Raw genomic sequence first — 72,089 nt, forward strand, 5'->3', positions numbered from 1 at the left:
AGGTATTACATATGTGTCCTAAATCCCCCCATTACCCCCCACCTCCCACCTCCCATTCATAACCCCACCCCCCTGTTGTCTGTGTTCATTGATTAGGCTTACATGCTTGCATATAAGTCCTTTGGTTGACCTCTCTCCCTTGCCCCCTCCCCCTCCCCTACCTTCCCTGAGGCTTGACGTTCTGATTGATGTTTCTCTGTCTCTGGATCTATTTTTGTTCATCAGTTTATGTTGTTCATTATATTCCACAAATGAGTGAGATCATGTGATATTTACCTTTCTCTGCCTGGCTTATTTCACTTAGCATAATGCTCTCCATCTCCATCCATGTTGTTGCAACTCCTTCTTTTTTACCGCAGCATAGTATTCCATTGTGTAAATGTACCACAGTTCTTTAATCCACTCATCTGCATGAGTGGATTAAATGATGGGCATTTAGGCTGTTTCCAAATCTTAGCTATGGTGAATTGTGCTGCTATGAACATAGGGGTGCATATATCCTTTCTGATTCATGTTTCTAGTTTCTTGAGATATATCCCTAGAAGTGGGATCACTGGGTCAAATGGGAGTTCCATTTTTAGTTTTTTGAGGAAACTCCATACTGTTCTCCACAGTGGCTGCACCAGTCTGCATTCCCACCAGCAGTGCATGAGGGTTCCTTTTTCTCCGCATCCTTGCCAGCACTTGTCATTTGTTGATTTGTTGATAATAGCCATTCTGACAGGTGTGAGATGGTACCACATTGTTGTTTTGATTTGCATCTCTCTGATGATTAGTGACTTTGAGCAGGTTTTCATATGTCTCTTGGCCTTCCTTCTGTCTTCTTTCGAAAAGTGTCTATTTAGATCAGTTGCCCATTTTTTGATTGGGTTGTTTATCTTCTTTTTGTTAAGCTGCATTAGTTCCTGAAAATGTTGGAGGTTAAACCCTTATTGTTGATATCATTGGCGAATATGTTCTCCCATGCAGTGGGCTTTCTTGTTGTTTTATTGATGGTCTCCTTTGCTGTGCAAAGCTTTTTATTTTGATGTAGTCCCATTTGTTTATTTTCTCTTTAGTTTCCATTGCCCTAGGAGCAGTATCAGTGAAGAAATTGCTTTGGCATATGTCAGAGATTTTTCTGGCAGTGGATTCCTCTAGTATTTTTATGGTTTCTCATCGTATGTTTAAGTCCTGTATCCATTTTGAGTTTATTTTTGTGTATGGTGTAAGTTGGTGGTCTAGTTTCATTTTTTTGCATGTATCTGTCCAATTTTCCCAACACCATTTATTGAAGAGACTGTCTTGACTCCATTGTATGTTCATTCCTCCTTTGTCAAATATTAATTGAGCATAGTGATTTGGGTCAATTTCTGGGTTCTCTATTCTATTCCATTGATCTATATGTCTGTTCTGATTTAATAAATGAATTCGGCAATGTAGTAGGATACAAAATTAACGCCAAGAAATCTATGGCATTTCTATACACCAATAGTGAACTTACAGAAAGTCTAAAAAAGCAATCCCATTTACCATCGCACCAAAAAAATTAAGATACCTAGGAATAAACTTAACTAAGGAGGTAAAAGACCTATACCACAGGACACTGAAAAAAGAGATAGAGGAAGACGTAAACAGATGGAAGAACATACCATGTTCATGGATTGGGAGATTCAACATCATTAAAATGTCCATAATACCCAAAGCAATCTATAGATTCAATGCACTCCTTATTAAAATGCCAACGGCATACTTTATAGACCTAGAAAGAACTCTCCAAAAATTCATCTGGAATAAAAAAAAGACCCTGAATAGCCACAGCAATCCTGAGAAAGAAGAACAAAGTAGGTGCGATCTCAATACCAGATTTCAAGCTGTATTACAAAGCCACTGTTCTCAAAACTGCCTGTATGAATTCTTCATTTGTGCCATTGAAAAGGTACAAATTGAGTTATACAGCAACTATCTGTTTACATGTCTTTTGCCTTTTGAAGACAAAAATTGTCTTTTTAAATTTTGTATTCCCTAAAGCCACTGCCCTTATGCCTAGTACATAACAGGTGCTTTATGGAAAACAATAATTCATTTAGAAAGTCCTAATTGAACCAAGACATGGTGCTCTAACACATTCCTTTTTATATTAAATGGGTTGGTAAAATATAAGTATATCTATATCACAAGCACATCATTGCAAATAAGCAATTTGAGAAAAAAAAAAGAAGCTCTGTGGGGGAAATTATGGCACAGAGCAATATGTGTATGCTTTGTGTCTTGTGAGAATACAGTGTCATATACTTGATATTATGGGAGCACTAGATACTGGGCTCTTGAAAAACAGAAATTGGATCTTTAACTCAAGAACCTAGCACAATACCTAAGACAGAGAATGTGTTTAATCCATTTGACAAGTCATTCAACTGTGATTTATTAATGTTTATTATATGGCACCTACTCAACCCACTTACCTCACATTCATTCAGCATTGTTTCAATGCCATCACAGTGTCAGCACCAACTTTTAAGCAGAGATGGAGAATGAATCAGTTAGAATGTTGTTAGCTGCCAACTATTGAAATCCCCAGTTCAAATTGACTTACCTTATACAGATGTTTATAGCTCACACAAGAAACCACGGAGGAGGACAATTTTAGGTTTGGCTATTAGGCCACTCAATAATATCATGAGGACCTCTTTACTTTTATTATCGGGGTCTCTTTACTCTTCTGATGTACCACCTTTACGTTAGTCCTTCTCAGGTCACAAGAGGTCTGTCACATTTCTCCCAGGACACCTTCCAGCAGAACAAGTGGCTGTATCATGTGATAAGTGAAGGATCTTTTCCACAAACCTCCCAGAAGTCTTTCTTTCCTATGTCAGTGTCTAACCAAATGTGAGGCACATGCCCATTCACACCAATCACTGGCAAAGCGATGGGTTCACATGCTTGTGATGTGAAACATATGGCTTTGTGGAGGAGGCTATAACTCCTGATTCACAGCAGGGTCCTATTAGCGAAGAGGAAAGGGCTGAAATGGTGGAAAGGCAACCAACTAAACCTAATTACTAAAGCCAATAACTAAACCCAAATAAATATATTCTTCCCTTTTTTTTTTCTTTTAATTTTTCTTGGGATCACTTTATCTGGATTCAACCATGCTTTTCCATAACTATGTTGAGCAAGTAAAAGTTACTTACTGCTTTCACATCACCAGTATTTACTTTTATCTTAAACTGGCAAAACACACTTGGACATATACACAGACTTTTTGTTTGGCAATGAAACACACTGTACAGTTTTTTGAAAGTAAAGAATCTTTGTGAGTTTCCAACCTCATCGTTTTCCATCCTGCATCAGAATTTATTCCTCTGTCTTCCAAGTGGAGAATGATGGCTTATGGCTCAGATGAGGCCTTTGAAATTGGGATCACTTAATGGAAACAAATACTTACCCTTCCAGATAGAGTCAAAATGTTTATCCTGCAACTGAAATTTAACTTATTTTTATAATTTTCAAAGAGTCTGCAAAATGGAATGTGAGTTAAAAGAAATGCTCTGGAAGTAAGTTTTATTTTATTTTTTATTTTTTTGGTAAAGAAAGACTTGCAAGAGACTCCTTTACTATTATTTTTTAAATTTCCAAAAAGTGGATCTTTTATTTTAATGATTAAATCAATAATGAGCCAGTTTTGTATTCTTATGCCATAACCTATTTGCATTTGTGAATGCATTTTATACTTTTATAATAATTTTTATATTAGTTATATTGATTTCTCAAAACAGCCACATAAGGTAGGTAGGACCAGTCTATTATCCTTGTAAATGGGGAAACTGAGTTTTAGAGATGATCATTGACTTGGCCTAACTCATATAACATGTTAGTGACAAAAACGGTCTGATAGTGAGAGATCATAATTTTTAAACTGTATCTCTCTGAATTATAAGTAGCTATAGCATACTGTGTTCTTTTATTTTTACTCCTTGAGTAAGATATGATGAAATAATGAAGAGCAGATCACATATTAGAAAGAACTTCCAACTAGTGGGGACTAGACAATCTCAAAGCAGATTAGCTAAGATGTAGTAACCACTTTTCATAAGTAGGTATGAGTATTGAAAATAGTAACCTGACAAAGAGGTTAATTTCATTCCTGTTTAGAGGGAAAAGATAACCTTGACATGGTCAGTTAACCCATTTGAAATGGAGTCTTTGAATGAGAAGATTGTATATTCTAGAGAGAAGTATGTGATGAGTAATTTGTGACATTTCCCATGAGATCAAATGTATGGGGTCTTTGTCTTGAGCACTTTAGGGTGGGTGCTTCTTTCTTCCTTCTTTTCCTCTAACTACTTCCTGGCTATACGTTCAGTTCTGGAGCCTCTTCCAAACTGCAGAGTTTCCTTCCACCTGCAGACCTTTGGAAAGGGACCCTGGGTCTCCTTTGTCTGTTTTACCAGCTTGTGCACCTCATCTCCAACAGTCCTTGTTTGTTCACCTTAGGTCATAGTTTCCATGTGAAGTCATGGATTTACAATTTGTTTTCCCCCTCCACATTTGCTTAGAAAACATACCACATCATGAACAGGGTCTGCTTTTTGCAGACATTCCTTGGGATTTTTAATCATAATTTTTATTAATATTTTAAATGTCTGGTAGCAGCTCTATTTGGAGAAGCACATGGCGAGACATGCAGGTCAGCTCCATCTTATGGAGGCTCTCTGGGTGGGCAGGATACTCTGAATTTTACCTGTGGTGCACTGGTCCAGAGATGACCCAGAGTCATGTGCTCAGAGACATGCTGATCTATTTCTATACAGAGCAGCTCATTGAAAAAGAGACTACAGACCGCAGTCAATAAACCAGTTGAGGAAGCTCCTGGGACTGAGCTTAAATAAAAAAGGATGAGAAAAAAAGTGTCAAACTCTGATGGAAACATGTGGCATAGGAGCATCAGAGTTATATATAAATCATTGTATGGAAGACTAATAATGAAAGTTAAAACATAACCATTTCATTTATCAAGCTATACACTCTAAAATGCTGCTAGACTGACTATAACCTCCGTATTCTTAATCAAAATGTATCATTTGACCCTTCTGTTTAACCTAACAGTTTTTTAGCTTCATTTTATAGTAAAAACATTGTCTGCTACCCAAATTCCTCTTGAGTAAGCCAGAGTAATTGGGCAGATACGAGTACAGGGCATTTTTTACGTTTTGCTGATCATTTTGAACTGATGTAAATGCCACTCTATTGCCCTAACTTAGGGATCTCTCTCTTTAGCACTTGCTAATTCTCATTCATGCCTGAATCATGTTGTATAAAATGCCATGTTGGATTGCCTAAGAATCTACCATTTATCATGCCTGTTCTTGGACCACACACTCATTTGTTACTCCAGAGAACTCCAGAACTGGAATGTACTGGCTTTTGCCTTAAGGGATCTAAGTGACTTCCTTAGAAAAAAATGTGGGGAAAAATAAAAGTGAGTTGGACCTGGCCAATAGATCCAGGGTGGGGTGGTTTCTTTATCACTTCTTTCTGATCTCAAACGTGTTCCTCCCAATATAAATGAATGGAAAGTATGTAAGACTTACTTTGGCTTAAGGAAGGAAGGAGAAAGATGAGAGACAACTGAACATTGTTGGGAAGGTGTGTCTATAATAGATGCCATTGCTTCAGAGGAATCCTCTAGTGAACAATTAAAACATGAATCACATTCAATTCTGCGTCATAACTAGGATGACCATAAAATTTGTCATCCTAATGGGATACTTTTTAGAAGAAAGTGAACACTAATTATAATAATTCTAGACAACAGGCACAAATTGAGACTATCTCTGGTCACCCATATAAGTGACTGGATAGATGAGCTTTAACTGAGAACGTGCTTTGTGTTAGTGGCGGTGTCAGACTTTTTCATCTCTGCCATCATGTTTTTCGCTCACTAAGGGCTTGTAAGGTTAAGAGAGGGACTTCCTGAATGTCCTGGTATAAGAGAATTGACATAGTTGGGACTTCAACCTCGACTAACCAAAGTTGAAAGCTAGTATTTAGAATTTCAACAGTTAACAGAAATGTCAACAGTAACTGGGGAGAAAGGCAGAGTTCTTTATGATTCTAGAACTGAATCCCAAGTACATATGTGAAGAGAACTAATGTACTTATTGGAAAGGTGTCATTTATTGATAATGACAAGGTAATGTTGACTTCGGTGATGGGTCATTATTACATGTGCTACTAATAAGTGGGGTGGAGGGAGAAGAGGAAAGCTAATTCATGGACTGCATTTGGTTTGGTTCCTCCACACTACACAGGTCCAAGTTCTACCGTGTTTTACTGAAGTGAATGTTCAGATTTCTTTCTCAAGGGAATGCCTGCAGCAGAGACAAGCTCAGTTAAGGTTTGTATCTAATGATTTTTTCCTAATCTGTTTTATCCTAATTTGTTCTCCGTATATTAAAAAATAATAATCATAGAGTATCCAGAGGCCAAGAATATCAAATTGTGCTTCCTTCAATCTCTTCCTTTCTGCTAAAACTGGCTCAGAAACCACAGGGCTCAATATCTCCTGCAACCAAGGCCAGGGATGAGCTGGAAAGGCTAGGACAGGCTTTTGGAAGCCAGAGAGAGAGGCTAGTCTTCGAAAACAGAATGTACTCAAAGCAATTCTTGGAAAGTCAAAGGAGGTTAAAACTGCAGTCAGCATCATTTCCCCTAGTGGAGTTAATGACCTTTTTCACTGATACTTCATGGGTTAGATATGAACATCTGTTCCTTGGTTGGATAAAGATGAATAAATATCTGAGTTAAAAAATTAGTACCAGAAGCAAATTATCATCGATTTCCCACTGTTTCTTTATTGGTGTATGTCACATTTGTTCATCAATTAATTAATTCTTTCATTGTTAATTTGTATGTTTATATCATATATTCCTGCTCTTTCAGCAAGTGATGGTAGAAGATGAAGACAATTAAATTAGCAAACATATAAAGTGAACTATACTCTTTGATAGTACAGAAGGCCAATGTAGTGCCTAGCATCAACTGCCAACCTAATCGAAGAGGTCAAGGGAAGTTTCCTAGGGAAAGTAACATAGTTTACTCTGACATTCATGGAATTCACAGGGACCAATCAGTCCAAGGAAAAGGTAATTTGGGAAAAGAGAGTGCTCAAGGCCTGGGAGCAAGAGAACATGGCTCATTTGAGAAACTGTAAGGTGTTCAATAAAACTATCTTGTAGGACAATATGGCAGAAGAATGGGAAGAGATGGAAATGGATAAGCTTCCATCCTCCTTTTTCCTATTAAAATAGATTGTTAGGACTGAAAAAGACATTAGCAGTCAGCAACCCTTACTCTGAGAAATGGAGAAATACAAGTCCAGAGGAAGAAGCTGACTTGCTCCAAGGCATACTTTTTTATATTGGGAAAATACACAAACCTGACTTCAGTTCCTTGCTCTGAGCCTGGAGTTCTTGTCACGGTCTGGTTATTTTCCTTTTTTAAGAATACTTGAAACCATAAAGACATTACATTTAGTATTCTTGGACTAGAGACCGTTAAAAAAAGGGGCGCTTAGGCTTATTGGAAATCAATCTGAAAGACGTAACTTCTTATATCCACATCCTTTGATTGTTTTCACAGGATTTTAACTAAGTGAGTAATTTGGAAGAGCTTATACTCTCAGTAAAGACATTTTTGCTCTTTCCCCAATTGGTTAGTCTTCTATGTGCTAACATCACTAGCTAAGATACTTCATGCACAAAACAGAGAAGTGTGTGGGAGAGAGAGAGAGAGAGAGGTGGAGTTGGGGAGGCAGCATATTTGTTACTAGCAGAAAAGGGGAAGTTGTAGACAGTTGACAATTTTTAAATTGTCCATTACATATACCTTGAAGAATGGTGAGAAATTAAAGAAAAAGGGGTAAGGGCTAAATGATTCAAGATGAAGGGGAAAGTGTAAGTCAGTGATAGAAAAGTGGCAGCATTCAGTTTGGCTGGAACAAAAGGAAAGAAGTAGAAAATTAGTCTAGAAACATAGTTCAGGTGTAGACTGTGCTAAATTTTGAAAGCCAACCTCTTTGGTGGACAATGGGGACACAGAAGGTTTTCAAATAATGGAAAGGTGGACTCAAAGCAGAGCTTTAGATGGCAGTGAGGCTGCTATGAAGCCTGTGCTATGTTGCCAAGATCCTTTCAGGAACGAAGCACAAATATCCCTAGCTGCTGAGTTTTGGCCCCTGAGAGCACACAACAGACCTCTGGAAATTTCTTCATCTGTGACCATTCCCCTCCCTAGTGCTCAGTACTCTTGCCTTGATGTGGGCACCTCTGCAGGGCCTCCCCAAGTCTTGAGTTCCACCTGGGGTCCACTGAAGCCTTTGCAGCACAGCTCAGCTTCTCCTTTTGCCCCACCCTACATCCGTCACTCCTCAGATGTTGATCCTGAGCTTGGTTCACAATAATCTGCCTCCTCACCACCTCATTCTATGACCTGGGGAATCAGATCTTCAATAGAGGGATGAGCAGGGTAGGAATCTGTAAGCCAAGATTCTAATTAATAAGGATCAAATGATAAGGGCTTTACCCTGGAGGTGCCACTGAGCATCTAAAAATAGGGAAAGAAAATGGGTAATTGGGAATCTTTATCTCAAGCCTTTCATCTGAAAGCCTCTATCACTTTTCTCCAATTTCTTGCCAACAACCTCATGAATTACTTTTTTCCCCCTAAAGACTTGGAGGCATAGTTTTCAAAACTGGCAATATATCAGAATAACCCTGGAGTCTTTAAAAAAAAAACACAATTTTGTGACTCCACCCTCTCTGTGGAGGGCCCCTGCAAAAATGAAATATATATTATTGCTTTAGTTCCCAAAACACATACACAGACTCACACTATAAAGCAGGTGTTATTGACCCCCATGTAAAAAATGAGGAAACTGGGATGGAGAGAAGTTTAGCACCTTGCCTTAGGGCCCTCAGCTAAGTAAAGAGACAGATTCAAGACTAGTGACAAGAACTGAAGGTCTCTGATGTTCTTTCCATTATACCACACTGCCCCTTTCAGCTCTCCCGAGGCCAGAATTCTCAAGGCCTGCCCAGGCATGTGCTTATTCCATTCTCCCTGTCTTTGCTGAAGCTGTTCCCCCAAGCTACTCCCTCCTCTCCACAATACAAACACTGAGAAATCTTCAGAACCAACCCAAGGGATTTATAAAGCTACTCAAAATAGTGTTGAATGAGGCATTTTCAAAGTGGTAATACCCAAGGGGAGCTCACAATGTGGTGTTCACAGTGTTCTTAGGTCACTTTAAGCTCCACTTGGGCAATGTTGGGATTGCTCCTGACCCATTTACAGCCTCTGTCAGCACATCCCCCAGCCCTTGGTCATATTCTACTCCTTAGCTTGATTTTTATTTTTATTTTTTAAATGTCTTTTTGTCTTATTCACCTAATCATAGTGGAGGCTCTATAAGGAAAGATCTAGGCCTCCAACTCAATTTAACAAAGTTAAAAAAACCTTCCTGGCCCCTTTTATTTACCAGATACTGGATGTGTAAAACATGAATGAATAAAATCCAATCCCTGTCTTCAAAATGCTTATAATCTCCCTGTCTTCTACAGTGAGTCACCCATTTTATACACATGATTTGGGTTGCTTGGACAGCACTTTACGGATACAGGAGAGGGGGCAGAGTAATGTCATGAGAGATTCTCACAAAAGGAGCTATTTGAGCAGAGCATCAACAGTAAATTGGTAAAGTGATCAGTGAGCCTTAAATTCATGCCTTGAAAAAGGAAGATGTCTTAGTCTGTCTGTGACTCAGACTTAGTGCTGGTGATTCATTAAGTGAGTCAGCAAATATTTAATGAGTACAAATTATTCCAGGAGTGATTAGTTACACCTCTCTCTTTTTCACTCTCCAAATTCAATTCATCCACCAATCCAATCTCTTTTACCTTTTAAGTGTCTTTCCAATCCATCCTCTTATCTTCATCTTTATTACTACCATTTCTAATTAAGACTTCACCAATAGCTTACTTACTGGTATCCTCATCCAGTATCCATTCCTGCTAAAGTCCAAGCCATTTTCAACTTTGCAATTAAAGATTTATCTTTGATATCTAAATCTGAATTGTATCTCCCTTCTCTGTTTCCCAAGACTCAGGATGAAAAGCAAAATTTTAAACTGGTCCTACAAAGCCCCACACATTTAGGCCCCACTTATTTTTTTCAGTCTCATCTGGACCTTCATTTCATGTCATCTCTATGCTCTAGTCACATGAGCTTTCTTGCATGTCCCCTTCTACCACATGTCTTTTGCACATGCTGCCCCCTTTCCTGAGGATGCTCTTCCCCATCACTTCCCTCTCCCATCTCCTTAACTCAGTGTCTTCCTTGTGAACTCAGAAGAATTATCATTTCCTTAGGGAAGCCTTCTCTTAGCTCCTCTGACCATATCTACAGTCCTGTTATATGCAAGTATAATAAATCTCTCTTCCCATAATTTTGAGGCATTTATCACAGTTATAATTTTACATTTATTTGACTGTTTTTAAAATTTAGACTTCATCTCTTCCTCTACTCCCAGTATACTAGGTTCTACAAGGACAGGAACTGTGTCTATCTTTGCACACAATTGGATTCCCAGAACATATGCTAAATGCCTGATACAGAGAAGGCTCTCAAATACTTGGTAAGTGAATGAGTGAATGAATGAATCAAAGACTGAATGAACTAGTAGATGTCTGATATGATGTTAAGTTCTGGACATTACAAAGATGAGCAAAACAGACTTAGTTTTTGCCTTTGTGGAGCATGTGGAGCTTCTTGTCTAGCGCTGGTTAAGCATGGAGATTGACAAATCAGAGTGTGGCTATTTGAAATTTGGATAAGCTCTCCATGACTCTTTCCTGACCCCATTTCACAGTTCTTGTGCTGGAGATTTCAGAACTGCGTTAGGAGTTAAAATTGCAGATAAGTCCAGAGTTGTTATCTTTGTTTTCTACAAGACTCTGATGTCAGGATTTCAAAAGAACATGCTCCTTTATATTCAAAAAGATTCTGTAGTGACATGTATTGCTTTCTGGTGGCCCCACATTTATTTCTCTTCTTGTTAGAGCTTCTCAATTTTTTGGGGAATCACCTCTCCTCTCTGTTGTGCACTTATAATGAGACTGTCCATTAAGTGATGGGTTCATAATCCAGTTATGCCAATGAGACTTACTCTTAGGACTTACTAACTTTCCCTAGTTGGGATACTCTGGAAAAACTGTAAATGAATCCCTGGTGCTTCCCAAGGACCTTTCCTGTCTGAGTCATACTACGAGCTTTTGAATAATTCTCTTCTTCTTCAGTGAATATGAGTATATTCCTTTCCTTGCACCCAGAGTTCCACTCAGCAGGAGTGGGCAAACTATAGCCTGCAGACAAAACCCAACCACTGCCTATTTCAATATGTAAAGTTAGAGTGAATCACAGCCACATTTATTTATTTATGTAATGTCTATGGCTGCTTTCATGCTACAAAGGCAGAGTTGAGTACTTGCAACAGAGACCATATGGTTCATAACACTGAAAATATTAACAGAAAAAGTTTGCCAACCCTTGCACTAGAGTTTGAATCCTGTAAGACATTCATTGTACATAATTAATTAATTTCTCTTCTGTGCATCTAGAATGGCATTAGATATGTACCATTCTTGGGAGAATTGAGGAAATAGTTAACGCATTTAGTAACTTCTGCAGGGCTTCTTTTCTGCATGCAACCTTGTTTGAGGAAGTCTGTTTGCATCTGAGCAACCCTAAACACTCCACCAGTTGTTCTCTGATCTGATTTTCTAGGACCCTCAGATTCTCCTTGCTATCTCTTTATTGTATTTAAGTAGAGAATGTTGTTGAGTGTTGACCAAAGAACTGGAACTACACCCAAATATTCTAAATCTCTCTGAGCCTTGGAAAAGTTCATTATCATCCCTGTGTCTCAACCTCATTTCTACACCGTGAAGAGCTTGAACTAAGACTTCTAAATTCTCTTCCAGAATCCTGTAGTTCATCTAAACAAAAATAAAGGCAACCATATATTTAAGTAATAGCAAAAGAAACAATTGTGTAATAGACCTGGGAAGAAAAGAGGCTCTAGCAGAAAGTATGATGGGAAATAGCGTGAACTAGTATGTGTGTACTTGTGTGCAAAGATAGGTGTGTGTGTATTTATATACATGTTTGTGTATGTGTGTGTGTTTTAAGAAGCAGCAAACATCTGATTTAAGTTTGTACACTGCCTTGTCTGGAGCCACAAGGGAAAACCAGATAGCCTGCAATTCTCATTTATGTCTCAAACTTAAATCCATGGTAAATAGCCTATTAGTGGGAAATTTTAGGACTGTCCCTAAGCAAAGTTTGTTTTACTTTTTACTCTGACTTGCTCCAAAAGCTCAGTTGAAATTACACACTAGAAAGTACCTACTTAAATTCCTTTAACAAGCAATCCCCCTCTCAGGAGACACAAGCTTAGGCCTGTCCACTCACCTCAAACAGACCGTCCATCTGAATTGTTTGCAACGGCTCCAGGCTACAGGTCGTTTAAAGTGCCACTATCAGATTGCTTCTCAAACTTCTCCTCCAGACTAAATAGTCCTGATTTTTGTCAGCAGATGTTCATACTCTAGGGCTCCCTTATTAATTATGTTTGCACTGAGCTGGATTTTTGTCCCACTCCATGCTCTACTGACTTTGCTCCTTTTGGGAGCTCAGAGGCCAGACTGGCACTTGCTGGCTCCAGGCCCCCTTTCTTCCCTTTAAAGGTGTTTTGATGGTCATGTGTTAAGAGTTAATGGCAATTGTCTGCCCTGAATGCTCAAGCATAAACTTGCATCAAATTAGGGGGATTGATGAAATCAACCTTAAAATCCAGAACATCTATCCTATAATTAAGATCCACTAATGTATGGACAAACAGGTCAGTGAGAACTACCTATAGACTCCACAAATTAAAGGGCTCCAAAGGAAAAATGCCTTTCTTCTAGAGAGTGATTTTCCAAGAAGCACATTAAATAAATACTTATTGAACATCTATGTTATGATAGGCATTGTGCTAGCTACTGGGATTCAGAAGGGAGCATGGCAGATGGGATCTCTGTCCTCATTGTTCTTTGGGGCTAGTTGGAAGGTGTTGGAAAGGGGACATGCACAGAAAACTGGATAGGCAGTTATAATGGAGTATGTGCTAAGGTAGGGAAATATCAAGGCCCTTACCTCAGAATTGGATGGAGTCCAGATGAAGAGACCTGGTCAAAGACCTGAAATTATTTCCACTTGGCAGCCTCCCAGAGAAGAGGGGTAGTGTTGAGAGAACCCACAGGAACAGGTGGGGATCGAAGAATGCAGGACCTTATAAGCCACTCAAGAGGTTGAAAGTGCCCTAGAATAGTGGTTCTTAATCAGGAATAATCTTGCCCTTGAAGCGACATTGACAATGTTTCTCTAGACATTTTTGGTTGTCAAATCTCAAGAGTTGCTCCTGGGATTTAATGGGTACAGGCGAGGGATACTGCTAAGCATCCTGCAATTTACAGGACAGCCCCACACAGAGTTATCTGATCCCAAATGTCAGTAATGCTGAGGTTGAGAAGCCCTGCCCTAGAGCAGGATAACTCTCTAAAGGAGGGAAAGGCAAGATCAGATTTTTTTGTTTGATAACTTTCACTCTGGACATGGAGAGGTGAGTAGACTGGTTTGGAATACAAACAAGGAGAAATAATGTACTAATATTATAGTTTTTCTAGTAAGAGATGAGATATAAGAAGAACCCCCTTCCATCAGTGGCCCTGACACAGAAACACATCTGTTTTTTATGTTGGAATAAAAAGGCCACCACAGGAGTTTTTAGGCACTACCCTTTCTTGACTAGTGAGGGATGGAAAGCTGAAAAGAAAACAAAAGGAAACAATTATTTTCATCTGTACTTTTGTACATCTCACCATTCTGTTGTTTTTAAGCTGTAGGTATGTAAGATAAAAAGGTTTTGGATTAAAGTTTTAGATAACATAAAATGGTAAGGTCTAGATATTTTCAACACACCCACATACACATATGCACACAGAAAGCATGACCCCAGGTATTTGTGGAACATATTTTGCATTCTTTGTGACAGGTGGGGTGCTATAAATGAAGCACAGTGACAGCTGCTTCATATGATAAAGTGATCCATACTGTCAGACCAATTTGAAAAACCCTATTATTAAGAATACTATTATAATACATATGGAAAGTCTTTTTGTACAGAGTAAAGCACATTAATGTTCACCCACCTCCTCCCTGATCACTCCTCAGTGCTCTGAATGAAATATCTAATAATAGCTGGTATTTATTGAGCATTTGCCATATAGCAGGCCCCAGACCCCGTGGCTAAGCACTTTATACATTTCTTCTCACATAATCATCACAATTCTGTATTGTCGGTATTTTTTCCTTCCAATCTTACACTTAAGGAAACTGAGACTTCAGAAAATTAATAATAATTTGTCAAAGTTGCAAAGATAGTAGCATGCAGTCTAGATTTCAACCCAGGAATGAAAAAGCTCTTCCAAGATTCTAGAGTTTGACTCAAAGACCCTGGGTTTTCTGATCAACAACAATGAGTCATTTCAAGAGGCCATCTGAAGTAGGCCATTTCTCTGTGTATAATGCTCTTTGGAGGTAAGGCTGATAACTCAGTAAACTCTGGCCCTCTTCGTGTTGTTCAAGGAATATTCAGTCCTAGCAGGATCCAGCTGTCTGAGCTGAGGCCACTTCAAGTCTGCACAACCTAATTTGGCAAAGACAATTATACTTTCATGAATTGTTTAAAAAAACACTCTAGTCCAGGTTGGACTAAGGCAGGCAAAAGAAGAGTTGGGATTACAGCCAGAGGTGCAGACCCAGAATGACCATAGCATCTCTGCTTGTTTATTCCCTTAAAAGAACCACAGGGTGTTTTCTAGTTACTCAACAAGTAAGAAATTCTTATCACTCTTAGCACTTTCACATGCTTTTCTATTTTTCATTTGTAAGTGTGTGCTTTTCCTGCTGTTAGCCACCCATCCTGGGGACATGGCCAAATTTCTGGAGACTCTCAAAGAAATGTGAAGCTATCCCATGGGACTCTATATATCTCTTCAAAAGATATTTTTACAAGGGACTCCAAATGCCTGACTCTCCAGAAAACACATGTGACACACAAAATATTTCCCCCTGGGAACCAAAAGTTCATTCCCTCGAATCCTATGGCCTAAGTCCTATATGAGATCACATGGTACAAATTCTTCTGTCCCTCAAGAGCCACAAATCCATGTTGCTTCTTGTTCCCTGTCATGGACCCAGGAGGTCATATTTGTTCTAAGCCTGGTGCATACCCTCCTGGAAAGAGTGATCTCTGGCTTTGATCCACAGTAGAACACCGTATTAGTTTCCCACGGCCGCTGTAACAAATTATCACTAACTTCATAGCTTAAAACAGAAATTTCTTCTCTTGGGGTTCTAGAGGCCAAACGTCTGAAATATGTTTCACTGAGCTAAAATTGAAGTGTCAGCAGGGGCTTTAGAGGAGAATCAGTTCCACGATTCTAGTTTCTGGTGGCTGTTGGCTTATGGCAGCATAATTCCAAGATCAAGACCAACATCTCCACATCTCAGTCTGCTTCTGTCACATACCCTCTCCTCTGTGTCAGATCTCTCTATTATGAAACTCATGGTATCATTTAGGGTCCACTGGATAATCCCAAATAATCTTCCCTGTGAAGTACAGATAAGAGATACAGTCAATAACATTGTAATGACTACATATGGTGTCAGATAAGTATTAGACTTAATGGGGTGATCCCTTTGTAAGGTATATAAATGTCTAAAAACTGTTGTAAACATGAAACTAATATTATTATATGTCAACTATACTTGAAAATTAAATTTAAAAAATAAAATAAATAAAACAGGAAGGTTAAAAGCTAGAAAAACTAACACCTAAATAATCTCCCTATCTCAAGATTCTTAACTTAATCACAACTGCAAAGACCCCCCTTTTCCAAATAAGGTAACATTTACAGGTTCCAGTGATTAGAACTTGATACCTTTAGGGACCATCATTCAGTTTACTACAAATACTCCCCTGCCCATTCGGCAGAGAGATGAGGTTGCACAAAACCAGGACACCCTTCCTATAGGTCGCAAGTTAGTAAAGGAAGAATTTATAGACATAAATGTATATTCACGCCCCTGTGAGGAATGTGTATTTATGCATTTGCCATGTGCTCTGTTCAAGACATATGTTCAGATTTTAAAATTATCTACTCTCCAGCATCTGAATTGTACTTCTGTTGTGATCTACTACTGGGTTTGCCAAGATCGGCACTATTGATGGACATTGTGGGCTGGATAATTCTTTGTGAAGAGGGGGCACAGTCTGTGCATTGGAGGATGTTGAGCAGCAACCAACAAATAAAAATATAGAAAGCCTGGTGAAAACTGAATTTCACATGCACAATTAATACTTTTTTAGAATAAATATGACTTGTACAAATATTTGGGACAGTCTAACACAGAAATGGTTATTCTTTGTTTACCTAACATTTAAATGAACTGGGTGTCCTGTATGTCATCTGTCATCTGTCAACTCTGTACTATATGCCAGTAGCACACCCGCCTCCCTCACCCCCGAATGCAACAAACAGGAATATCTTCAGATATTGCCAAATGAGGCAAAATCACCATTGGTTGACAACCACTGATCTACTTAATTAAAAAATAAAAAGTAAACCCTCATAAAATAGGAAAGATTGAGAAAAATATGTGGAACTGTTTGAAATATGTGGAAGCTGGCAGTTGTTGCTACTTACTTGCATAGCTATCAGATCCTAGGGCCACAGGCCACAGGGAGCCGAGCATCGAGCATCGCTGTTGGCAGGAGCATGGTTTGGGGAAGACTGTTTCCTGGGAACAATCCTGCCTGGCCCCACCCCTTTCAAGCCTTGGAGCCTCAGGCCTACAGCAGGACCAGGCATGATCTCCCATCCCCATTCACCCTCTAATTTATTTTAATTATTCTCTCCCCTACCCCCACCTCGCAGTCCCCAGGCTTTGCTTAGGAGCAAGTGGCTCTCTCATTCACGTAGCTCACTTTGAAGGTGCCAGGACACAACTGTCTGGCAGAGCCTGGCTGTGAGGTCCTTCTTCTGGGACTTTTATTTCGAGCATGTTCCTACTAGTAGACAAAGCTGAACAAAAGAGGGGCTGAATTGGGTGTGTGCCTGCCTCTTTCTCGCTCTCCCCCACACCCTCTTTTTTTCCTGCACCCTTCGTCTTCCAGTCCCCAGTGAATACTTGGCACCTGGCACTCAGATTATTCATACCTCCCCCAGGCTTTCTAAACTGATAACTAGTGACTCTCCCAGGCACCCCCAACCCACCAGCTGCCTCTGAACTGTATCAAATTTGGCTTTGAAAAGCTTTCTCCAAATATAAGCCTGGTGCAAACATACACAGATAGCGATCAGGTGCACATATTGTATATCTTTATAAACAAAGCTGTGTGTATTTATAGACCCCTGTCAATGACAGATCTATATGGAGAGATAATGGGGGTTTTACAGACACACACACAAAAAGATAAAGCTTTGAAGCCTCTCACCCAAAATAAAATTAAATACCAACTAATGCTCAGCAACAAATCCCTTCTTAGGTGAGGGCTATTATCTATCCAGGACTGATGGAGTCTCCCAGGGGAGAGTCGTTTGGGAGGGGTCAGGCGCTCACAGTAGGGAAGCAGGATTTCGGTTCTGTTCCAGATTCATCGGCTGAAGGATGAGTATTTCATTATTTGCTGCTGAACTCTTGGTTGCTTGGAGTCATTAACACCATGTTCAAAGGATTTGTATTAAGCAGCTACATACACATGGCTTCATAGAGAAGTCCAAAATCAAAACTGATGTTTAAGAAAAGTTTTAAGAATAAATGAATGAATTCAGCAAAATATAATTTTTTGCTCCTGGAAGTCAGAAACAAAGACAAAAACACACAGAGAGAAAAATACAGAGAAACAAAGGACATGCAGTAAGAACACCGGAAGGTGGAATGGGTCCCAGGATAATGTTCCAATTATGGGCCTGACTAGAGAAGGGCAGGGTTTAACTCAGACTCTCTTCCAAGCATGGGAGATGGGGCCAATTTAGTTTTTAGGATGGTTTGATGTATATTCATTGATTATGTATTTAGGGCCAACTATGGGGACAGCGACAGAGACTTACAAACAGCCAGACACCCAGGAGAAGACACCAACTCTGCTGAGACAACTATAATCCACACATTTCAACTGAACATCCCCTGGGCCATCTCTCGTACGTCTGCCATTTACAAGGGGAAGGATATTCTGTCAGTTTGAGGGTGTTTCAGTCTTTTAAATGCTCATATGCTGGGGCTTAAACTCCTGAGTCTTTTATATATCCATATAAAATACAGTGTTATATAAATACAGTCACCATGTTTTACATTAGATCCTCAGACCCTATTCATCTTATAGCTGAAAGTTTGTACATTTTCCTTTTTTAATGAGAAAAAAAATTATATGCAGTGAAATATGCCAATCTTTATTATACAGGGCAATGAGTTTTGTCAAATGTGTACTCCAATGTAACTGCCACCCCAGCCAAGGCACAGATCATGTCCATCACTCCAGGAAAGTCCCTTTGGGACCAGTGGTGTGCTGGAGCCAGCTCCTCCCCAGACAATTCTGGGTATCTTGTCCCCAAATTGTGTTGGTAGCTTTAAGATGGCCATGGTGGGAAATCAATGTACAGTCCAAACCAGGGTTGTTTATCGCCGAGACAGCCAATTGCCCACACACGGTTGTTTATGCTCCCTTCCTGTCAATCGCCCAAACCCCTGGAGGCAGATCACCATGGGTTTACTGTTGCTTGTGCTTGATCTATCAGTTAATGAATAAGAATGTAAAATCTCAAACTTGAAATATTGATTTATCTGTTTCTCCTTTTAATTGTCTCTCTTTTTGCCTCTTGTATTTAAATCTCTGTTATTAGGTGTATATGCTTTTAATATCATTATATCTTTATGGTGAACTAACTCATTTACCTTATTGAATGCCTCTCTTTATCTTTGTCAATCCCCCTGTGTTAAAGTGTACCTGCTCTAGTACTAATATACACATACTAGTATGCCATGACCTTGTGCTTACTCTTTGCTTGATAGATCTTTTCCAATTATTTACCTTCTCAACTTATCTGTATCCTTATATTAAAGTACATTCCTTGCTTTTTTATTCAGGCTAACAATTTTGCCTTTTAATTGGAATATTTAGCCTATTGACAATTTAATAAGATTATTGATATATTGGAGTTTAATTCTACCATCTTATTTATCATTTCTCCCATCTTTTTTTCAGTTCCTCTGTTCCTCCTTTTCTTCCCTTTTTTTGAGTTAATTTTAATATTTTTAGTACTTTTTTGTCTTCTATTGGGTTTTTTTAACTATACATCTTTGTGTTTTTAAGTCTAGATTTGATATTGTATCATTTGACACAAAATACAAAAGTTTTACCATTCTAAAATTTCATGTATCCTACCCTCTTTATTTTTCTGCTACATTTGACATATATTTTACATCTACTTATGGAGCAAACCCTATAATTTAATGTTGTTATTTTTATTTGAACAGTCTGCTGTCTTTCTGAGAAGTTAAGACAAGAAAAAATAAGAAAGCCTTTGCATTTACCCACATATTTAATTTTTCTGGTACTCTTCATTCTTCCTGTGAATTCAGTTTCATCTGGTGTCATTTCTCTTAAGCCAGAATAACTTCCTTTAATGGTTCTTATATTGAAGATCTGCTGGTGATTAATCTTTCAGCTTCTATTTAGCTCATGGATTTCCCTTCTCTCAAGGATCACAGATCTGCACTGTCTTTTGTCCAAATGCCTAAAAGCAGCAGTTCACTGTATATTCTGCCCAATTTTATAGTTGTTTTCAATAGGAGGTTATATTAGTTTGCTGGGGCTATCATAACAAAGTACCACCAACTGGGAGGCTTAAACAACAGAAATTTATTGTTTCACATTTTGGGGCTAGAAGTCCAAAACTAAGGTGTGAGCAGGATTGGTTCCTTCTGGAAGTTCTAAGAGACTTCACTCATGGCTCTCTCCTAGCTTCTGGTAGCTTCAGGCATTGCTCCTTAGCTCATAGATGAAATTTGCCCTATGTTTCTTCCTCTGTGTCCAAATTTCTCTTTTTTATAAAAACATAGTCTTCTTGGATTAGGGTCTACCCTGATGACTTTATCTTAACTGGACCATCTGCAGGGATCTTATTTCCAAATAAGATCACATTCACAGGTACAGGGCATTAGGACTTCAACATTTTAGTGGGCACAATTAAACCCATAAAAGAGGGTAGGGCTGGTGTGACTTTTTCTATCATGGCTAGAAGCAGAAGATGACGTTGAGTCTTCAAATTCACTTTTCTGTGAATTCGTTCATTTTTTGTTCAAGTTCAGTGATGGACATGGGAGCTGGTAAAGTCTAAACTAAAAGGAGAAACTTGAGGAAAAAATGATTGATATCCTCTGGAGGAAAACATTTCTACTGACCCAATTCTCCCTTGGTCTTATGCTTGGACCACACCTATCACAAATAATTTAAGAGCAAGATAGAAGCTGTTATGCTCATCCATTCATTCATCAAACAACAAAATACAACATGTACCGAGCACTTACATGTGCCAGACCCACATCTAGTAGCAGAAGATAGAGTAGTGCAGGGAAAATATGGTCCCTGGCCAATGGGAGCCTTCATTCTAGTAGGAATTCAACATTTATATGCTTTACCATGTGATCACCACATTGTCTTTACACCTAAAATTAATATGGTATTGTAGACCAACTATACTTAAATTTAAAAAGAAAAACAAAAAGAAGTTCAGAGTCTATCTATCTGCTTCAGTTTTGGTTAGATCGTGTTTTAAAAAATTAACCGAAAAAGAAGTTTAATTTATCTTTTGGTCAAGATAAATACATACAGTGCAATAAAAGGTTGAGAAGGAGGAATTTTCTATTTATTCCTTTGTTCAGCAAACATTCTTGAACACACATTGACCTAAGAATAGAGATTCCAAAGGATTTGTTTGTGCATGAAGAGATAATTCTCTGTTTATTAGAGAGTAATTACACATTATACTTGAGTCACTGAATGAGCCAATTTTGAAACCACCCTAACTTTGAACTTCTCGTTCAATGAGAAGGAAACTTGATAAATTAGTGTTATTTAAACCATTTAGAGTTAGATTTTCTACTTATAATACTAATTGAGTTAAAATTAAAAACAAAAAGTACTAAGAATTTTTTTGACTTAGTTTCCTCCATTTCTCTCAATACCAGATAAACTTTCTGTTCTCAGAGTATGTTCATCTCCCACTAGATAAATCTGATGCTGTATATTTTGAGAGAGAAAATCATGCATGCATATCTTTAAAACATCCAGAGGCAGCTGAAAGGTTAGCAGCTATCTAAAGCTTGTGATAAATGTCCAAATTCCTCAGCAGCATTTTTCTGTGTTTGCAGATTCAGAGACAAGAGCCTTTAATCATGGCAGCTAAATCTCCCTTTAAAAATTGAATTTAAAGTAACATTTAAGGCTGTGAATGTTGATTGCACATTCCTTTCCATATCCTTTTTGGGAGTTTCCCACTAACAACATTAGTGCCTCCCTATAATGAGGTAGCTTTTTTTTTTTTTTTTTTTTAAATAGCTGCTCATTAAGGCAGACATTCTAATATTAGCCTGCTTTCCCACTGAATGAAGGAATTGGATATCTTCTGCACAAACTTGGGGGCCTGGGTATATTTCTGCACTTTTCCTCAATACTTTACAGAAACTTAAAATAGTATGCCCCCCACCCTTTCGCTTCAGTTCTATGCAATCACAACAGAATGTGTGGGACTGGTTTGGGGCATGGAACCAGCACTGTTGTGTTCAATTTCATTTTCCATGCTTAAGTGAAGTGAGTTTCTTCCTCTTTCACTCTGTATTTAAGGGGGGGAAATCTATATTATTTTTATAAATATGACTGGTTGGTGTCTTGCCCAAACCTGTCTGTGTCATCAGGGAAAATGGGGTGCTGGAGATTAAAAAAAAAAAAGAAAAAATCTGTCCCAGCAAAACATTTCAGAGATTATGAATATAAGTACAGCCTGCTGGGAGTTACAAAGGAAAGAAATATGTATTTTCCATTTGTAACACTATACAGCTTTGGTCTCTACCAAAGGGTGAGGGCAATGGATGGGTGGGTTTGGATGAAAACTTATAGGAAAAATTCTGGTTTTGTGGCAGTCTGGGGATGCCAACAAATGTTTATATATTAATGTGGCATGTGGAATCTCACTAGCTTTCTTGGGAATTAAACTGTGGGCTTTCTTTAATCTCCCTTTGCCTTGGAGAAGAGCTGAAAGAACTATGAAGAGACGAAGGTAGAAGGGAATGTAGAGAATATTTCATTCACCTCCTTCATGCTGGAAAATTAGACCCAGAGCCAGGAAGTGGGTGGTCTGTGTCACACTGTGAGCTTTCAGTGGAGGATGAAGTGTGGTAGAGTGGTTGGAGCAGAGCCTGAATCCTGTAAATGCACAACCCTGCTGTTGCCTAGTCATGTACTCCTGGGTTAGTTTCATAGCCTTGTCAATCTCCACAGTCATCACCTCAGCAATGGAAGCCATCAGAGTACCTTTCTCATGGGCTTGCTATGAAGATTAAATGAGTTAATACCTCTGAGGAGCTGAGTGCTGAAAATAATAGCTAACCTAAATAAGGTCCAGAGTGAGGAGAAAGTCACAGAACTCATGTTGTTGACCTTGTCCTACTCCTCCTTTCCTTTATTCCCGGCCTCTCTAATGCCCCATCTGTGGGATTTTGAGATAGTAGAAACTCCTCCAAGGAAAAAGAATCACCTTTGGCCTAGAACTTTAGACCCAAAGGAAAAAGGAACGAAACAGTTGGTTTATTCAGCATGTATTGAGTACTCCGCATATTCCCCCATCATGCGTTTGGCTAGAATGGAGTTTCCCCAGGGGCTTTCTCGTATGCTGTTAGTTTCTTTTTCTGTCATCTTAGTTCCTTTCTTCACAAGAAGAATGCAACTTGTCAGACCTGGGCTTAAGTGATGTGTGACTGGAGAATGCCCATGCTCAGGGGGATACGTTTTAAGATCCATCTGTCTGTTAATGGACTTGGTGAAAGGACTAGGTAAGATACTCATTTTTGATAGAAAAGACAAAGATCAGATTGTGGGGAGGTGATGAGAGATCCCCATAGAAAGCAGAGCTGGAGACTCGTATGTATCAAATATCTTGTGACTGGCAGTCTCCACAAATCCACAACTATTTGCCTCTTTCTCTCTATTACAGCCTCTAATAGGTTAGATAACAAAAGCAAGAGTCATGTCTCAGAAGGCAATCCCGGTAGGAAAGCACAGCTGTCACCTGACTCTCCTATTAAGCCACAGCTCTGGTTTAGCTTGAGGCATGAGCTTGGGGATGTGAAGGAATTATCAGAGAGCAAGTCCTGGTGAAAATGAAATACTGTGAAGAGCTGATAGGGGGGCATCAATGGTGTGCCATATGCTGATTCATTAACTCTCTGCTCTCTCCTGTGAACAGTCATCCTTATGCTCATTTTACAAATGGGCAAGTAGCCATGGCTTGTCCACTATGCTCTGGCAACTCACCCTGCTGGTCCTTGATATCCAAATCCCCTCTGATTTCAGGGAAAACCCTGGTTCAGAAAAGTCACTTGTACAAATTTACCCACCCCATGGGCTGTCTACTTGCAGGGCTGGCCTTGCTCCCTACATTTCAGTTTTCTGTGCAAGTTTCCATAGGAGTGGAACAGGACAGATCTCAGTATTGCTGGGCAGAGAAGAGGAAGCAGGGCTGGCACCAAAGGCAAACCCAGCCCCTGCATCACAATGCCTGGGCCAATCCTGACTCAGCAACATCTGGGTGTGGTGGAGAAAATTGAGGCTTTGGGCAGCTGGATAAAGATCCCAAGTTGAAGTGAGAGCTCAGCCCTCAGCCTCAAACCACCATGTGGGTCTGTTCCGCACTAGGCCTGAGCTGCTGTAAGGGATCTGAGGCCCTGCTTTTCCTTTCATTCAGGAGCTCTCAGCCTAAAAGGAAGCACCCCTCTGTTATCTGTGGTTTTTAGCTCTTTCCCACTTTGCAAGTGGAGGGGAAAAATAATAATAATAATAATTTTCTGTGGGTTGGGAGTGTCCTTGCTTTGATGGAGCCAGAGTAAACAGAATGAAATTAAGTTGTAGCGATGCTAATGGTTCTGCCTTGTGTCTGTGAAATCTGTGAGTAGGAAAGAAGAGACCAGAAGTGAGCCCAGGAGTGGAAAGCAAGATGATTTGTTCAACAAAGAGTCACTTTCTCTCTGAGTAAGATACTATGGCAGGATACATAAAATGTTCTTTTCCTTTCTTTTTAAAAAAATAATATATTTTTGTTGATTTCAGAGAGGAAGGGAAAGAGAGATAGAAACACCAATAATGAGAAAGAATCATTGATCTGCTGCCTCCTGCAAACCCCACACAGGGGATCCAGCCTGCAACCTGGGCATGTGCCCTGAATGGGAATAGAACCGTAACCTCGATGCTCAACCACTGAGCCATGCCAGTGGGGCGAATGTCCTTTTTCTTATTATTCTTTTCTTCTCTTTCTTTCTTTGACCTTTCTTTCCTTTTTATTTATTGATTTTCTTAATAACAAAAGCAAAACATTATATACCTGAGACAACAAGTCCAATTACATGGAAGCATATAAAGAAAAAAATTATAATCGCCCCATTCATTCCTCCTGAGAAAATGAATGCAAGCAGAATAACTGGTATCCTTGCATATTTTTCGATAACCTAGAACTTTAGGATTCGTCCCTGTTTTCCAGGAGGTGACTCCTCTCAAAGGAAGGAACATGCATGTAGAGAAATAACTATAGTGTGTGTAAGAGCTGCGTAAGTGGGATGAGATGATAGGGTCACAGTGGAGTAGAGCTATGAAAATGCTGGAGATTTGGGGAGCGCCCATGCCGACTGAATTTGAAATAGAAGTTTTGCCCTGGCTGTTTGGCTCAGTGGGGTTAGGATTAACCAAAAAAAGAAAGAAATAGAATTTTTGAGGAGAGAGGAAACTTGAGTTAGGGGTATTCCAACACATTATTATATAAAATTTCTTCATTCTGATAGAATTGGGAAGGTCCTTAGAACCCAGTGGCCTATCCCTTTACAGATGTATCCACATTAATGGTTGTTTTTTTAAAATATTTTTATTGATTTTTTACAGAGAGGAAAGGAGAGGGATAGAAAGTTAGAAACATCGATGAGAGAGAAACATCGATCAGCTGCCTCCTGCACACCTCCTACTGGGGATGTGCCCGCAACCAAGGTACATGCCCTTGACCGGAATCGAACCCGGGACCCTTGAGTCCACAGACCGACGCTCTATCCACTGAGCCAAACCGGTCAGGGCTAATGGTTTTTTTTTAAATAAATCTTTATTCAGATTATTACAATTGTTTCTCCTCCCCCCCCCCATAGCTCCCCTCCACCCGGTTCCCACCCCACCTTCTGCCCTTACCTCCCCCCAACTGTCCTCATCCATGGGTGTATGATTTTTGTCCAGTCTCTTCCTGAACCCCCCATACCCTTTTCCCCCTGAGAATTATCAGTCCACTCACTTTCTATGCCCCTGATTCTATTATATTCACCAGATTATTCTGTTCCTCAGGTTTTTAATTCACTTGATTTTTAGGTTCACTTGTTGATAGATATGTATTTGTTGTTCATAATTTTTATCTTTACTTTTTTTCTTCTTCCTCTTCTTTAAGAATACCTTTCAGCATTTCATATAATACTGGTTTGGTGGTGATGAACTCCTTTAGCGTTTTCTTATCTGTGAAGCTCTTTATCTGCCCTTCAATTCTGAATGATAGCTTTGCTGGGTAGAGTAATCTTGGTTGTAGGTTCTTGCTATTCATCACTTTGAATATTTCTTGCCACTCCCATCTGGCCTGCATAGTTTCTGCCGAGAAATCAGCTGACAATCGTATGGGTGCTCCCTTGTAGGTAATTAACTGTTTTTCTCTTGCTGCTTTTAATATTCTCTCTTTGTCTTTTGCCTTTGGCATTTTAATTATGATGTGTCTTGGTGTGGTCCTCTTTGGATTCCTTTTGTTTGGGGTTCTGTGCGCTTCCTGGACTTGTAAGTCTATTTCTTTCACCAGGTGGGGGAAGTTTTCGGTCATTATTTCTTCAAATAGGTTTTCAGTATCTTGCTCTCTGTCTTCTTCTGGCACCCCCATAATTCTGATGTTGGTACGCTTGAAGTTGTCCCAGAGTCTTCTTACACTATCTTCAACTTTTTGGATTTTTTCTTCTTTTTGCTTTTTTGGTTGAGTGTTTTTTGCTTCTTTGTATTTCAATTCTTTGACTTAATTCTTGTGTTCCTCTAGTCTTGTTGGGTCTCTGTATAATATTTTTTATTTCAGTCAGTGTATGTTTAATTTCTAGTTGGTCCTTTTTCATATCTTCGAGGGTCTCGTTATATTTATTGGCCTTTTCTAGGATATTCTTGAAAAGCCTTATAACCGTGGTTTTGAATTCTATATCCAGTCGTTTGTTTTCCTCCATTTCTTTCGTTTGTGATCTGTTTCTTTGACGCCGCATTTTCACTGCTTCCCTGAGTTGGTAGGGTAGATTTGTGTGCTAGGTTTCCTATATGGCCCAGTGGGTCGGCCTCCCCAGTTAACCTGAGGTGGACACTCTTGGTGCACCCCTTTGTGGACTGTGTGTACAGCCTTGTTGTAGTTAAGTCTTGATTGTTGTTGGTATCACTGGGAGGAATTGACCTCCAGGCCAGTTGACTGTAAGGATCAGCTGTGTCTACGCTGGGAGAAGTTCGGTGCTGGAGACAGCCTTATAGGATTAGACTTGCCAAATTGCAATAGCCTCTGTGCTCAACTTGGATGGGGTGGAGTCTCAGGGTGGAGCAGACAGTCTTGGCTTCCAGTCAGCCTTGCCCTTGCGCGCGTGTGCGCCTGCAGACCTCTGCCTTTCCCAGCTCCCGAGTCTCTGCCCGAGAGTCCAGACTCCCCCCCGTAAGAGCGCGGGTCCCTAGGGGCTCGCCTGGAACTGGGGTTCAGTGCAGTCAGAATTGGGGTTCAGTGCAGTCAGGAGCTTCGGACTCCCTTCTGCTAGGGAAAGCCTGTGGCAATCTCCGCAGCCTTTGGGCACACTGGCGCGCGCGCCTCCAGAACCCTGCCTGCCGGGGCTCCCCTGGGTCTCCCCCGGGTCTCCAAGTCTCCGGGTGCCTTTCTCTCTACCTGACAGTCCAGACTCCCCCTGTATGAGCCTGGGTCCACGGGGTTTCGCCCGGGTCTGGGGTTCAGTGCAGTCAGAACTGGGGTTCAGTGCGGTCGGGGGCTTCCTTCCCCCTTCCGCCAGAGAAAGTCAGCCAGGCTCTCAGCCGCCCTTCCTCTCTGCGTGCACAAAGACCCTTTGCCGTACCTCCAATTCTCTGTGAGCTTTTCTCTTTCCTTCTAGTTGTAGAATTTTCACTCAGCCAGCTTTCCTGTGGTTTTGGATGGTGTCCGTTCTGTCTTTTAGTTGTAGTTTTGAAATTGTTGTGCGAGGCAGCAGTTTAGGTGCTTACCTATGCCGCCATCTTGTTTTCTCTCCCACATTAATGTTATCCAGCCTCCCTTTGGTTGCTTCCAGGTCTAGAGACCTTGCTAAGAACATGCTCATGAACAGCCCACTCCACCTCAAATCTGATCACAGGCAACCTGGACTCTTTAAAATGCTTTTGACATTTGATGTTTATATGTTATGACATTTTTATGCAATTATTTTCTTTTCCTTTGACATAGTTTAAACAACCTCAAGGCAGGGATTGTTTTTATTTATTTTTGTTGACTGAATGACATATGAATTACTAAATTAATTTAAGAAAATAAAAAGAAAAAACATAACCTGGACTCATCTATTTGAAAACACAGGTCCAGGCATGGAGAAGTAATAGAACCAGAACTTCTTCATGGGACCTCATAGTTTCCTCTGTATAGAACTGATTTCTCTTATGATCCTTCTCCTAGTTCAGTGGTCGGCAAACTCATTAGCCAACAGAGTGACAAATGGCGGCTCGCGAGCCGCATGTGGCTCATGAGCCGCAGTTTGCCGACCACTGTCCAAGTTGTAAGAGATTCCCCATTTTCCCCTACAGCTAAATCTATTTGATCTCCCTGTAGCAACTGTGGATATCACTACATAAACTCAGGTGAAATACAATGAGTTGTAAAAAGTAAAGTTTTAACTTAATTTCTATGTTAAAGCCACCTACTGCTAGGATGATAGAAAAACAACAATTTTAGTTCCCACCCCTCACCTCTATATTGTTGTGACAGGGGAGGGCAGTGAGGTATCTGACCCACACTAACAAACAAAACAAAACCCAGGCCAGAATCTATGTTCACTGCAGAATTATCTTCAATACTCAGATTAGAGCAAAGACCTCAGGGTTTGGGGTGGGGTGGGGGGGGGGGAAGGTTGTGGTGAAAGGATGTCAGAGTCAGTTGTCTTTGGTATAAAAACATTTACAGATATATTGGGGGTTAAAAATATATACATTATTTGCATTTTCATCTTGAAAATTTTTCTTGATGACATACTTGAGAAAACTGGTAAATAAGTGAAAAATTAGAGAATAATGGTATATTAGGACTGGTGGTTGGTATTAAATATATGAAACACAGAGTTGAATCTAAGTTAATATAAATATGATCACAAAACAAAGCAAATATTCTGTTTCATGAAGGATGCAATGTATACAAATATTAATCCTATATAATAAAGAGGTAATATGCAAATTGACCATCACTCTAACACACAAGATGGCCACCCCCATGTAGTCAAAGATGGCCGCCCCCATGTGGACACAAGATGGCCACCACAAGATGGCTGGCAGGGGAGGGTAGTTGTGGACGATCAGGCCAGCAGGGGAGGGCAGTTAGGGGTGACCAGGCCGGCAGAGGAGGGCAGTTGGGGGCGACTAGGACTGAAGGGGAGGATAGTTGGGGGGGGGGGACCAGGCCGGCAGGGGAGAGCAGTGGGGGGGACAAGGCCTGCAGGGGAGGGCAGTTGGGAGGGACCAGGCCTGCAGGGGAGGGCCGTTGGGGGGGACCAGGCTGGCAAGGGAGGGAAGTTAGTGGTGACCAGGCCTGCAGGGGAGGGCAGTTGGGGGCAATCAGGCCAGCAGGGGAGCAGTTAGGAGTTGATCAGGCTGGCAGGGGAGTGGTTAGGGGGTGATCAGTTTGGCAGGCAGAAGCAGTTAGGGGCAATAAGGCAGGCAGGCAGGCAGGCGAGCAGTTGGGAGCCAGCAGTCCTGGATAATGAGGGGATCCCAGATTGGATTGGAAAGGGTGCAGGCTGGGCTGAGGGACACACCCCCACCTTGTGCACAAATTTCATGCACCAGGACTCTAGTTTATTATAAAAGAACTAGAGGCCCGGTGCACGAAATTCGTGCACAGGGGTGTGTGTCCTTCAGCCCAGCCTGCACCCTCTCCAATCTGGGACCCCTTGAGGGATGTCCGACTGCCCACCGGGATCGGGCCTAAATGGGCAGTCGGACATCCCTCTCACAATCCAGGACTGCTGGCTCCCAACTGCTCACCTGCCTGCCTTCCTGATTGCCCCTAACCACTCCCCTGCCAGCCTGATTGATACCTAACTGCTCCCCTGCCAGCCTGTTTAACCCTAACTGCCTTCCCCTGCAGGCCTGGTCACCCCTAACTGCCCTCCCCTGCAGGCCTGGTCACCCCTAACTGCCCTCCCCTGCAGGCCTGGTACCCCTCAACTGCTCTCCCCTGCAGGCCTGAGTCCCCCCCAACTGCCCTTCCCTGCAGACCCAGTCACCCCCAACTTCCCTCCTCTGCCGGCTTGGTCACCCCCAACTGCCCTCCCTTGCAGGCCTGGTTCCTCCCAACTGCCCTCCCCTGCTGGCCTGATCACCCACAACTGCCCTTCCTTGTAGGCCTGGTCCCTCCCAACTGCCCTCCCCTGCTGGCCATCTTGTGGTGGCCATCTTGTGTCCACATGGGGGCAGGATCTTTGACCACATTGGGGCAGCCACCTTGTGTGTTGGAGTGATGGTCAGTTTGCATATTACTCTTTTATTAGATAGAATAGAGGCCTGGTGCATGGGTGGGGGCCAGCTGGTTTGCCCTGAAGGGTGTCCTGGATCAGGGTGGGGGTTCCCTTGGGGCGTGGGGTGGCCTGGGTGAGGGGCCTATGGTGGTTTGCAGGCCGGCCACACCCCCCGTGACCCAAGCGGAGGCCCTGGTATCTGGGGTTTATTTATTTTCTACAATTGAAACTTTGTAGCCTGGAGCGGAGCCAAGCCTTCTGCTTGCTCCGTGGAGGCAGCCATTTCTGTTGGGACGTATGTATCTTCTATAATTGAAACTTTGTAGCCTTAAGCGGAGGCCTGGGCCAGCCAGGGTGTGCGGAAAGCTTGGCTTCCTCCATCACCAGGGGCAACCCTAGCCTCCTGCTCTTTCCAGCTCCATGGCTGCCGCCATTTCTGTTTGGGTTTATGTATCTTCTATCATTGAAACTTTGTAGCCTTGAGTGGAGGCCTAGGCCAGCAAGGGCAGTCGGAAAGCTTGGCTTCCTCCATTGCCGGGGAAACCCAAGCCTCCCTCCTGCTCTCTGTGGCCGTAGCCATCTTGGTTGGGTTTATTTCCATATTCGCTCCTGATTGGCTGGTGGGCGTGGCTGGTGGGTGTAGCAGAGTGATGGTTAATTTGCATATTACTCCTTTATTATATAGGATTATCAATGGAAACCCCATATTACATTAATAAAGATTGGGGAGGCAAAGGAGGTTGGTAAATAAAGACATTCTTAATAATAAGTATCACATAAGGGGAAGTACTTTTTTGATTGTGATAGTCACATTAAAATAATTCAAATAATGCTTTTGGACCCCTTGTTGATTAGAAAGTAATGCTTGCCTTTCAAATCATTAGTGAAAAGAAAAGAAACAAACCTAGTCCATGTATCAATATACAGAAAATAAGAAAGCAATAAAGGAATGACAGACACAAAACTTAAAATAATAGGATTTATACATAGAATAACACAATACTTATATTCATCATTATAAATAAAATGCTGATCAACATTTATGACATGCCTGAAATGCGTCAGACACTTTTAGGTGCTTTATTCTGTTATATTTTATTGACTCTTTATAGCAACCTTAGTGATATTATTGTTTCAATATTACAGATGAATCAACAGGGACTCACAGAGAATAAATCACTTTCCTGAGGTCACACAGATGTAAGAGGCAGATTCAAGATCTAAACCCTCTCTTTTCTGGCTCAGATTTATTCTCAATCACTGGTCTGTCTTACCTGCATAAAACAAGATGAAATGAAGGCAACTAGATATATCCACTGTGAATTCCCTAATTTAAAATCAAGGACTTAGATCGATTATAATACTAAATATGGCATGTTACTTTTAAGATAAATGTCTTTAAATAGCATGAGAACACACACACACACATACACAATGTATTTATCAGGCAAACATGAAGAGAACAAAAACAAAAGCAGTACTACTAATACAAATTTCAAACAAAATGTATGATTGAAAACAAAACATTAATGTGATTCAAAAAATATTGTGTTTATCAATGGCATAATCCATGATGAAGATATCTTTATGCACTGAAAATTTTACAGCAAACTATAAAAACCAAAGATGACTAGAAATACAATCTGAAGGGGAAAAATATAAGGTGAAATGAAAACACAGTTATTGTGAGGCTCTAATATACATATCAGTTTTTTGAAAGATGGAGTAGATAAAAAATAGTCAGTAAATGTCAACAACAAAATTAATATATTAATACATATGTATATGAGTATTTGATATATATACATAATATTTTTAAATCTCAAAAACAGATCCCATAGCTTCTTTTCATTTGTCTATAGTATACCTCAAATACTGGTAATATATTATACCAGAAAGAAAATCTTAATTAACTTGTAAAAGCTAATGTTATCAATGCAATATTTTCTCACTAAAACATAATTGATCCATTTATTACTAATAACACTAAAATTAAAAATGTATAAAACAAACAACTGATATTAATAAAAAAATCTTGCATGTGAATATTGGATGTAAAAGATCAAAATTACAATTAGTACTTATTAAAAAATACACTGTCACTTAACTATTAAACTACAACAAAATATTATGTTACTAAATATATGGATGTAGTCAAAGCCCTATTGAGAGAGCAAATTCATATCTCAAGCTTTTCCTTTATTAGCAAGTGAGACTAAAATCAACTGGACCAAACATTCACCTTAACTATTTGAAAAAGTAAACAAAGTAAAAACAGGAGAAATGACATAATATAGCAAGTACAAAAATCAATGAACTGGGAGGAGAGAGGGAATAATGGCGGCGGAATAGACAGACGTGTTCCGAGCCTTGTCCCGGAGCAGAAAGAAAGAACAGCTGAGGGTCGCGCAAGGAGTGTTTGTTGGCTGGTTGGGAGACAGCTGAATTCCAGAAGGAGGTGGGGGACTGCTGAACGGGGTTCCCCTGACCTGGCAGCACGAACTGCGGCTGGGTCCCCTCCCGGAGCTGCGGGCTTGGACGCGGAGTCTGCGCCATCTTGATCCGGAAAGTGGAGCTTATCTGAAGCCTGAGAATCCACAACTGCGGCACCCCAGGAACAGCTGCGAGCCCCAGAACAACGCTCCCCAACTGGCGCAAGCACACGGGTTCAGAGGAGCTCTACACTCCACCACGGAAAGGTCAGATTTCGCCTGGGATAAGGTGAGGTCTCTGGTCCCGGCGGGAGAGAGGAACGCGCGTTTTGCGGGAGCTGGAGGACCAGGGAAGTCTGTGCCTAGAAAAATCCGTGGCTGTAGGGGCTGGCGTGATCTGTGATTGTGGAAAGGGGTCCTCAGAGCTGCTAAGAGAAGGGCACTCTAAAAAGCAACCCATTTTGATCTGAAGTGCAGGGACACCCTAAGAATTTCAGGCTGTCCAGACTTACGCGCAGCCCGTGCGCTCCCTTTGTGCCTGGGTTTACTCGCAGTCCTGGAGTTCGCACACTTGGGCTTTTTCCTCTTCAAATCCTTGCTTCTGATTACTAAGCCCAATACATAGGATCACCCAGTTGGGGACACCCTGGGAGACTGCAGGGGAAAGTTGTTTTTCTGGAACCTGGGGATCGGAGCGGGGAGTGACCATCAGAGAGTCAGCTCTGAGGCAGACCACGCCCACAGGCCGGTGGCGAGTGCCACAGGGAAAGAAGGCTCTAACACTGCCTAGAGAGGCCATAGATAGACCCGGAAGTCAATCCAGAAACACTGCCACCCAGGGGCTGAATCACAAATTGACTCTTGCGTAATCAAAAATAAAGGAATACGAGAAATTAAGACACACCGCCTGCTTAAAATCAGGACTGGCTTACAACACCGAAGAGCAGTGGATCGCAGGGAACTGCAATACTGTCTGGACTGAGAAACAGGCGTGCCAAACAGAAAAACAGAGGAAGTGAATGACCTTCACTACTTCACATTTTATTTTTACCTTTTATTTTTTTATTTTTTTATTTTTTTTATTTTCATTTTTTGCATCTTTTAATCAAGAAACTTTTTTTTCTTTTTTCATCACTTGATTTTACCTTTTTAATGATTACATTTTTATTTTCAATCCATATTATTACTACTGCTATTTTATCTTTTTTTTTTTTTTTTTCTTTTTTTTTTTTTTTAAAGTGTCATTTTATTTTCTCTTCATTTTATTTTGGGATTAGGGTTCTACATTCTATTTTTTATCTTTCCTTTAGCATCGTTTTACTCTATCTCAACTCTACCTTTAGGCCATCACTCTCTTCCTAACCTCCCCCTTTTCAGTGTCCTGTTTGTCTTACCCTTTTACTGCTTTAGATTTTCCCTATTCTTTCTGTTTACCCCTTGTTAAAATTTCACCCTACTTACATATCTAATCTCTAATCCCCTGCTCCAAGTCCACATACACCTCTCCCTTCGCTGTCTGAGCTATCCATAAACTTGTCCTTCTCTCTGTCCTTTTGTTGTTGTTTGCTTGAATGTAGATTATATCCAATTTTTATGCTGTTTTTGTGAGATTGTTTTGCTTATTCTTCTTTTGTTTATTTTTTTGTTTGTTTTGTGCTTCAGCTTTCCCTTGCCTCAATCCATATTAGTTGGTGTTGTAGTTTGTATTAATCCCCAGGCACTTGTTGCGGGCATTTGCTGGGATTAGTGATTGTTCTATTGGAGTTTTATCCCCAATATATATAGTCTGTTCCCCTTTCTCTCTTAGTCACTTTCTTGTCTCTCTTACTTTTTTTTTTCTCTTTACTTTCCCTTTTCCCAATTTCATTTTCACACTCCTTTTTTCTTTCTTTCTTTCTTTCTTTCTTTTTTCCTCTTCTTCTTTCTCTCCTATCACCTAATTTGCCTTTCTCTGGTGGTCACCTTTATTGGAGGTTATTAATATCGTGAATACATTCCTGTTCAGTGCCTTGTGAGTCGTACCTGGTAGTGCTGTATTTTGTGCCTTTAAATCAACCCAGGAGAGAGAGAACTACATAACCAGACACCCAGAGAAGAGAGACCATGGGGAGACAAAGAAGCAGCCCGCATATGAAAGAAAAGCAGGCATCACCAGAAAAGGAAGTAAACGAAATGGAGGCAAGCAACCTTCCAGAAAAAGAATTCAGAGAAATGGTCATAAGGTGGCTGAAAAGAATGGAAGACAAATTCGACAATATGAGCAAGAACCAAGAGGAAATGAAGAAGAACCAAGAAGAAATGAAAAATGACATCGCTGCTGTAAAGAACTCAATAGAAAGCATCAAGAGTAGACTAGAAGAAGCAGAGGACCGCATCAGTGAGCTAGAAGACAAGATGGAAAAAATTACCCAAGAAAAGCAACTTCTAGAAAAAAAAATTAAAAGGCAGGAGGAGAGTCTAAGGGAACTTTGGGACAACACGAAACAAAACAACATCCGCATAATAGGGGTTCCAGAAGGAAAGGAAGCTGAGCAAGGAATAGAAAACCTCTTTGAAGAAATAATGACAGAAAATTTCCCAGATATAGGGAAGAAAAAACACACACAAATCCAAGAAGCTCACAGAGTCCCAAGCAAAATGAACCCCAAAAGACCGACGCCAAGGCACATTATAATTAAATTGGCAAACACCAACGACAAAGTAAGAATCTTAAAAGCAGCAAGAGAGAGACAGAAAGTTACATACAAAGGAACCCCCATCAGACTAGCAACTGATTTCTCAACAGAAACTCATCAGGCCAGAAGGGAATGGAATGAAATATACAAAGTCATGCAAAGGAAGGGGCTGAATCCAAGAATACTGTACCCAGCAAGGCTGTCAATCAAAATTGAAGGTGAAATCAGGAGCTTCACAGACAAAAAAGGACTAAGGGAATTTATTACCACCAAACCAGCAATGCAAGAAATGCTAAAGGGTCTACTGTAAAAAAAAAAAAAGAAAGAAAGAAACAGGAAGCGAAGAAGTAACACAGGGGTAAAGAATAGGAATGGCGACAAATAAGTACCTATCAATAATAACTTTAAATGTAAATGGATTAAATGCCCCAATCAAAAGACATAGGGTAACGGATTGGATAAGAAAACACGACCCAAATATCTGCTGTATACAAGAAACCCACCTCAGAAAAAAAGACGCACACAGACTGAGGGTGAAGGGATGGAAAAAGGTTTTCCAGGCAAATGGAACTGAAAAAAAAGCTGGGGTAGCAATACTTATTTCTGACAAATTAGATCTCAAACTGAAGGACATAACAAGAGATAAGGAAGGCCATTTCATAATACTAAAGGGAGCAATCCAACAAGAAGAAATAACTCTGGTAAACATATATGCACCCAATACAGGAGCACCCAAATACATAAAAAAACTCCTGGAGGATATTAAGGGAGACATTGACAGCAATACAATCATAGTAGGAGACTTTAATACCCCACTATCACCATTGGACAAATCCTCTAAACAAAACATCAGCAAAGAAACATCAATCCTAAATGACTCACTAGACCAGATGGAATTAATTGACATCTTCAGAACATTTCACCCCAAAGCCACAGAATATACATTCTTCTCAAGCGCACATGGGTCATTTTCAAAGATAGACCATATGTTGGGACATAGGCAAAGTCTCTTCAAATTCAAGAAGATAGAAATCATATCAAGCATCTTCTCAGACCACAGTGGCATAAAACTGGAAATCAACTACAATAAAAACAACCCAAAGAAATCAAACACATGGAGACTAAACAGCATGCTATTAAACCATGACTGGGTTACCAGAGAGATCAAAGAAGAAATAAAAAACATCATGACAACAAATGACAATGAAAACACTACAATCCAAAATCTATGGGACACAGCGAAAGCAGTCTTGAGAGGGAAGTTCATAGCTCTACAAGCCTACTGCAAAAAACAAGAAACAGGGGTAATAAATTACCTAACCCAACAACTCAAAGAGTTAGAAAAAGAGCAACAAGAAAAGCCCAGTGTAAGCAGAAGGAAGGAAATAATAAAGATCAGAGCACAGATAAACGACATAGAGACCAAAGAAACAATACAAAAGATCAACAAAACCAAGAGCTGGTTCTTTGAAAGGATAAACAAGATTGATGAACCTCTAGCCAGGCTCACCAAGAAGCAAAGGGAGAGGACCCAAATAAACAAGATCAGAAATGAAAGAGGTGAAATAACAACAGATCCCGCCGAAATACAAAGGATTGTTAAAAAATACTATGAACAACTCTATTCCAACAAACTGGACAACCTGGAGGAAATGGACATATTCCTAGAAAAATATAACCTTCCAAAACTCAATCAGGAAGAATCTAAACAGCTCAACATGCCAGTAACTATGGAAGAAATTGAAGCAGTCATCAAAGAGCTTCCGGCAAACAAAAGCCCGGGGCCAGACGGCTTCACAGGAGAGTTCTACCAAACATTCAAGGAAGAACTAAAACCTATCCTCCTCAGACTATTCCAAAAAATTCAAGAGGAAGGAACACTTCCCAGCTCCTTCTATGAAGCCAGCATCACCCTAATACAAAAACCAGATAAAGACAACACAATGAAGGAGAATTACAGGCCAATATCCCTCATGAATGTAGATGCCAAAATCCTCAATAAAATTCTAGCAAATAGGATCCAGCAGTACATCAGAAAGATCATACACCATGACCAAGTAGGATTTATCCCAGGAATGCAAGGATGGTTCAATATCCGCAAATCAATAAATGTGATACATCACATAAACAAATTGAGAGATAAAAATCACATAGTCATATCAATTGATGCAGAAAAAGCATTTGACAAAATCCAACACCCTTTCTTGATAAAAACTCTCAACAAGGTGGGAATAGAAGGATCATACCTCAACATCATAAAAGCTATATATGATAAACCCACAGCTAACATCATACTCAATGGGCAAAAACTAAAACCATTTCCCCTAAGAACAGGAACAAGACAGGGATGCCCACTCTCACCACTCCTGTTTGACATAGTACTGGAAGTATTAGCCACTGCAATTAGACAAGAAGAAGAAATAAAAGGCATCCAAATTGGAAAAGAAGAAGTAAAGCTGTCCTTATTTGCAGATGACATGATATTGTACATAAAAAACCCGAAAGACTCCATCAAAAAACTAACAGACTTAATAAATGAATTCGGCAATGTAGCAGGATACAAAATTAACACCAAGAAATCTATGGCATTTCTATACACCAACAATGAACTTACAGAAAGAGAGACTAAAAAAGCAATCCCATTTTCCATCGCACCAAAAAAATTAAGATACTTAGGAATAAACCTAACCAAGGAGGTAAAAGACCTATATGCGGAAAACTACAGGACACTGAAAAAAGAGATAGAGGAAGATGTAAACAGATGGAAGAACATACCATGTTCATGGATTGGTAGAATCAACATCATTAAAATGTCCATACTACCCAAAGCAATCTATAGATTCAATGCACTCCCCATTAAAATACCAACGGCGTATTTCACAGACCTAGAAAGAACTCTCCAAAAATTCATCTGGAATAAAAAAAGACCCCGAATAGCCACAGCAATCCTGAGAAAGAAGAATAAAGTAGGAGGGATCTCAATACCAGATTTCAAGCTGTATTACAAAGCCACTGTCCTCAAAACAGCCTGGTACTGGCACAAGAACAGACATATAGATCAATGGAACAGAATAGAGAATCCAGATATCGACCCAAACCAATATGCGCATTTAATATTTGACAAAGGAGGCATGAGCATACAATGGAGTCAAGACAGTCTCTTTAATAAATGGTGTTGGGAAAATTGGACAGATACATGCAAAAAAATGAAACTAGATCACCAACTTACACCATACACAAAAATAAACTCAAAATGGGTACAGGACTTAAATATAAGACGGGAAACCATAAAAATACTAGAGGAATCCACAGGCAGCAAAATCTCAGACATATGCCAAAAGAACTTTTTCAGTGATACTGCCCCTAGGGCAATGGAAGCCAAACAGAAAATAAACAAATGGGACTACATCAAAATAAAAAGCTTTTGCACAGCAAAAGAAACCATCAACAAAACAACAAGAAACCCCACTGTATGGGAAAACATATTTGCAAATGGTATCACTGATAAAGGTTTAATTTCCAACATCTACAGGCAGCTTATACAACTTAATAAAAGGAAGATAAATGATCCAATAAAAAAATGGGCAACGGACCTAAATAGAAGCTTTTCGAAAGAAGACAGAAGGAAGGCCAAGAGACACATGAAAACATGCTCAAAGTCACTAATTATCCGAGAGATGCAAATCAAAACAACAATGCGATACCATCTCACACCTGTCAGAATGGCTATCATCAACAAATCAACAAACGACAAGTGTTGGCGAGGATGCGGAGAAAAAGGAACCCTCGTGCACTGCTGGTGGGAATGCAGACTGGTGCAGCCACTGTGGAGAACAGTATGGAGTTTCCTCAAAAAACTGAAAATGGAACTCCCATTTGACCCAGTAATCCCACTCCTAGGAATATATCCTAAGAAACCAGAAACACCAATCAGAAAGGATATATGCACCCCTATGTTCATAGCAGCACAATTTACAATAGCTAAGATTTGGAAACAGCCTAAATGCCCATCAGCAGATGACTGGATCAGAAAACTATGGTACATCTACACAATGGAATACTATGCTGCCGTAAAAAAGAAGGAATTACTACCATTTGTAGGCACTTGGATGGAATTAGAGAACGTTATGCTAAGTGAAATAAGCCAGTCAATGAAAGAAAAATACCACATGATCCCACTCATTTGGGGATAATGAAAAACATTATAAACTGATGAACAAAAAGATAGTTACAGAGGCAGTAAAGCATCAAACAGACTGTCAAATTACAGTGGTAAGGTTAGGGAGAGGTGGGGGAAATAAGAGATCAACTGAAGGACTTATATGCATGTATATAAGAGTAACCAACGGATGCAGAACATTGGGGGGTGAGGGCATACATGGGAGTGGGGTGGGGGTGGGGGCAATGATAAGATATGTACACATATAATACCTTAATAAAAATTTGAAAAAAAAAAAAAAAAAAAATCAATGAACTGGGAAGCTAAAACACAAATTCAATAAAATTAATGACTAAACCCAAGAGTTAATTCTTTGAATAAAACCAATGTAGCATATACAATATGGATATCTATTAAAACATTGTTTCCTAACTATTGTAGGTATTATTCTCATAGTCACAACTCATTACCACTTTCATTATTGATTCTTCAGATTAATTCAAGGAACTCTGGTCTTTCCCCTTCAACCAGTTCACCAGAGCATTCCAAACTGGCCCCTGAAGAAAGTGGCTTGCAAAGGAAATGAGCTTCACTAACTTCTTTTTGGTCTAGTCCCAACTTCTTGGTGGGGATGGTCACAGAGAAGAGATATACACCAACAATTCTTTCTTTTGAAACCAGTACCTTTCTTAGTCATCTGGCAAATGTAATTCAATCACAGGTAAGGGGTGTGTGGACAGTCCTGACTCCATCTTGAAGCTAATCTGCCATTTTAACTTCTGAGTGAATGAGCCCAGACCTTTGACTTTTTTCCTTTCCCCTGGTGGACTCTGGAGAAAGTACAGAGGTTTTCAGGATAGTCATGGAATTTCTATTACTCTGGGGCAGTAGCCCTAGATGGTACTTATCTCTTAGCCCACCCTGGCCCAGGGGTCTGCTGGCATCTAGCCTTTTGGTCTCTGCCTGACCACCCATGCACTCCTTTCCTAGCCGGTAAGTCCTTCTCAAATGGCAGATCAAAGAGAGTGCTGTAGAAAGTGAATAATGCAGAGATCTGAACATCCTGTGGCTGCCCAGGACCCATTTCCATATGCAAGTTCCATATTAAACTCTCTAAACCAACAAGCTGGACTTGTCTGCCTCATTCTTTGGCTTATCTACTCCTTTGGCATTTGGGGGTTACATGGCCTTTTCACAGAACAGGGGTTAATTCACTAAGTACATAAGGTTATATATTTTCCCATTTGCCCCTACACAAAAAATGCAAGCTCAATTTTTGGAAGATTGAGTCTGTGACAAAAAGGTGCTCCTCTTTGCCTACATCATCCCATTTTAACAAATTTGGCTTCTTTTATTCTTGTGCCATCACTGAAGCAGAGAATCATGAGTGTGAAAAAGGAAACTGAAACAAGGAAGCAGAATTAAGTAAAAACTTTTTCATTCAATGAACCCAAACAACAAACAATAGTGAATATATATTTAGCATTCCTCATGGCCCAGGCATTGTAATGAAGACTTCAACTCATTGTTCCTTAAAGCCTTCACAACAACACCACAGAAAAAGCACTTTTATTATCCTTATTTTACTTTTGAAGAAACCGAGACTTAGAAGGGCTAAAGGAACCTTTTTGACATCACTCAAATAGAGACAGAGAAGATTTAAATATACACAATCAGGGTGCAGGTTGTGTATGTTTAAATCATCTTCAATCACACTATCTCTGCTCTACTATCCTGCTCTACACAATGACAAGGGCATAGAGATGCCTCTGTTTCCCTCTCCCTACATTTCTGCTGGGTGGTAGAAGAGTAACTTCTGCCCTGACAAAATCAGTATTGAGAACTCCTCTCACCTTCCTTTGAGACCCAGATAGCTTCTGCCCTGGGAGGAGGAAACTTATTTGATTGATGAGATGGAAGAAGACCAAAGACCACCCATTCACGTACCTGCCCAATTGCAGTTAATAAGTTAAAGATCAAAAAATCACAGGAACTTACCCTCCATACCCCAATGCCACCCGAGGCCTCCCTGTCCCATGGGAAAGGTGCATTTTCTTTGTGGTTGACTGGACAAGCATCAGCAGTACAAAATGGATTGGACTTTGGGTCCCAAGTTTTCAACAGGAGGGCAAATATAAGGTAGCCTATTTTGACTTCATATTCAAAGTGCTCTCCAGGTCAATTTCACGATCACTTAAGCCAATGATCTCCAGTTAATTCTTGGACCTACGTCTCAATTAGCTCAGAACTCTGAAGAGAGAAGGGTGTGACAATAATCAGCCTGAAACTTCAACACAAGACATTTTCATATGCAAGGCATCATGGTGGTCTTTGGCCCACACTAGAAGAAACTAAATCTTAAGCCTCTTAGTTAACTCTTAAAAATGCTGAAATCATATACTTTAATAAATGTTGGAGAAACCAACCGAACAAAACACTGCTCTATCAATGAGTAAAGAAGCTTGGCTTCTCTCTGAAGATTTGCGTAGGACCAAGGAAATATATAACTCCAGAGTAAAGAGGAATGCCGCCACAGATTTTTCTTTATATTCTGTGTATGTAAAACAGTGTTCCAGAGCTGCTTATTTTTACAGTGGCATGTAACTTTCCCCTCCATTTGAGAAGATGAGCTTCCCTAGGCAAAACATCTTTCTAGCCAGGTAAAGTTCCTAGAATTATAGGCAAAATATCCATGTGCCATATGAGACAGATTCCCTTACAGAAGAATGGGACTTTAAAATTTGTATTTAGATCCTTGCTTATAAACACTCGGAACACCTAAAATCATATTTTAAGCCCATTTTACTCAAAGAGATGGTGAATGATGTATAAAATGGGGCTTTGACATTTCACCAAAAGAGACAGATCACTAAAATTAAGAAAAATTTGGAGTATAATTATTTTACATTGCTGTTTCTGTCTACTTTCACAGAAAAAAAAAAAAAAAAGGGCCAATCCCTTAATATGTGACACAATGGGTGGGTTTTGAATGACACCACTAGGGACACAAATAGGTTAAATATAATGTATAAAGTGTAAACTGTGTGCTGCATATACAGTGAATGAATTGCCTAGTCAGCTACTCCTAACATCCAGTTGCAAATAGGTCTTGACAAATTTATGTTCTGTTTCAAATTTATAACTCCATTGAAAATTATTTAGAATTTTAAAACTTTAGACCCTTAATTATAACACAGGCTGTTATTCTGAAGAAGCACATTGGAGTTCACTTACTGAATGTGATTCTTATTTTCCCCAAATCCTTCTTTTCCCTCCTTCCCTCCCTCCCTCCTTCCCTCCCTCCCTCCCTCCCTCCCTCCCTCCCTCCCTCCCTCCCTTCCTTTTTTCCTTCCTTCCTTCCTTCCAACTTCTTCCTCTCTCTTTTCTTCTCTTCTTTCATTTAAACAAGGGACTTTGCCCTCTATGATAAAGTGGTAAAGAAAGCAACAATGACTTTGAATTACTGTTTATGTCTAAACTGCATTGAACTATAGTACTGAATTCAATCTAAGAGCTGTTCTCACATAATGAAAAATGTTGCACCAGATCCTATTTTCAGCCTGAGGCCCCTTCCAACCTATTGGGAACTTCAGTGGGACACTCACCCTCCTATTGCCCTGGAGGGCTTGTTTTTGTATATTTCTGACAGTCTGACTTTTGACCTGAAGGTCAAGACATTGGTGATGAAATAGGGTTCGAGTTAAATCAAGTCAACAGTTGTCTGATCTATTGTTATGTTTTCACTGGGTTCCTCAGCAAACAGAAAACTTGTTTCTCTGGTAATTCTCGACAGATTTGATTCTTTTTGGGGGGGGCTCAACTGGCCTCTTATCAGATTTCTGAATTGATAGGAATGAGTTATGTTGGTGGGGGAAGTGAGGAAGAATTGGGATGATAAGTGATAAGAATTAGGAAATATGTCCTGGATAGGGTGGTAGAATGAAAGCACTCTGGACAACTGTTGTTCATGGAAATTTCAGACCTTGAAGATAAATGAACATGAAGCCGAGATGTGTCAGTTCCAGGCACCTGTGTACTGAGATGGGCTGGAGAGTCTCAGTTCCTCAGGCATGTGTATGTAAAGGGTTGAATCCAGTGCCTAGTTCAATAATTGGAGTTTATTATTAATCATCTACCAGTCACTTCCTAGCTATCACTGCTTTCTCCAGGATAAGCATTTATTAAACACTTATTGTGTGCCAGGTTATTATACTAGTTTCTGAGACTATGAAGTTAAAACAGACACAGCCTTGACCTCAAAGAGCAAGCGATCTAATGTAAATAAATAAGGAGTTCAGATCATAAGGAGACACACTGACTGTGGTCCTGCATTTCAAGATGTGACACATGGACACATGAGGGGCTCCAGAGGACTCTGGCATGGAGGTCAGGGCAGTTCCAGCTGCTATGAAGCTGCTGTGAATTTCTGTGAGTCACCGCTTGTGAGGTGACAGTTGGATGATTAATAATAAAGTGGAAAAAACAAAACAAACAAAAAAATAAAGTGATAGTAAACATTCTAATTATTGAACAAGACATTGGATTTAACAGTTTACATCTATAACCCTGATAGAGGAACTAAGTCTGAGGGGCTAACTGACAAAGCAGGACCACATAGCTAGAAAGTGGAGAAACAGGGATATGCAGCCAAGCTTATCTCAGCTTTTAACCACCGTGATAGAGTCTAATGGGGGAGCCCAGGGTTGGCAGGTGGTCATAAGACAGAAACTAGGGAGGGAGGAAGGAAGGAGTCACTGTGTTTGAACTGGGCTTTGTTTGTGAAGGAATCTGGGTTGCTGTTTGGGAATTTGTCCTAATAGAAAATAATTTTTCCACCATTTTTTTCTGTTAGTTCTCTTCCCAACCCAGATTTTTTTTTCTAGGAGTCAGTGGGTGGGTACTGTCTGGATTCCTAAAGAATTTGTGCTACTAGAATATTCCCACCCCGAGATGTCTGCTCTCCTGTGATGTAACACACCAGCAGCAAGAGAGGCAGAAGGTGAGCTGGAGGGCATGAGATCATAGGAAGAAGTAAAAATAATATAGCTTCATACCGGCACATAGCAGGTGATCAAATGATTTGGTGTCCTTCTTTCATTTCAAAATTTCTTCTGGCCAGTTTCCCGCAGTCTCCCTCTCTAATTTTCTCCTTTAGTAAGCCTTATTTTGCCCCAGAAAGATTTGGCATTTCTGACTGTCCATGAAAAATGATGCCTCTCAGAACATACCATTTGTTAAGCCCTACTATCCTGATCAGGGCAGGATTTTCCTCCCTGATGCTCAGCTCTCACCTTCACTCTGCACTTACAATTTCCTCGTCACCACTGCATTCTTCCTCCTCTGTTGAATTCAAGGTCAGGATGTCAGACTTTGAGCTCCCTTGTTTCATTATTAATGGAATCTGAGATTTGGTTTCTTGCTTCAGAAGCTACATTGCAATAAAGACAGTGGCAGGAAGCAAGGTTTGCTTTGCTGGCTGGTGCCAAAGGTTTGGTTAGAACTTTGAGGCCAATTTCCACATGACTTTGGATTGGAGTCAGAATACATGTTTGAGGTAAATGAAGAAAACACCCATCTCGGAGACGTGTTTATTAATGCAATACTAGCTTATTAACAAAACAATAATCCCTTCCGTGTGTTCAGCATTTTACATCTTACCAAGTGCTTCTTTGTATGTTATCTCATTTGATTTTTTGAAACAACTCTCTGGGATTTGCCAAGAAAATACCATGGTCCCACTTTATGCACACTCTGCACTCTTTAGCAAGGAGCATAGAAGTTATGTGGCTTGTGTTCAGTTGTTCAACCTTTCAGTGTATGAGCCAAAGTAAAACTTTGAGCCCACATTTTCTGAATTGTGAAGCACCCATGAATAAGGCAGGTAGATAAAACACCTAACAAACTGTCTTGTGCATTTTTTGTGTGTGTTCAGAAAGCATTAGTCTCTTTCCTCATTTCCTTTCTAAATCCTTGAGCCCCCTCCTCTCTTTCCACACACCATGCTGGAAAAAATAGATAGAAAGGAGTGATCTGGAGAGAAAGAAAGGAGGAGGAACATGGCTCTTGAACTCCAGGGGCTGGTTCTAAGACAGGCTTCTGAGGATGAGATTGATGGTAGTGTGAAACCCAGGGTCTGGCATGAAGTAGGTATAACCAACAGAGATGGTAGGAAAATAGTTCATATCGCCACATTGGCCTCCTTCCTTCCCTCCCTTCCCACGCTGATTATTTGAGGCAAGGGAGTGGAGGTGTCTAGGCTCTGTTTTCCGGTTCAATCTTACTCCTCCCTGGCCATTAAAAATTTCTCAGAAGTCTTTTCAATTAGAACAAGACCTAGCACTTGGCCCATCCCAAGCTTGCTCATAGGTGTTGAAACTGTCCCTCCACAGATCTTTCCCAGGCTCCCACCCACCCAGCCACCCTCACCCTCCAACTTACTGGAAATCTCTATTCCTCCAAAGAAGGCTTTGGCTTTGTTCCCAGAACCAGGCAGAAAGGAAATGCTTTCTAAGAAAAACAGAAACAAGAGAATTACATTCTGATCTTATGTTTCTTCACCAAGAAAATTTTTTTTATTCTTCAAGATTGCTTTATCCCCTTTTCTACAAAGAATGCTATGCTAGGTCAAGAAATAACTGGAATTTGTTTCTCCCGCAGTAATTAAAAAACACAATTCAATCCATATGAACTTCTTTCAATTCTGGGAAATGTCAATAATCATACACTAACACAGGGGTGGGCAAACTTTTTGACTCGAAGGCCACAATGGGTTCTTTTTTTTTTTTTTTTTAAATATATTTTATTGATATTTTACAGAGAGGAAGGGAGAGGGATAGAGAGCTAGAAACATCGATGAGAGAGAAACATCGATCAGCTGCCTCCTGCACACCTCCCACTGGGGATGTACCCGCAACCAAGGTACATGCCCTTGACCGGAATCAAACCCGGGACCCTTCAGTCCGCAGGCCTACGCTCTATCCACTGAGCCAAACCGGTTTCGGCCACAATGGGTTCTTAAACTGGACCGGAGGGCCAGAACAAAAGCATGGATGGAGTGTTTGTGTGAACTAATATAAACTCAAAGTAAAGGAGCGGAGGGGAGAGCAAGAGAACTGGATAGAACAGCCGGATCCGGCCCGCCGGCCATAGTTTGCCCAAGGCTGCACTAACATCTCTATAGTAAAGAGCCAGGGTGTAACCACCGATCATGACCAAAGGCTGACCAACCAGAAGTCTACTGAGTAGTCTGCAGACTACTGAGGCTGCAGGCCTGGTGACCCAGCAGTGACTGCTGAGGGGCTTTGAATCAGGCCCAGAAAGAGACCTGAAGAGAGAAGCAGGGGCTAATCTGTAGCATCTGAGGCAGCTTTTGACCAGCACTTGCCTCTCTCTTTCCCTCAGAGCCTGGCCAGCAGTCCTGCATCCATTTCTCTCAAAGCCTCCACTGGGACTGCTGATCAGCCCCGCCTTTCTGATTAGGCCCTGTTGATAGGCCCAGAGATGCTGACTAGCATAGAAACTGGCCAATCAGAACCAAATCTGGGTCAACTGTGAGGAGGCAATGGCTGCCTAGGAGACAGAGCTTTTGATGCAGACTGGCATATAAACTGACCAATTAGAACCAAATTGGCCAACAGAGGAGGGCAGTTGGGGGCAAGATCAGGTCGGCAGGGGAGGGCAGTTGGGGGCGAGATCAGGCCGGCAGGGGAGGGCAGTTGGGGGCAACCATGTTGGCAGGGGAGGGCAGTTGGGGGTGCAATCAGGCCGGCAAGGGAGGGCAGTTAGGGGCGATCAGGCAGGCAGGCAGGTGAGCGGTTAGGAGCCAGCAGTCCCAGATTGCGAGAGGGATGTCCAACTGCCAGTTTAGGCCCAATCCCGATCGGGTCAAAACAGCAGTCAGACATCACCCAAGGGGTCCCCGATTGGAGAGGGTGCAGGCTGGGCTGAGGTAACTGCCCCCTCCATGCACGAATTTCATGCACCGGGCCACTAGTTGTAATATAATAAACTAGAATGATGGTTCTGAGAAGTCTGTGGGGTCTTCCTTCTTTGAGGATATTTAGATTCAAGAAAACTTAAAGGGACCCTGAGCTACAGCTCTCCCTCCCTCCCATCCACTATAGCTCAGATGTGTTCTTATCTAGTCTGATTATTGGTTTCCACTTTGTATAATGCTACCATCTTTGTATAATGCTACAGAAGCATGAATATTCCCCAATGTCTAGTTCACCAAAATTTTTTTTTCTTTCTCTTTGCCCACTGCCCACAGTCTAGTATGTACTGTATTGTTTTTATGATGACTTCATCTGATCTTCAAAATCATCATGAAACTGGCTTTTTTCACAGTAAAAGAATTTCAGGCCACAGACTACAACCCTTATATTTATCTCACACAATATTGTTTTGAAGGCTTCTGTCAACCTATCTCAAGTTTGAAGTACTACTCTGTCACTTCATAAATGCTGGGAAACAGTTTATCTACAAGATATACTGTTTATTACTTTAAATTGTGAGCTACTCCCTCTAGTAGCAATGTGGGGCTATATGCCAAGCCCTGTGTTAGAGGCTGCAAATTCCAAGATGGCTTAGACTCTAAAGAAGTTCTCCCTGAGTATTCATATTCCAGTTCATAGATCTTTTGTCTAAACTCTGCCTCTCAGATGATTCAACTGCTGTATCTTCACTCAATTTTGTATCCATTTTTATCTCAGTTCTTAATTTTGTCCTCAGCCCCTTGAAAAAGTAGCAACAGTAATAGTGAGGAGAAAGAGAAGGGTAAACTTGCATTCTGCTCTTAATTTACCGTGTGACCAAAGACTTTTTACTCAACTGATTTCAGTGAATTTCTGTGTAATGTGAGGGGAATAGGGATGCATGGGCCCTCGGGATAAAGTAATGACTTGTTGAAAGACACAGATGTTTATTGAAAGATGACTACTGCCCAGATGTTGGACAGGGAAAGGTAAATGAGATTCAGTCCCTGGCCTTGAGGGCTTCCATTCTATCAGGGAAGCCATCTGCAAGCCTGTAGCATCTGCCTTGTGCCAAGCATGTGCCTTGAACTTGGTAAATGTTGGAGGATCAGATGCTAATTTGGGCAAGTAATTTAGAACAAGGCTTATTTTGTTTGTTTGTTTTACCACGTTTGCTATTTCCAAGTGGGACTGATCATTTTTCTTCTTTCTATTTCTAAGGAGGAAGATGCACTTTGATATAGATTCCCATTTGACCTGTAATTAACTTGGTGATATAGCAGAAAAAAGCATTGAATTACAAGTTGGAACATTAAGTTTCATAACTTTGTGTAAGTCATGTCTTTGTACCTCAGTTTACCCTGCTGAAAATGAATGATTTGGATTCAATGGATTCTGGGATCTCTGCTACTCTAGCATTCTTTGAGTTGGAGATCATGGCAACATCACGTGGCCATTCTACCACCCCTGGCTCTGTCCTCAGAAACATGTGTCTAAACTAAAATACTGGATTGTCTCTTATCCTGACTTTTTTCCCTTCGACTTCATTTTTAATCTCTGCACTCCAGAGCCACTGCTTTGAGCCTGTTATATGTACTAGTATGTCTACTTTTCAGCTTCTCACTTCCTTCTTCATGTTCAGCCCATTTCTTCTTGAAATTGGATTCTCTCTTCCTGGATTTTACTGATCTTCCTGACCTGGCTCATGACTATCACCTTTTCTCTTCAGCTTGAATCATATTTTGCTTCTGTGGATATATTTCCTTTAAAACTTTATGGCATCCATTTTACAAGCAATGCATGAGGACTTCTGTAAAAATGACTTTAGGATGCTAATTTTTATCTTTTAATCTCACCTTCTACAAATTAATATTCCTTTGTATATTTGTCCAATGTTATATAACCTCATTACATGTACCTAGCATTATGCCCCCTACTGTTGGTTAAAATGTTTTTATAATTGGTGAGTAGTATGACACATAGGCATATATTGGGGGAGAGGGGACATTTCAAAGACATTATAGTTGGCCCTTGAACAACATGAGTTTGAACTTGGCAGGTCAACTTATATGTGGATTTTTTTTTCAATAAATACAGTAACTGTATTTTCTCTTCCCTGTGATTTTCCTAGTAACATTTTTCCTCTAACTTACTTTATTATAACAATACAGTATACAATACATATAACATACAAAATAGGTGTTAATTGACTGTTATTGGTAAGTCTTCTGATCAACAGTAGGCTATTAGTAGTTAAGTTTTGAGGAGTCAAAAGTTATATATGGATTTTCAACTGCTTGGAGGGCAGCACTTCTAATCCCCATACTGTTCAAAATATGGGTCAACTTTATAAGAATCCACAGTTGCTTTGTTTGAGTAGCTAGCTATTCCTTTGGCATTTTGTGCTGTTGTTTAACATTGATAACTGGGAACTGGTCTGAAATTTACTTAGATACCTGCTAATTTACAGCATTTTTTTTCCCTCTTGAGAGAATTTTTCTCACAGATAATTCAGATTTATTTTGGTCATTTGATGATCAAGTTGTTATATTCTACTTATTTTAGTCATAACAAAATATCTTCACACTACAAAATCAACTTTTTAACAATTATACAGGAGAAAAATTACACTTTTTAATCTACACCTTTCTTGTCAATAACTTACATTTTCCCACAGTAACAGTGGTTTTGGTAATGTGATTTTTTATAATACTGAATTTCTTAAGAAGGCAATTATTCCATTACAGCAAAAGAGACTGCAATTAAACAGTTTATTATTATTTGACTTTGCATTTTTCTTTTGCCATAATATGGGAGTGTGAGACACAGAGTTCTCTGGAAGCAAAGGATAGACAACATGGTCCCAGAATGACTGAGGCAAGATGAGTGTGCTCAAGGGTAGGAAGAAACATCAGTCAAGGGCAGTAGAGCACTGACATCAATGGCTGAGATACCAGAGGTGGACAGTGAGATTCCAATGACTTAGCAATAAGGTAGCATCTCTTTTTCAGTTGGTGTCTCACATCAAGTAGATGAGATACACCTTCAAGGAGAAAAAGTAACAGTGATCAAAGTTCAGAAGTCTCCAAAGATGCATACCAGTGAGAATGTATCTGAGATATAGTAAACTGAGGTTAAATTAATGTTCTAAGACAAACAGGGAACATTCCATCTCTTGAAGGAATTCAAACCTTACCATGGGCATTACTGCCATCCTGTCCAGACTGAAGTAGTTTTTGACCTGGGCTCTTTGTCTCATCTTATCTTTTATTTAAACTCCTTCCTCTCATTCCCAGTCTCACAGACAGAAAAGGCCTCACACACAGTCAGGAAAGGCCTTCCAGGGAAGGAAGTGAGTATGACATTTTGATGGATAAATAACAAGAGAAAAAGAAGAGCATTTCCTCCAAATGCAGTGGAACAGCATTCACAAAGGCAGAGGCTGAAGGACTTGTTGGACTTTTCAGGGTGTAGGGACCTTTCACATTTTTCCATCTCAGTCCAGAGAGGTAGAGCTTTCTTTCAACACACTGTAAAGGAACATTCTTACCTGAGTTTCAGTATTTGTGGGAGCCTGAAATTGTGGGGACTCTATATCTTGGTTATTTAGTGCTAATGATTTTAAGATTACTCACTGCTCAGTTGTGGCCCAGACTCTTGCCTTTTTTGGCCCTTTCCTCAAGTGATCAGGTAGAGCAGAACTAATGTGCATGATAAAGTACTTGAACTTCATGTAGAAACTCCCCAGGGCAGTGACTTCCTACAGTGGGAGCATGACATCTCCCACTCTCTCTGCTTCTAGCTGACCTTGCTGTATAAATGAAATGTCTTTATTTAACAAGAAACAACACCAGTCTTGTCTTCTGCAATTGAACCATTTATATAGATGAATGCTGGAGAGTAGAATTTGAGGTTGGCATGTAAAAATAAATACATATTACAAATTTGTATACTTTTTCTGATTCACTTGAAAATCAGTTATAGACATGTAACTGATAAACACTATGATGCTACAGTGTGTACTTTCTAAAAGCGAGAACATTCTCTTATATGAACATAAAACAATTATCAAAATCAGGAAAACTAATATTGATGCACTGTAGATATAACCTACAAACCTTTTTTATATTTTGCCAAATGTTTCTATGTTGTTTTTAATACCAAAAGAAAATTCTGGATCACACTTTGCTTTTGGTTGCCATATTCCTCTAAGCTGCTTTACTTTGTGGGTCCCTTGGTCTCTCTCTGCCATTCATGATATTGACAATTGGGAAGAATGCAAACCTCAGTGATCTGGTAGAAGCCCTTCAAGTTGGGTTTGTCTAATGTTTCCTCTTGATTGGATTTAAGTCATATAATTTTGGCAAGACTACTATGGACGTGATGTTATATTCTTTTCAGTGCATAATATCAGGGGGCTATTTGTCTCATATCTGAAGATGATAATTTTGATAATTGGTTAAGATGTGGTCCACCAGCTTTCTTCACTCTAAAGTTACTGTTTTCTTTTTTTAATATATTTTATTGATTTTTTACAGAGAGGAAGGGAGAGAGATAGAGAGTTAGAAACATCGATGAGAGAGAAACATCGATCAGCTGCCTCCTGCACACTCCCCACTGGGTATGTGCCCACAACCAAGGTACATGCCCTTGACCAGAATCGAACCTGGGAGCCTTGAGTCCACAGGCCGACGCTCTATCCACTGAGCCAAACCAGTTTGGGCAGTTACTGTTTTCTTGTTTGTAATTAATAAGTATGCTATGGGGAAGCACATTAAGATAATATAAGTATCCTGCTATTCATCAAACTTTCACACATTAGTTTTACCATCCATTATAGATTTTTTGCCTATATGAATTATTATTATGATGATTAACATAGAGTAATGTTTTAATTCTACCATTCTATGATTATTGATTAGCTCTCTACTGTAAGAAAAACTTTCCTTATCATCTATTTTATTTGTTTATTAATGTACTAGAGGCCCGGTGCACGAAATTTGTGCACTTGGGGGGGGGTGGTCCCTCAGCCCGGCCTGCACCCTCTCACAGTCTGGGAGCCCTCGGGGAATGTCCGACTGATGGCTTAGGCACGCTCCCTGGAGGAAGCGTGCCTAAACTGTCAGTCGGACATCCTTAGTGCTGCCATGGAGGTGGGAGAGGCTCCTGCCAGAGCCGCTGGGCTTGCCAGGGGTGAGCCCGGCTTCTGGCTGAGTGCACTGACCACCAGGGGGCAGCTTCTGCATTGAGCATCTGCCCCCTGGTGGTCAGTGCATGTCATAGCGACTGTCGGTTTGCATATTAGCCTTTTATTATATAGGATTCATGCCTCTATGTCAGCTAGACTCATGGATTTTATTCTTTTCCATGATTTATGTTCCTTTACTGGGGTTATTTATTTTGATGTTCAAATTATCCCAGATTTGGCCAATCCAAGCCTTTTCAAACTGGCTCCTGTGTGCATTTGACAGATTTGCATCATTTTTTGAACTCTTTCTTATTTTTTTTGCCACAAAAAGATCATTTTCAGCTCAATTTATGTATATGTTTTTTGTTCCAGCTCTAAAGTCAACCACTTCTCAAAAGAGCCTGTTTTCTTTTAGTGGCAAATGAGATTTAGATCGATGCTATGTGTTGTTGTTTCTAGGTCCTATCAGCAAAAATAGAAAACTAATGTATGTATGCACATATACTCATACAATTTCATATGTTTACATATGTAATATCCATGTCTACATCTAAATCATCTCTACCTATATGTTACAAACTATGAGATCCAACTGATGCCTTCATTCCAATTCAGTAGCACCAGGATTAATTCCATCCTACCCCCCTTTCCATAGATGGAGCTTCCTTATACATCAATGAGAAATATGGCATCCATTTTCCACACTGCATGTACTTATTTGCTCAAAATATAAGAAATATTTTCAAAATTGCTAACTTATGACTCTGTGAATAAAATAAGCTTGCTAACTAGAGTTCAACATTTGTTTAAAAGTTATTGTGGTTGTTTTTTTTCCCTTTAGCTTTAGGGTATATGGTTTAAATACCATGTTCAAAACTTAATCAGGATAGGTTTTCTTTCCCACAATAGTATAGTTATATTATTTATTTGATTTTGGCTGGCTTCACTTGCTTTTGTTTGAATTACATTTTAGAATTATTTTCTCCTGTCCTTGCTGACTTTTTAACTAAGTGAAATGTTAACATAAAAGTCAGAACTATGCAATAGACATACAATACAAAAAGTGTCATTCTCCCCATTCCATCTATTTATTGAACCTCCTTCTCACTCGTTCTTTATAAGTAATAGGGATAGACAGAATTCTATGAATGGTCACCAATGACCTTGGCTCTTGTATGATCCCCACCCCTTTGAGTATGGATGGGACATGTGGATATGATGAATACTCTCATGATCGTGTTATATTATAAAGCAAAAAGGAAGGTTAGTGTAATTACATGAGTTATTTAAAAAGCAGAGAGTTTCTCTGGCTGGTGTGAGAAGTCAGAGCAATTCAAAAGATCTGACATGCCATTGCTGGCTTGAAAATGAAGAGGACCATGTGACAAGGAATACAGGCAAGTCTTAGAAGCTGAGCAGCGTCCTACTGACAGTCAGCAAGAAAACACAGACTCCAGTCCCACAACTACAAGAAACTGAATCTTGACAAAAACCTAAATGCACTTGGAAGTGGATTATTCCCCAGAGTCTCCAGATAAGAACCCAGACTGACTGATCCCTTGATTTTGGCCTCATGGGATTCTGAGCAGAGAATCCCATTGAGCCCACCTTGATTTCTGACCTACACAACTATTAGTTAACAGATAGGTTTTGTTTTAAACCATTAAATTGTGGTAATATAAAATAATACAGAACCCAATCTCGTTAAGACTCAACTTTAATGACCTATTTATATTCTTAGGAAGAAACATTTGTCTTTACTGAAAATGTTCTGTGTACAAATAAAAATATTTCTGCCAGTTGAGTTCATGGAAAGACTTTAGCCTTTGTGGTGTTCTGGAACCCAGGCCCAAAGGGAAAACACAATTCAGGACAGCAGATAAATCAATGAAAGGAAGAAAGGGAGGGAGGGAGGGAGAGAGAGAGAGAGAGAGAGAGAGAGAGAGAGAGAGAGAGAGAGAGAGAGAGAGAAAGGAAGAAAGAAAGAGAAAGGAAGAGAGAGAAAGGAAGAGAGAGAAAGGAAGAGAGAGAAAGGAAGAGAGAGAGAAAAGAAAAAGGATAAGAAATTGGGTAAAGGAAACAAAAGAAAGGGTACAGGACAAGGAGAGGAGAGCCCAAGATGGAGAATCTCTTATGATGTGGAAATAAAGAAGGTCTCTTGTTTGTGGTTGCAGTGGGACTCACTTCATACTAATTTATTCAGTTCTATTTGAAAAGAAATGATGGCATTTATATTGCTTGTATTGCTCTCCTTGACATTAACAGTTTCAGTTTTTGTGGTCTGTCAGACACTTTTAACCCAAAGACATTTCTTATAATGATTTCTGCTGTTTCCCAGGGACAGGAGGATAAACAACATTAACTTTGCAGGACAGTTCCAGACATTGAATTAGGATTTCCTCCCAACTGACATATCTCTAGATACTTTATTCAGAGGGCAGGACATAGTAGGATGAAGGCTCAAGTTCAAGAGAACCAACATGACTATCACATTAGCCTGGGCTCACATTCAAGATGCAAACAGGGATATTTGGAGAGTAGGGTAAGCAGCTGTCCTCTATCTGTGGTATGAACTCAATAGAAAGAGCTAATCGAATTGGTGAATAGGGATGTGATGGAAAAAGCAATTCGGCTAATGGATTAGACATTAGAAAGCTCTGGATCAAAAGATTCTTACATCATTAAAGCCCAGGGAAAGAGTAATGTGGTTTCCTGAGGCAGGTGCCCAGGCTAATTTTGTGAGGATATGCATTTGGGGTAAATTGATGAGTTAGCTATTGAAGGCTGAGGTTATCCCTGGATCATTCAAAGAAAAAAACAAAACCTTGGCTGGTACATCTAAAATTTGAATTTGATGAATAGAACTACATAACATTTAATGTTCTGTGGTTTTATGCAAGCATGATGTTAAGTCAATGTCCATCTGAACACCAACAATCCATGACAAGCAGTGGAATGCCTTGTACATAGGGTGAGGATTTCTGACTATACACAGATAGACGGACACACACTCAAATATGCACATACACACCATTTGCTATGATCCTAGCACTGTGCTATATGTCAATATGTAACAAAAATAATGGAACATATTCGTCGTAAAATACTATAAATTCTTTGAGTGCCAAGATGAAAAAAAGTAACTTTGCCTGCCATGGTTACTAATGTGCTTACTTGGGACATTTAAGAATTGTAATATCTCTCTCCTGTCAAGTTTCTGACATACCCGTAGAAGAATAATAAAAATTTGAGAAACTTAAAACCTTAATTGGAGGAAAAATGGGAGCAAGCCTGAGAGACTGGGAAATGAACTACTTTCATAATTGTTGTATCATGGCAAAAGGAATTAGATGCACCTCCCCACTACATCCCAGTGGGGAACAGCTGACGGAAATAATCTCCTTGGAAGTAGAACTTTCCCCTAAGTTCAGAGAAAAGCAGCCCTTCAAGACCACTACAGCTGATTTGTGATAATGGGAACCCAAATATTTGCTAGATTTGGTAAATATAAATATAGGACACCCAGTTAAATTTGAATTTCATATAAACAATGAATAATTTTAGTATAAATATGTATGTTCCATGCAAATATTGAGATTATTTCTGGATCATTTCAAAGCAATAGTTCATGAGACCTTCTTATACTAAAAAATTACCCATTGTTTATCTGAAATGCAAATTTAACTAGGAATCCTTTATTTTATCTGGCAACCCTAAACCCAACAGCCCTCTCCCAATCCTCACTACACACACACACACACACACACACACACACACACACACACACACACACAAAGTCTCATTCATTAAGAAGAGCACATTGAAAGAGCACATTGACTTTATGGGTAAATTCAGGTCTCAATGACTAAATAAATACTATTTTATCAATAAGGATTAAGACTATATACTCTCTGGACAAAAAAACAAAATACATGTCCTATAAATGATTATTGTCATTTAGAATTTTTAGAAATAAATATGCATTTTGACAATACAAACTACAGAGTGGGGCAAAAGTAAGTTTACATGTTCATATGGAAAATAATACAATAATCTATAATAATAAAAGCATAATATGTTAATTAGACTGGACATCCTTCCGGATGTCCTTCCTTCCAGACAAAGTCATGGCAGGTGGGGGCTGAGGCAGAGGTGGCAGAGGCAGCAGAGGCCCACGGCTGCAGCGATAGGCAGCAGGCAAGGGTGGAGGGGGCAAGGTCCTTGCATGCATGAATTTTGTGCATCTGGCATCTAGTTAATAGATAATGATACAAGAATAAAGTCTGTGTTTTTCATAATCACAACTATAAACCTACTTTTGTCCTACCCTGTATATATACATTTATAAAGAAAAATCTAATAATCTACTACTCACTGTCCTCCAATCTCATATCACACAATGACCAATATTCACTGTATGCTGTGTATTTATGCATATCTTTGCTATGTTCATATCCTATCTAATAAAAGAGTAATATGCAAATTAACTATCACTCTGCTATACCCACAAGCCATGCCCACCAGCCAATCAGGAGAGAGTATGCAAATTAACCCAACCAAGATGGCTGCAGCCACGGAGCAAGCAGGAGGCTTGGGTTTCCCCAGCAATGGAGGAAGCCAAGCTTCCCGCACACACTGGAGGGCCCAGGCCTCCACTCAAGGCTACAAAGTTTCAATTATAGAAGATAAATAAATCACAATAAAAATGGCGGCAGCCATGGAGCTGGAGGGAGCAGGAGGCTTGAATTGCCCCCAGTGATGGAGGAAGCCAAGCTTTCCGCAGTTCTGGCCTTCCTTGGCCTCCGCTTAAGGCTACAAAGTTTCAATTATAGAAGATAAATAAATCCCAGGTCCCAGGGCCTCCACTTGGGTCACCGGGGGGCGTGGCCAGCCTGCAAACCACCACAGGCCCCTTGCCCAGGCCGCCCCTCGCCCCAAGGGAACCCCCACCCTGATCCGGGACACCCTTCAGGGCAAACCAGCTGGCCCTTACCCATGCACCAGGCCTCTATCCTATCTAATCAGAGTAATATGCAAATTGACCATCACTCCAACACACAAGTTGGCTGCCCCTACGTGGTCAAAGATCCTGCCCACATGTGGACACAAGATGGTTGCCACAAGATGGCCAGCAGGGGAGGGCAGTTGGGAGGAACCTGGCCTGCAAGGGAGGGCAGTTGTGGGCAATCAGGGCAGCAGGGGAGGGCAGTTGGGAAGGACCAGACCTTCAAGGGAGGGCAGTTGGGGGCGATCAAGCTTGCAGGGGAGGGAGGGCAGTTGGGGGGGACCAGGCCTGCAGAGGAGGGAAGTTGGGGGCAATCAGGCTGACAGGGGAGCAGTTAGGCATCAATCAGGCTGTCAGGGGAGTGGTTAGGGTTGATCAGGCTAACAGGCAGAAGTGGTTAGGGGCAATCAGGAAGGCAGGCAGGTGAGTAGTTGGGAGCCAGCAGTCCTGGATTGTGAGAGGGATGTCCAACTGCCTGTTTAGGCCTAATCCCGGTAGAATCGAGCCTAAACAGGCAGCCGGACATCCCTCAAAGGGTCCTATATTGGAGAGGTTGCAGGCTGGGCTGAGGGACACACCTCCCCATGCACGAATTTTGTGCACCGGGCCTCTAGTATTTATATACTTATGTAAAATCCAGGGTATCCCATTACTCTGAAGTTGATATGCTTTCTTCAAAGGAACTGGAAGATTATAGCTCACAATGTGACAACAGCAGATAAGCATATTTACTCTATCATTCTCAGCCTTGACTGCATATACATGTCCAGTGTCCCCTATGACTCGCATGCCTCCTAAGGTCCTATTCCTCTAATTCCATGTTGTCTAATACAGTAGCCACTAGCTACACATACCTACTGATCATTGAAATATGGCTTTTCCAAAAGATGTGCCAGAACTATAAAAAGCACACTAGATTTTAAAGACTTAGTTACAAAATAACTCAGTAATTTTTAATTGCTTGCCTATTGAAAAGGTAAAACTTCAAATATATTGGATTAAATAAAATGTATTAGTAAAAGCAATTTTATTGATTACTTTTGCATTGTTTAAATGAGAAAATTATACAATTATACAATACATATACAGTTTTCCAAATATTTCTATTCTAACCCAAAAGTCTTAAAAATGGCCGAAACCGGTTTGGCTCAGTGGATAGAGCGTCGGCCTGCGGACTGAAAGGTCCCGGGTTCGATTCCGGTCAAGGGCACGTACCTTGGTTGCGGGCACATCCCCAGTAGGGGGTGTGCAGGAGGCAGCTGATCGATGTTTCTCTCTCATCGATGTTTCTAGCTCTCTATCCCTCTCCTCTCTCTTCCTCTCTGTAAAAAATTAATAAAAGATATTAAAAAAAAAAAGTCTTAAAAATGGCATGAGTTTATCCCAGGGGATGCACAAAATGATTCTTTGAAGATGTGAAAAGAAAATGTAATTATTATTTTCACTTACTTTGATCTCATTCATTTTTTTAATTTATAGTTTCGTGTATTTCTCAGACATTCATAATGTATCAGTATGGTAGCAAGTGTGTATAATTTGCAGTAAACAAATATATATTTATTTGGGAATGTATTCAAACATTTACTGATAGGAATGTGTAGTAAAATATTAAAGCATGTGAAGGCGATGCTTTGTAGGGGCAAACAGAGTGTCTATCTTCCCATTTCAAGTTTCTCTTCTTTGTGGTTCTCCGTATGTCCCTCCTGCAACTTCTTTGTGCTGACTTTATTCATTTTCTCTCCTGAGTTGTGTCCAAACGTTTCCCAAGGAGGAGATAGGGAGCTATATGCTTTGACTTCCTGTCTCTTGAATCTTAGGGTTTGGTGTCCTTGTTCTTCTGGTACCCTGACCATTCCCTCTAGTGAGGTTGGGCTACCCTGGCCATTCCCATGAGCCTTCCTCCCTGAGAGTATAGTTCCCAGTTCAATGCACATAATTCTCCCTCGGACTCTCCTTCAGCACCTCCTCATACCACCCGGCTAGGAGGTCCCACTGTGGAGGTTACATTCCTTTGATCTTATCAGGTGATGAGAAGAGAGGGAAAGCAAAAGTGAAATGAGAAGATAGATTCCAGGGGCTCATCCATGGAATGATTCTCTCTCAAGTCAAATTCCATTCAACTGAAAGCAACACTGTCTCAACCTAGATTCTTGGTGTTAGAAAGGAGTTATAGGAGTTATAACACTGCAATATTTTCTTCAAAAGAACATCTGCTCAGTAATTTTTTTTTGGAAGGAATGATATTGACCTTGTGATAAACAACCTTAGTGGCTGCAGTGAGAAATATGGGATGGAAACACGAGTGGTCAGAAGTTGCACAGGAAAGTAAAGACAGGGTTAAGCTTTTTTAAGGGGCTTGGACCACACCCATGGTTTTTTGTCCTGGCACACACATACACACACAAACACTCACTCACCCTTTGTCCTTCCCCCAGGCTCATTTCCCCATGAAATTAAAGCCTGTCTTTGTTTTTATAATTCATGCATCATCTCTCTTCCACTCACCCAACCCCTCATTCTTGTGCTCAGATTGGGGGCATCTACTGATTGGGGGTTTGTTCTATGGAAGGCATAAAAATACAAAGATAAACAAGTCTGGTGAATGGTCGGGGGATTCTGTGTTTGGTGTTTTAGGTTGAACCTTATCAAATTGCCAATATTGGACAGTTTGTGACCTACACAATGGCAATTTCATATGGTTCAGCTTAATTTTTTTCATGCACACATGTACATATGTTGGGGCTCATAGCAGCATAGAAGAGTTGTTAAAGACACAGATCCTGTCACCAGACTTATTATTTATTAGCTTGGGAAACTTAAGTAAGCTTTAACTTAACGCATCTAAGTCTCATTTTCATTGTATCAAAATGGAGATACTAATAGGTTCTACTACATGGAGTTGTTGTGAGGATTAAAGGGTATGATTTTTATAAAGCACTTGACATATTGCCCAGTACATAGTAAGTGTTCAATCCATGTTGATTGCTATGATCATTACTGCTGAGAGATACTGTCACTATAATCTATGGAACTCCACACATTCTTATTTATAAAACAATATAGCAGACCCGCTCAAACTAGAGAAAAAGCTCTTTCTGTCCCTCACAGCCAGCAAAACCACCATGACATCAATAGGGAAAAAAGAACACCTAAACCATAAAAATTCAACTAAAGTTCTTCAAAGAAAACAGTTAGAGAGAAGGTGCGATGGGTGAAGGAAGAGAGACCACAGGTGGCCATGCTGGCCTTGTTCCATTGGGGACAGGGTTTTAACATCTAGAGACTTGCCTGTTTATTCAGAACAAGAGCAAAGGGCCGAGTGCCCTTGCGAGGAGTCGGTGCTGAGTTTCATGTTGTGCAGGGAGGGTTTGAAGAGCAGATTTCAGCCATGAGGACTGATGGGCAGAGAGATGGACCTGCTTGGATTCAGGGCAGAGCAGCTGACCAGTGCTAACACAGTGCCAGTTCTTTTACCCACCAGCCTTAGTTTCCCCGTCTGAGCAACGGTGATGCAAATCTGCCTCGTGGGGTTGTTGTAACATGAAAAGGAGATCTTGAGTATGCCTTGTCCAACACACGCCCGTTTACTTTCCTCCTGCTGTAGAATGTCACTCCAGGAAAGAGCCAACAATTCTGGCCCGACAGGCACAAGCAGCCAGCCCTGCCCTCTGAAAGCAGGTCCCCCTTCTCTCTCCCTCTCTTCTCACCCTGTCCTCTCTTCCTGGCTTTTACCCAGAAGGCCCAGGCCCAGGCCCAGGCCAACTACCAAACCATAGGACACTGGGGTTGGCTTTCAGGGACCCTTCTCCTTGCCCCCTTCCACTCCATCCCCTGTGTGCAGCCCTGCTCCAGCTCCCTGCCTGTAGGGTAAGACCCATGGCCGCAGTGCTGTGCTGTGCCAGCACTTGCAGGGGGATTCATCTGAAACCACTGTCAATAGTCTGTGTTTATTTGGGGCATGCAGAAGAGCCAAGGGCTATGAATGGAGCTGCATTCCAGAACTCTCCATGGTTTCCTTCAGGCCATGTCAATCAGGCCCTGAAGGAAACTAAGCTTTCTCTTTCCAATTCCTCAGAAAGGGGTCCACACACTAGTCATAGTCTGATATTCCACTTTTCACCCGCTGACACTGCCACTCAATCTTGTGTCTTATCAAAGACGAGAACTCAGAAAAACGACGATGAGAAATTATGTGTCTGTGGTTGCCAGGGATGGAAAGACTTCTTTATTTTATGTGTTTAATATTTCAACTTTTTTATCAAATTATAATACACAGGGAGGGAAATGTACAAATTATAAATGCACAGTGAGGAGTGGATACAGGTAGAATTCACAGTAGCATAGGGCCCCAACCTTTTAGTTGTTTTACCATGAAGCCTCTCACAGCACAAGAATTGAAAACACAACATAACCTTTTTATGTATTCATTACAACCAACCGTGGGCTGGAGCTAGCTCCCACCAGGTCAGAAGAGCCTACTAAGGGCATCACTTCCCATCCCCACATTCAGAGGCCTCACACTGGTACTTAAATCAGCATCCATGGAAGTATTTACACCACAGAAATCAGTAAACACTGCAAACCAGGGCTTTTTTTCCCTTGAAGAGGCAGTTGTTAAACATTTATCAACAAACCCCCGCTTACCACCCTCATAAAATTTGTGAACAAAATTTAAATAATTTTCTGACCAGTTTAACCAATTCCTGCCCCTTAGTTTAAAAAAAAAAAAAATCCCCTTTTCATTATCCTGCCCTCAGAGTACACAGACTTTGCTATCTCCCTTCTGGAAATCCTCAGATATTTGACAACTGCTACACTTCAAGCCTTTTCTCCTCTTTTCTGCTTTCTGTTAAATGCTTGCTATTCTTTCTTCTAGTATACTGAAGTGTGTCCCCAGAGAGATATCTGGGTGATTTATGTGCAAACCCCAGCTCATCCTGCAAAGAAAGCTCTGAGACTTCCAACAGCACCCAGGGCCCCTTGGATGCAGACACTTCCTGATGTCCCTGTCTGCTGGCTTACCCTCCCTGTGTCTTTCTTAATTCATTGCATTTTCAGTCTAAGCACAGACTGCCCTGAAGAAAGACTGGAATCCCATGACCCAAGGGCAGCAAGGTAAGAAGAACCCATGGGATAGCCCCTTCACTACCCTGGCTCTTAGTCCCTCCTCTGTGGAGGGACACTGTGGGTGAAATGATGCTGGAGTCCCTTCCAAATGGGCAGGTTGGCTTCTTTGTACCCTGTGAGACTTTCTGCAGCATGACTGCACAGGGAAGTCCATTTTTTATGGGAATGAGAGGGGGTGGGGGCAAAATGCTGAAGCAATCTTTTCAGGACCCTCTACCTGACCTCTGTCTGAACAAATAATCTCCAGAAAGAGCCGCTTGCTGATGCATCCAGGCTGTGCCTTGCAGATTGGGGCTGGGAACAAAGCCTGTGGATTTATGAGGTGACGTCATTTTAAAGAGGGGCAGGCAAGGCCTGAGCTGTGTTTTACACACTCCCCGATTGTTTTAACGGGCCTGCTATTGAAGGACTCCAAATCTCTCCTCATGCTGAGCTTTATTAAAATGGCAAAGATGGAGAGGAGTGCTTTTCCAGATAAATCAGCTTATTTCCACTCTGTTCTCTCTTCCTACCCCTGTCTACTGAAAAGCACTCCCACAGGGAAGAAAGTGAGGAACTGCAAAGTACTTGCAGGTACATGCTTAATGCCTTAAACTCTTGCATTGTGTTAACAGCTATTCATGGGCCCTGCTTTAAAGAAATAGATGGATTCTCAATCTGACCAATTTAAGTAATCCCTTAGAGAGAACTAGGGGAAGATTTATGTCCTTACTAAGAGAAAGACACACCAGAGTTTAGCCTCGAGGCTGGATCTCTGCACTCAGATTATCATAATGCAATTCCTTGAAAGGATGCAGATAAAACTAGGTTTAAAAATAACAGGGACTGGGGGAGCATGGGGGGTGAAGGAGGAGAGAAAGGGGAGAGGTCAGAGTAAAAGCGGAGGGGCAAAGCTTTTGTCTTACAGATAACACTAGAGTGGGAATGAAGGAGAAGTTGAAAATATAGTTCTACTGTATATTTATTATATGTACTAGAGGCCCAGTGCACGAAATTCATGCACTTGGGGTGGAGGTCCCCTCAGCCCAGCCTGCACTTCTCACAACCTGGAACCACTGGCTCCTAACCATTTGCCTGCCTGCCTGCCTGCCTGACCACCCCTAACTGCCTCTGCCTGCCTGCCTCATCATCCCTAACCACTCTGCCTGTCTGGTCACCCCTAACCATTCTGCCTCATCACCCCTAACCACTCGCCTGCCTGCCTGGTTACCCCTAACCACTCTGCCTGCCTAATCGCCCCTAACTGCTCGCCTGCCTGCCTGATCACCCCTCACCACCTCTGCCTTGGCCCCCACCACTGCAGCTTCGTCTGGAAGGACGTCCAGAATGATGTCTAGAAGGTCATTCAGCTGTCCAGTCTAATTAGCATATTACACTTTTATTATTATAGAAAATGTGTCTCTATATGTATGTACATATATGATACTTAAACACAAATAAACACACATATGCAGTCTCTCTGTATATATGTGTAGACTAGAGGTATAGTTGTCTATTTTCAAGACTAAAGAAATATAAAGACAGACTTACTTATATTTAGAATTCCCCAAACATACAGTAATTATTGAGATTGAAAAACCTCAGAGGCCTAAATACCACATTTATGGGAACAAAATCAAAATTATGTTTGCAATTTAGAAAGATTTTTTAAAGATGGTGATGATAGAGGAATAATTTCAGGGAAAATGAGAGAATTTTGTTGAGGAGTGAGAGAAAGTGCCCATAAGGAGTGGTGTGTGTGTGTGTGTGTGTCTCTGTGTGTGTGTGTGTGTGTGTGTGTATTGGGCACATCTGTAATGGGGCAGCAGCCAATCAGGGAAAGAGGAGAAGCAAGGGACTGATCTGAAACATTATACCTAAGTTCCAACAACCCTCCTATACTTACATTAGGGCTGCAAAAGGTTGGTCAATCTAGTTACAATTTAAAGAGAAAAATAAGTGTCTAAATCTGATCAGCTCAGTTTGAGCTCTATTGAATTTAAATGAAATCATTTCTGATTCTATGGCTCCTCTCTATTATTTCACATTCTTGTTTCAGTTACTATGCAAAGGTGTTTGATTACAGATGCCTTTTGAGTCATGCAAAAAGTATATTTTTAACCTGAAGGGTAGAGAATCAGGAGTCATTGGGGAGCTTTTCATCTGGGGAGTGACAGGATGGGACTTGCATGTCAGTATGATAATTCGCTTGTTGAACATTCTCTACTCATTGCCCACAAACATGAAATCTTTTGGGCAAGTTTTTCCAAGTCACTGCCTTGAGCCATGCCTTTTTTTACCTTTTAGTGACATCTTGGACATAACTTCCTGGTGATCAATTTTTGGTCATTTTCATTTATTAGAAATGATCTAATTTAAAGCTGTAATAGCATATTCTATCTAAGGTTTTTCTCTTCCCTGGTTGTGGATGGAGAAGGGGGATGTCTTTTCTTTCACTTCTTTTTGACTTCCAGTCCTAAGAGTAGAACTGGGGAAATGTTCTGCCCCAGGCCAACCTACCCTCTGACCCTCTTCAAGGCTGTAGCCCAAGTAAGATGTTGGAAATGGAAGACAAAAGAGATAAGTGTGTCTTGCTTAAGTAGCTTATGCTGTAGTTTCCTTTCCAATGGCTTTTTCTGCCTTTCTTACTAATGTCGGTGATAGTCAATGCCTTTTATTGGCAGACTCACAAATGCTTTCTCTTGACCCTTTTAGAGGAAGGGGAGTCATATCAATTGCCTGATTTAGAGAGATTAGTTTCCAGCTTAATTTTTTCCAACAGCATTTTCCCCTGTCCCCATGGTATCACTACATATTGTTGCTGGGTATTAGGGTACATTGGCCACCCCCCTTTGTAGGGAGAGTAGGAAAGACAGCCTAACAGCATAAGCTCAGCTCAATTCTGAGGTGTGCATTTGACCCAGAGAAATCTCATGTTTCAATGACAACATGAAAGGAGACAGAACAGACTCTCACCTTTTCTATCCAGTTTTCTTTTTTCCTGCTGGAAATGAGAGTGGGGGTTGGGGAGAGATATATACAGGCAAGTTCTTCAAGTATGCTAGCCAAGCAAACTCCTAATGAGAAACTGGGACTCCAATTTTTATTTATTAGCATCCAGAGTCTCTGAGAATGATTCTCTAGGTGGTTCTCTCACTTGGCTTAGGTAAGAGGAATATATTGCCCCCACCACCCTGCCAGCCTACAATGATACTTCAACCTTCTAATCCTCCTCTGTCTTCTTATATGGGTCTGGGGCTAGGCAGGGAAAAGGGAGTGGTCTTGGGGTACTGTTGGTGTGTAGGTTATATGTGAGGCCACAGGGAATTTCTGTTTTATAGTATCTACTTTGGGGCTAATGTAGAAAATCAATGGAAGCATGTTGTGAGCCATAGTCCAGTTCAGAGATGATGAGAATAAGAACTAGGAAAAAAGGAGAGAAAGTTAAGAAGTAGATGTGAGTGATTATACTGATTGAGAAATGTAGGAAGTGGAGGAAAAGAGGTACATCTAAGATTTTTGTCTTTTATGCCAGCAACAGATTGATGATAGTGTTATTCACTGAGGTGAGAAATCAGAGGCTGGGAGTGATAGGAACAGGGTGAAGGAAGAGTGGAGGGAAGTGAAAGAAGTGAGTTCAGTTTGGGGCATGTTATAGTGGAGCTACATGAGACAAAGTCCAGACAGAAAGAGTTGTATGACCAATAATACAAAAGAATGAGAACATAGGAAATATGAGAAGGGAAAATAGTTGGGTGTGATGGAGGACATTTTACATTTTCAATGCAAATGCAATGAAAACAGATGATTGATTCTATAGCAAAACTCTATACCATGGGAAGGAAAGAACTTATTGACCCTAAGATGCTAGAGGAGGTTACATCTAGAGGGGGCTTAACACACATTAATTACTAGAGCTACAGGTAGCTGCCAGATCATAAATTATGTAGAAGGGTAACATATGATGAAGGGCAACCAAATGGAGTGTGCATGCACTGTATCAGCAAATTTGTCAGAAGAGGGAATGTACTAGAATGGAAGCTGCTTCTATATGATAAAATATAAACAAGAGCTACACATTTAGTTATTTGAACATTTTATAATCATCAAGTGATAATACTAAAAGTTCAAGGCTTTCCTAGGGGATTAAGAATGTCAGAGTTGCACTATAGGGAAACCTAAGGAAATATGTCATGTTTCGGGACCATATTCTTCAAAACTTAATACTAATACCTGATTCTTTGGCCTGTGCTCTGTGGGGAGGCCATATTTAAATAAAATGAAGTGAATGATTTGGTATCTCAGGACCTAAATGTGCTTGGATATACCATTCCCCAAACCTATACTTTCTTATTGAATTTAAAATGTTTAAGAAAGGGATTTCATTATGGGGGCGAGGGGAGAAGAACATGTTAAAATTTTCCTGAACTTACCCAGGTATTTGCTTTCTTCTTCCATGCTTTCAGAATATTACCATTTACCCAGCCATCTAGAATGAGTGTTCATGTTTTCTCTTTGCAAGAGGTCCATCATTTCTAGTCTTACTGTCAATGGTGGTCAAACTGGCATTTTATAATACCACAGCACAGTACCTGGCATCCTGTGGGTGACGCAAGCTGAAAAGGTCTGATCTTCAAATGTTGTCTATTATTATTATACCAGCTCTGCAGCTTGCTTCACCCACAGCAGTGGAGAGACTCTCCCTCCCTCTCACCCAGCTCCTGCTAAATACATTGTCTGTGTCCTTGAGCACTTCAGTGAGGGGTTTGGTGGAAGGGAGTCAGATAATGTGTTTATTCTTTCCTGGACACCCTCCTCTAATCCTCAGCTCCAAATCCATTTATCTCCCCTGTAAAGTGCTTATTGACAGAAAACTTGAGCACTCAGAATGGTGCCAACTGAAGACAAGCCTTTCCAAACAGAGCAGTCATGCTTCCCCTTGATCTCCCCAGGCTGAACCCAAAGCAGAGTGCGTGTTTCTGTCTCAACCTCAAGGATTAGTTCAGGGACTCCCCCTCCTCCCACCACCAACTGCTTTTGTGGGTCGTTGATTTTTCAAAAAGCAAATGCCTGTGGTAGAGGCATGAAATAGCACTGCTCAGCCTCAAGAAGTTTGCAATCTGATTCAGCCAAAAAATAATTTTATCGGGCCTCCCAGAGTGTCTCTGCCCCACCTACATATGCAAACACTCTCTTGCTATGCACTCAGTGTTTTTGAATCTCTCTAATTCTGACTCTTCTTTTGTTAGGTTACAAAGAGCATGAGTTTCCAGGTATGCAACAAAGAAAGTCCAAAAATAGAACTGAAGGGAGAGGCAAAGCTCAGCACATATTTTTGAGCCCAATGTCTGAATTCATGTAGTTGCAGCTTATTTCTCTTGGGTCATTGCTATCCTAACCAGGGACTACTTTAATGATCTGGTCTGGTTAAAGTCTGTCATCAGATTGGATTAGGTACAGTCTCCCTTCTACAAGAACAGCAGGACCAAATGACTTCCAGTCTCATGTTCCCCTGAATTCATCACCAAGTGAAACTTAAGAATCACATGTTACATATACAATGTCCACTCTGAGAAGTTCAAAGTGTACAGAAGAAGCCAATAGGTTCAACATGGACCTTTGTTCATAGGAGAGACAGAGACCTGGATTTAAATCTAGGTATTGTCACTTACTAGGTATCTTGAGAAAGTCACTTAACCTCTCTGTACCTCAGTATTTTCCTCTGTAAAATGTGGCTAGTAATTATACATGTCCCAAAGATTATTTTGTAAATATTGAAGAATGTAAAAATTTAAAACATTTAGGACAATACCCAGCATCTAATATTGCTTTTAGACATTATTATTATAAGGGAGCTAGATATAAGATATAGCAAAATACTATGATGATAAGGTCCCACTTACTTGAGAGTAGTAATATGAGTAGGGATATATTTTAGTTAGAATATGCTAAGCAGTAGGCAATGAAAACCTGCACTGTACTATACTATACTATAGTGAAAAGGGAAGGGCCCACCAATTTTAAGAGATACTGTGGCCGTAGAATCAAGTTTTTTACATACTTTAGGTGGCGTGGACAGTTGAAAAGAAGTCAAAGAGCATACAAAGAATTGAGTTTTGGCAAGATGAGGAATGATAAGATCATTAATATAAATTAGGAAGTCAGAAAAATAAACTTGTTTGTGGAAGAATGTGACAAACCAGATTTTTGGTTATGTTGAGTTTGAGGTACTAGTAGAATATCCCAGTGGGGTTACCTAACCAGCACTTAGAAATTATGTTCAAGGGAAAAGATGAGTTCTGGAAATATAAATTTGAAGTCATCAGCAAAAGAGCATAATTGAGAGTTTCGATTAAGATATCCAGAAAAAAAAGGTGAATATAGAATCTTGGATCAAGTATACATTCCAGGTTCCATAATAGAGTCCTCAGGAGAGGGAGAAGAATCCCTTTCTAGAAAGATAATGCATCCACCAGCCAATCAACAGGAGTATTTCAAGCTCATCAGCAATTATGAATGACATGATGAATTGGTTATCAAACCATCATTCATTGATTTTTTGTCTTCAGTGAAATGAATTACATCAGTTCACTTGTAGTCTGATCAATTCAGGGTAAAAATATTAAACAGTTTCTAAGGTAGGAAAGTTTAGGATCAGATGCTGAAGTGTAACTGGAAAGTCCAGTCATGCCCAAGTCCAAGTTAGCCAGTCTGGTCCCTCTTTTCATTGGGAGGACCAGACAGGGATTAGAGGCCTTAAACATTCAATTTCCATGACCTGGATTAAAAACCTTTAGTCAGAACGGCTCTTCTCACCTGTTCTGCTATACTCATTCATAGTAACTCTGGGCTTCTGAAAAAAGTGTCCTGAAATTCCTCAATTATTGTCAAAGCTCCTACCTGATTTTCTATTTTTCCTCTTCTTTATTTGATAAACCCAGCCAATTCATTGCTTCTTGTTCAATGCTCCTGTTAACATTGTTTTATATTATTAACATTCTGATGTTACTTAAGCCCACTTCTTAGCATGCCCTTGATCAAAAAGCCTCAAAAATTTCTTATGGTCACCCAGTAAGAGCATCGTCATGATATGTCAAGGTTGCAGGTTCAATCTCTAGTCAGGGCACATACAAAAATCAACCAATGATTATATAAATATGTTGAACAACAAATCTATATTTCTTTGTCTCTCTCTTTCCCCTTTTTTTTAAAAAAATATATTTTATTTCAGAGAGGAAGGGAGAAGGAGAGAGAGATAGAAACATCAATGATGAGAGAGAATCATTGACTGGCTGCCTCCTGCACACCCCCCACTGGGGATTGAGCTCGCAACCCGGGCATGTGCCCTAATCAGGAATCGAATTGTGACCTCCTGGTTCATAGGTAAATGCTCAATCACTGAACCATGCCTGGCCAGGCTCTCTCTTTCTCTCTCTCTCTAAACTGAATACATAAAATTTTTTAAAAGAGATTTTATTGTCCAGCCACTGTGTGTAAACTCTTTACATTGGCTTTCAAAATCCTCCCCAGTATTGCTTACCCTCAACTAACTGTGATTTATATTCCAGCCAAACAGGACCCTTGATGATTCTTGAACTCCATCCATACATCTGCACTTTGATACGAGTGCTGAATCCCAAACTGAAATTTGACTCATGCTTTGTGAAGCAGATGCTTTTTACACCCACATCTTGAAATCTGTTTCTATTCCCTAAACTAGATATAAACTCTTCTAGGAGTCAGTAGAGTGCAGTGGCCCAAAGCTTGAATTCTAAAAACCAACTGTATGATTCAAATCCCAGCTACCCCATTAGCTGACTGTGTGACCATGAACAAGTCACTTTTCACTCTACATCTGTTTCCTGATCTGGGAAATGGGGGATATTAATCAGATATTAAATGAGATGATATGCATTTAATCTGGTGCATGGAATCCTATAATCATGCATCGAATGAGTTATTGTAACAGATGCTGTTGATAGCTAACCCATGTCTACTTGGTGTCTATCTCTACAGTCTCAAGGTTGTTTATGCAAAACATCTGTGATTCTCTGCAGTCATGAAAGCATGCTTAGGTCTCATACAGTATAGACTACAGTGTCTGATGCTTAACCCCCCCAAGAAGCAGCCCTCAACCAAAGACAGATGGAGAATTACTAAATAAATACCCCTTGCTTGAAATAACTCTGAAGCATATGCTATGTATGGACAGTATAGAATCTATATTGTGTCCTAGAGTTACCAAGCAGGCTCTAACACCAGTTGCCCTTAATGGTAACTGGCTTGACATATGTCTTTTATCAGCTTTCTTTCCTTCCCAGATTTATTCTCTGCTCTCCTTTGTGTTTCCTGGTATCACCTCCCAAATAAACTATAAATACTTGAATGCTTGTTTCAGGATAAACTTCAGGAGGAAACTAAAACCATGAGAAACTTTCTCATTAAAAATTACTTCTGAAAACACCAACATACTTTGTTTACATTAGTCTTTTAGTAATTACAGTCCATCCGCATTAGACTTAAAATTCAATAGAAAAACTAGGAGTAGGGTACAAAGAAGTTTAAGATTCTGTGTGCCTCTCTCATAGAAATTATTCAGTGTGTACTTAGAGGACAAAGAATAAAGGGAGATTTAAAGGTTTCTTACTGAATGTAAAAATAGAACAAGACAAATTGATTGATCACTAGGAGCATTTGACAAACTTTTGTGGTCTGCACATCCTTTTTCATAAGGTTGGATCTACCTAAGTGCACCTGCAGCCCCCCAAATCCCCTCATTGTGACATCAGGACTCCCCACCCTCCTTCAGCTAGATCCATGAAGCATTCATCATTACCTCATCATTACATTGTCTCCTGTCATTGTACTCGTGTAACCTTTTATCTTGTTCAAATATAGAAAATATTTTGTAGGGATTACATTTTAGCAGACTGCTTCCTGAAGACCTATAGTTTCTCACTTTAATCTTATTAGAACATTCCTCAGATTGCACTTGGGTGAGTGACTTCTGAGAGCTTTTCTGTGCATGGCTAATCCAGCGATGGGGTGTGGTTTCTTCTAACAGCCAATCAGGGAAATCTTCCTTCCCAAACTCCTATCCTGACCCCTTCTTGAACTTTGCCTTCTAGATGCTGGGGTCTGCCTTATATGGAAGAGAAGTTCTAGAATCAGTGGACTGTGAACTACAGGTCTATGAAAACTGACAGACAATGGTGATTTTCCCTTAGGTGACTGCATAAGATTTGTGATTACAAATTTGAGAATGGCAGTGACCTCTGGTGCTACCAGCAATACCATTCAAAGCTTTCCTTCCACTATAGTGTTTCTCAAAGGGTGATCTGTGC

The sequence above is a fragment of the Plecotus auritus genome, assembly GCF_963455305.1.
Source record: "Plecotus auritus genome assembly, chromosome: 5".
NCBI classification, from domain to species: domain Eukaryota; kingdom Metazoa; phylum Chordata; class Mammalia; order Chiroptera; family Vespertilionidae; genus Plecotus; species Plecotus auritus.